Source organism: Rhodamnia argentea, chromosome 8 (assembly GCF_020921035.1).
Source record: "Rhodamnia argentea isolate NSW1041297 chromosome 8, ASM2092103v1, whole genome shotgun sequence".
NCBI lineage: Eukaryota > Viridiplantae > Streptophyta > Magnoliopsida > Myrtales > Myrtaceae > Rhodamnia > Rhodamnia argentea.
In genome coordinates this window covers 2,058,603-2,119,792 of record NC_063157.1, presented here as the reverse complement: position 1 = coordinate 2,119,792, position 61,190 = coordinate 2,058,603, and the positions used below count along the sequence as shown (strand labels likewise).

General features: G+C 40.0%; 7 protein-coding genes, 2 long non-coding RNA genes and 2 other non-coding genes across 12 annotated transcripts; 9 read left to right on the top strand and 2 right to left on the bottom strand.

The window, feature by feature from the left end:
• The first annotated feature begins 5,199 nt into the window (after window positions 1-5,199).
• LOC115738030 (dentin sialophosphoprotein) lies at window positions 5,200-13,577 on the top strand. The gene is made up of 12 exons (XM_030670507.2): window positions 5,200-5,776; window positions 6,794-7,020; window positions 7,733-7,800; window positions 8,254-8,328; window positions 8,483-8,841; window positions 9,056-9,124; window positions 9,202-9,290; window positions 9,707-11,839; window positions 11,976-12,053; window positions 12,148-12,259; window positions 12,814-12,864; window positions 12,989-13,577. The coding sequence occupies exons 1-12, from the start codon at window positions 5,423-5,425 to the stop codon at window positions 13,037-13,039; spliced, it is 3,666 nt and encodes a 1,221-aa protein (XP_030526367.1). The 5' UTR covers window positions 5,200-5,422; the 3' UTR covers window positions 13,040-13,577.
• Window positions 13,578-14,975: 1,398 nt separating this feature from the next.
• LOC115738031 (NADP-specific glutamate dehydrogenase) lies at window positions 14,976-22,907 on the top strand. Of its 2 annotated transcripts, none has more exons than XM_030670509.2 (16): window positions 14,976-15,284; window positions 16,063-16,681; window positions 17,681-17,810; window positions 17,919-18,120; window positions 18,486-18,572; window positions 18,662-18,721; window positions 18,790-18,876; window positions 19,016-19,087; window positions 19,304-19,359; window positions 19,791-19,876; window positions 20,002-20,092; window positions 20,173-20,330; window positions 20,416-20,507; window positions 21,481-21,561; window positions 22,182-22,255; window positions 22,402-22,907. In XM_030670509.2, exons 2-16 carry the CDS (start codon window positions 16,120-16,122, stop codon window positions 22,475-22,477), a joined length of 1,914 nt encoding a protein of 637 aa, XP_030526369.1. In that variant the 5' UTR covers window positions 14,976-15,284; window positions 16,063-16,119; the 3' UTR covers window positions 22,478-22,907. The 2 variants fall into 2 exon arrangements, with proteins under 2 accessions (XP_030526369.1, XP_030526368.1); XM_030670508.2 differs by having other exon boundaries at window positions 14,976-15,289.
• Window positions 22,908-24,559: 1,652 nt separating this feature from the next.
• Window positions 24,560-27,323, top strand: LOC115738034 (60S ribosomal protein L28-2-like). The gene is made up of 4 exons (XM_030670512.1): window positions 24,560-24,664; window positions 24,749-24,922; window positions 26,089-26,252; window positions 27,025-27,323. The coding sequence occupies exons 2-4, from the start codon at window positions 24,775-24,777 to the stop codon at window positions 27,163-27,165; spliced, it is 453 nt and encodes a 150-aa protein (XP_030526372.1). The 5' UTR covers window positions 24,560-24,664; window positions 24,749-24,774; the 3' UTR covers window positions 27,166-27,323.
• Window positions 26,438-26,525, top strand: LOC115738134. Its single transcript, XR_004015091.1, has one exon. It is a non-coding gene; the product is annotated as a small nucleolar RNA R24 (small nucleolar RNA).
• On the bottom strand, window positions 26,539-46,367 carry LOC125316400. The gene is made up of 4 exons (XR_007199625.1): window positions 46,353-46,367; window positions 27,549-27,553; window positions 26,804-26,813; window positions 26,539-26,662 (listed from the first exon to the last, which is right to left on the bottom strand). It is a non-coding gene; the product is annotated as an uncharacterized LOC125316400 (long non-coding RNA).
• LOC115738135 lies at window positions 26,698-26,783 on the top strand. The gene has a single exon (XR_004015092.1). It is a non-coding gene; the product is annotated as a small nucleolar RNA R24 (small nucleolar RNA).
• Window positions 28,487-29,157, top strand: LOC115738035. The gene has a single exon (XM_030670516.2). The coding sequence runs from the start codon at window positions 28,614-28,616 to the stop codon at window positions 28,965-28,967; it is 354 nt and encodes a 117-aa protein (XP_030526376.1). The 5' UTR covers window positions 28,487-28,613; the 3' UTR covers window positions 28,968-29,157.
• Window positions 30,698-33,313, top strand: LOC115738033 (ESCRT-related protein CHMP1B). Its single transcript, XM_030670511.2, has 2 exons — window positions 30,698-31,158; window positions 32,821-33,313. Exons 1-2 carry the CDS (start codon window positions 30,834-30,836, stop codon window positions 33,105-33,107), a joined length of 612 nt encoding a protein of 203 aa, XP_030526371.2. The 5' UTR covers window positions 30,698-30,833; the 3' UTR covers window positions 33,108-33,313.
• Window positions 33,956-37,002, bottom strand: LOC115738032 (glycosyltransferase BC10). The gene is made up of 2 exons (XM_030670510.2): window positions 35,821-37,002; window positions 33,956-34,706 (listed from the first exon to the last, which is right to left on the bottom strand). Exons 1-2 carry the CDS (start codon window positions 36,334-36,336, stop codon window positions 34,068-34,070), a joined length of 1,155 nt encoding a protein of 384 aa, XP_030526370.1. The 5' UTR covers window positions 36,337-37,002; the 3' UTR covers window positions 33,956-34,067.
• On the top strand, window positions 37,969-43,463 carry LOC115737952 (uncharacterized RNA methyltransferase BT_0643). The gene is made up of 11 exons (XM_048284661.1): window positions 37,969-38,349; window positions 38,437-38,679; window positions 39,247-39,408; window positions 39,876-39,985; window positions 40,729-40,837; window positions 41,392-41,547; window positions 41,681-41,796; window positions 41,866-42,032; window positions 42,245-42,375; window positions 42,450-42,603; window positions 42,769-43,463. Exons 1-10 carry the CDS (start codon window positions 37,969-37,971, stop codon window positions 42,555-42,557), a joined length of 1,683 nt encoding a protein of 560 aa, XP_048140618.1. The 3' UTR covers window positions 42,558-42,603; window positions 42,769-43,463.
• Window positions 46,368-50,613: 4,246 nt separating the features above from the next.
• On the top strand, window positions 50,614-56,618 carry LOC125316399. The gene is made up of 3 exons (XR_007199624.1): window positions 50,614-50,769; window positions 53,498-53,500; window positions 56,606-56,618. It is a non-coding gene; the product is annotated as an uncharacterized LOC125316399 (long non-coding RNA).
• Window positions 56,619-61,190: the final 4,572 nt, after the last annotated feature.

The following is a 61,190-nucleotide window of genomic DNA, read 5'->3' as shown; positions in this document are numbered from 1 at the left end:
AATTATACTTTAATTTTCTCTTTTTCTTTTTATGTTTTATATTTTTTCTTTTTGTTTTATCCTTCTTCCCGCCTCCAACCGCCACTCCTTATTCCTCCGACCGCCTCTCCTTCCTTCGGCCGCCCTGCGATTGGCCATGACTTTGCCCGGTGAGCTCGAGGTTGCCGATCGTGGTGATTTGGGGCTCACCAAAGGCCGGTGAGCATCGAGCTCGACCGAGGCCAAGGGGCTCCGGGCTCACCACAAGGCAGGCGAGATAGGAGCTCGCCGACCATGGCTAAGCTCGAGCTCACCTATGCTGGTTGACGGCGGTCGCCGACCATGACGACCGGCCGAAACCAGAAAAAAAAAAATTAAAAATTAGAAAGAAAAGAGAAAAAAGAAAAAAAGATGAATAGTTAAAAAATTAAAAAATTTCATTTTTTTTGAAAAAAAATGAAAAGGAAAAACTGAAAAATAAAAATTTATTAAAAGGAGCTCATGGAGAAATCTGATTTTTCATACCAAATGGCAGAAAATATTTTCTAGGTCTTTTTCATAGCTTAGCCAAACTCCAAAAAATATTTTCTTGAAAAATAACTTTCTAAAAAACATTTTTCGAAAGTGCCGTAGTTTTCACGAAATAAACAAAATCTTAGGGTCTGTTTGGCAACGATTTCGATTCTCCGATTTTGTTCTCCGGAACAAAAAAGGATCATAAATGTATTTGATAACATAAATGATTTTGATTCTATTCCGGGGAACAATTTTGGAGCAAAAATAAGAATAAAAAAATTGATTTTGACAAAAAGAATTACTTTTAAGAATCATAAAAAAGAACAAAATCTCAATTTTTTTAAAAAGATTAAGTTCACGTAGGCTTCCATGTGAAGTTCTGAACATTTTTAAAAAAATTAAAATTAGATTTGAAAATCTACTAACTACTAATTTTTCGAAATAATTTTTTTAAAATTAAAATTTAAAATAAGCTTTAAAATTTAGCAAAAATAGTTAAAAAATTTAAAAGAGGGGAATTAAAATATAAAAAATGCAAAAAATATTAATTTTTTTTTATAAAAAATAAAGTGGGGAAATTAAAAAAATGTAAAATTTTTTTTTAAAAGTTAAAAATTTAAAAAAATTTAAAATTTTATATTTAATATCTTTTAAAAAAAAGATATAATACATATATTTTTTAAAAAGAATTCTTGCCACCTAGTTGTTCCTAAGAATAGAAATTTTATGTAGTTAGAAAACGTGTTCTGATTGTCTAAAAATCATATAGGGAACAAAATCATAAAATACGATTATACTCAGAATCACTTTTTTGAATTGGAATCGTTGCTAAACAGGCCCTTAGAGTTACGCAAATTGTTGTGTTTATGCCTTTTGATTAGATAACTCCTAGCATTTGCATTCGGGCACAACGTTCTTGAAAAAAGAAAGAAGAGTCAGCGCGACTCTAACAAATTTAATCTTGCTCGCGTCGAGGCAAAGGAAAAGGCGGATACTCTATTGTTGACAATCGGATTTCTTCTTTAATCAATTTATCTCTTAGTAATCCTCAAGGAAAAGTACATGATAAGCGAGACTTTAAAACTTTGATGCGGAGGAAGCTCGTGGAGTGGTTGCTTTAGTTGTTTGATATGAGCAAAGCCAACGCTTGCTTGGCTCTTTCTTCTTGATGGGGCGATAACTCGAGATAGAATATCTTTAAGAGAACAAAACTCTTCGCCAGATTCCAGATAATAGCATAGAAAGCTCTAATTCTGATTTTGATCATCTCATGTAATCAAGGGCATCTCTTTTAGTTTGCACCTAAGAGCGGTTGAACTCGTTGATACAAATTTTAAGCCGATGAATCAACAGACAACACGTTTTTTTTTATACCCATGCAAGACCCCTGCCTTGCCTGAAGAACATGATGGGCGATCCTCTGTTCTATCAAGAAAATTCTACACCTATTGTATAACAATTAATTCATTTTAATTTTGGCCAATTAAGTCTTAACAATTTTGATGATTTTCCCATTTTAATCGGTAATCGTTGATGTGGATACTGGTCATCCTACATGATATGATCAACATCGACGAAAGCACCGCATAAGGACCACAAAGTTGCTAGTTCCCTGAACATTGGTAGCTACGTGTTTGGGTCAGATTCAGCTTCGTGGATCTTATCCCGACAGGCGAGCCAAGTTGGACATCTGTGTATGCTTTGGGTGGAAGAGATGTAGGGAAAAAAATTTGGCTGGCAAATTTCAGGCAATGGTTCCAATTCAAGTCGAGACTATTTGACTCTTGAGTGTGATTTTGCTTGGCTGCGAACGACTGTTGGCAGGGAAGAGAAATACGACTTCCTTCTCCAATAACTGAGGGGTGGAGAAGGTATGAACGAATTGGCCTTTTCCAACAACAGCTATCCCGATCAAAATAGCAATTTCTATTAGGAAGTGATTCTATAGTTGCTTGCGGGACAAGTAAATACCCGAGAATGGCGAACCGCGTCGAGAAGGTATCTTTTTCTTCCACGGTGATCGTTGTCCCGTGTCGCCGATAACTCGCTACCGTAAATGAAATCACATTCCGACATAATAAGTGGGTTCGCTCTCATTTTTTTTTTTTTTTGAACTTTCATAAACTACCTCCCCATGAAATAGTTAAAAGACAAAGAAAATTACCAAAAAAAAAAAAAAAATCCTAAACCTATTGTAATTTTGTCAATTCAATCTTAAATATTTTATTTTTGATAATTCAGTGCTAAACATTTTGCATTCGTGGTCATGCTAATTCAATCTTAAACCTTTTTTTCGAACAAAAAAAATCTTAAACTTTTTGTATTTGTGCTAATTCGGTTCTTTTGGCCAAAATGCGGTGTCGGCGCTCTCGTAGCCAATTTGTAATTATATTATAACATGTTTTTTATTTTTGATTGTTCATATTTTATTTTCATTTTTTGTTTCTTTGTTTTTCTCCCCTTCTTCCTCCTTTGGTCGGTGAAGCTCGCCATCGGTGAGGGCGAGCCTCGCCCGGCCCCGGCGAGGCCAGCCTCGCCGTCAATGGGTGAGCTTTGCCCTCTCCTTTGGCCGTTAGGCTCAGCGGCTGGCTAGAGGAGGAAGAAGGAGAAGAGAAAAAAAATAAAAATATTTGAAAAAAATAAAAATATCATTTGAAATTGGTCACGTCAACGATTTTCGAGCAAATTTGGCCGAAATGACTGAATTGGTATAAATGCAAAAAGTTTATGATTGAATTGGAAAAAAAAGGTTGATGACTAAATCGGCACAATTTGAACAAAAAAAATGGCACAATTACAATAGGTTTATGACTTCTTTTGGTAATTTTCCCTAAAAAAAGATATAATTAACGCGCATTTTTTACGGCTTTCTATTTCTTCCGCATTCTTACGTAATGTCGCGATTGATATTGCAATGACTCGTAACTGATATTACAAGAGGATATATTATCACTTCATAATAAGGCCGAGGCACGTATTATTATGCCTACTTAAGTGTGATTAAACTCGTGTTAATAGAGGCTAATTGCTGCAGGAGAAAAGCTAAAATTGGAGACGAACGTGGTTAATCCTCTTGCGTGTGCCTAACTTGCTGGTCACAGGCCCAGTCCAACATGCTCTAGGACTCTTAAGAATTTTAGGCCCAGTCCAACTATCTTCTTGATATTGGATTAGATTTTTTTTTTTTTTCATAACCTCCATTTTTAATTCGTTATTTTCTCTAACCCTGCCTATGTAATGGTAATATGATACCTTAATGAAGAAATTAATGTTATGAGTCGACTAATTTTAGAGAATATATCCAAACCTTTGAATGATTCACTCTAAACTTCGAATTTATGGGAGAGATTTCTGCGATAATCTAGTATGGGCTATATCAATTTATCTTCCGATCCGTTTTTTAAAATCACGCAGTTATCGTTTTTGCAGATTTGATGTGAAAGTTTTGGTTAAATTTTGAAATTGAAAACCGCCGATAATTTCTCTTTGTAAATATCGAAATATTTTTAGGTTAATATTATCAAAAAATTCAAACTGGTATATATGTGATAATTTATTTCAAACTAATTTTTTTACCATAAAAAACCCTAAAATGGTACGCTTGTGATAAAAGTACCACAAACTAATATTTTGACCACAAAAAATCCTAATCAATACATCCGTCATCCGTGATAAATTTACCATTTGCTAGTTCCCGTTAGATTGGGTTAATATCAGGAAAAATCTCAAACTAATAAATATGTGGCAAACGGAAGATAAAAATCTTAAACTGGTACACCCGTCAACTGCTCTTAACTCAATATAATTTGATGGTAAAATTTAACAAAACTTAAGGTAGGATAAATCTGTCAATGACATATCAATTTGAAATTTTTAATGATTAGAAAGGTAATTTAAGTTAGTTGTATCATAAATGTATTAATTAAGAGTTTTTGATGCCATTAACCCCGAACTTTATCGGTATTTCATAAATGCTGAGATTGCTTACTAAGGATGAGTTGTTCCCAATCCGGTCTGGTCCAATTCCCCTCAAGAATCGAGAACCAGATTGGTGGTATTGACTCTCAATTTCGAGAATCGGGAACCGGATCGACCGGTCCGATCCCATTCTCAAGCTGTCCAATAGAACCGGTAACATGCCAAAAAAAGAACTTACGCACGAAGTCTAGATAACTTCCTTCACCAAATGAAATTCGAGTTTGCAAATATTTCTGCGATAGGAAAGAAAGGGATACATACCCACAAAAGTGAGTTTGGCTTTAGTTTATATAAAGTGCAGACATCTGATAGAAGTCATTCTGCTTGGATCAGGCTATTGCTGGTAGTTGTTAACACTGATGTTGGATCTCTATTCTTTTTCAGGTCTCACTGCAGCGCTCAAGATTTAGGAAGTGAAGAGATTGCTCTCACGGTTGAGATTCTGAATGTGGTATTGCAACTTTATATCTAAGCTGCTGCTTTTAAAAAATTAAGAAAAAAATTAAAATTGACTGGTATGGGCTGGATGGTCCGGTCTTATATCTTTGGAATCGGAAATCGGACTGCCCAGCCACCGGTTTCAATTTTAAGAATTAAGAATTGGACAATTGTCTTCTAGAACTGAGAACCGGATCGTTGATCCAATCCGGTCCGGGCAGTGCTCGGTCCGATCGGCCCAATTTTCTCAACCTCTTGCTTACGAAGATTTGTCCGAATTCAACCTCCAAAGCAGAATATCTCGATTCTCCGGGGGCCGACAAAGAAAGAGCAAAACTTAGACCAGAGAGAGACAGAAAGAGACCTCCCTTTCTCTCTCCTTGCGGCTGTCTCCGATTTCTCTTCGCGAACCGATCCATCTTCGATTCTTCCATGGAAGCATGCATTGCGTATTCCCGTAGCTAAGCAGAGCTAAAGAAGCAAATCGCGCAAAGCATCCAGTGACGAAACAATGTTCGGAGCCTCTTCCAAGCTCGGTCGCGGCGGCGGCGGGCGAGGCGGCGGTAGCGGAGGTGGAGCGAAGCGATTCCCCGCGCCGCAGCCTTCGCACCGTCCTTCAGGCGCGCCAGGTGGCCGGCAATCCCTACCGGGCTCCGCTGGGCAGCGCAATCGCAGTTCTGGCCCTAATTCGGGCCAGGCCGCTGTGGAAGAGACGTTCAGTCTCGTTTCCGGTAACAACCCGCTCACCTTTGCGATGATCATCCGTCTAGTGCCGGATTTGGTGGAGGAAATCAGGCGCGTGGAAGCTCAGGGCGGTAATGCGAGGATCAAGTTCGATGCCAACCCGCATAATCCATTGGGCAATGTGAGCTTTTCCGTTGAATTTGATGAGAGCTTATTTATGATTTGCAATTGCCTTTTCTTTGTTCTGAATTTGTAGACTGTCGTTAGGCTTGAGGGATACGTGCTCGTTGGCTTTGTGATTGAGGCGTTGCTTGATTTTCTGAATTTTGAGGCATTGTACGATGGCTGTGATTGTGGTTGATTTGTGGTTTATGTTCGTAAAACTGTGTTTTGCAATTAATTGGGCATGACCAAATATCTTGTTGAACGGTGTCTGATGAGTTTTCTGCAGACTTGCTTCTTGTTTTGCTTTCTTGACGTATTGTCAATAGTCGCGCCTGGTGATTTGATTTGGGGAGCACATTTTGTCTCTCACAGTCTATAATCTGTGTAAAGGTCAATTATCTAGTGGAGGAAACAATTCTGAATGAATGGAGGACCAGTATGCGACTTTTTTGACAGCTGATTTCTTTTTGTGGGGTTCAGTCTCCATGTCTTGTCTATGATTAGGTCCTCAGATTTATAGTGTCATTTTGTTCATCACTCGAATGTTAAAAGTGATAAACCCATGTTGCAACCACAATTGGATAGCTTTAATCTGTGGCCTTGTGCCTTGTGATACCATTTATCCATGTACCCAATCAGAGCTCAGAAGGAACACTGAATATGGAATGGCTCCATGTTTGTTTCATAGGGCAGTTTTGAATTTCTTGCAGGGTAGAGGGGACCGTTCTTATGTCATAATGATTAGCCTTTCCCCAAAACATTCCAATTAGATCAGGTGATCAGCTTTTAGCCAGTTCCATTCCTTGAGTTGGGACTTTGAGAATTCGAGGCAAATTCTTATTCATGCCGGAGATGCTTCAATTCTTTTCCCTTATAAAATAGGCCATCATCATCTGTCTATAAAATGAGATGGTTGGGCTCATGGTACTTCTCTGCTTTTCTGGGACCTTTAAATCTATTATCGTTCATCCTTTTACACTTTTAATAGATATTTTCATTCGTTTATGCTCTCTAAAGTTTGATATATCGTCAGGTCATTGATGTGGGAGGTAAGGAGTTCAGATTTACATGGTCACGGGAGTTTGGCGACCTTTGTGACATATACGAAGAAAGGCAGAGTGGTGAGGATGGAAATGGTCTGCTTGTTGAATCTGGTTCTGCCTGGCGCAAGTTGAATGTGCAGCGGGTCTTGGACGAGTCAACTAAGAACCATGTGAAGATGCGGTCAGAAGAAGCTGAACGGAAGCTTAAATCTCGAAAGTATGTCCATAAGTGTGAAGATGTCTTTAAATTGTCGACATTCTTTCGGTTTTCATACATACAGACATGAAAACATGCATCAGTGGATGTGTTCACATCTTAATTTGTGATTTCAATATCTAGTAGTGCTGAAATTGATTGTACAGGTTTTTTGGTTGGTCTGTTATTGATGAGGAAGGACATTAGCCTGCTTTAAAGTTTAAACTATGGCTTGAATCCTTTCACACACAGTACTTTTGATTGGTGCATTGCAAATGAAGAGAACGGCGAGCATGTTAATTGCTGTCCGTATTTCCAGGCTACTGTCTTCACTTTTTCTGCAGAACATAATTAGCATGATTCCTGATTGCTAGTTACTATGTTAAAAAACTTTCTATATAACCATGAGCTTTTGCAAGTTGGGTGTCACCTTGGCAGTTTTGTTGTTTCTCTTTCCAGTCATCATTGAAAAACATATTTTTCTGAACTATAAACCTCACAATTGATTATGGCATTGCCACTTCTGATGGCATTCTCTTTTGGTTGAGTATGCATTTTCGTTTGATAGTCCCTTGTATTTGCATTAATGCGTTCCGAGGTTATAAAGTTCAATCGTACATCAAGAACTACGCTTCTTTTCCTTGGTTCTCAGTTCTGCTGGTATTGATGTTTGGCGATACTTCCATAATAAAAGAAAGGCTAGATTCTCTTCTGACTCTGCTATTGGTGACAGGGCTATTATTCTTGAACCTGGAAACCCGTCTATGAAGAGTCAAATAAAGCAATTAGCTGCTGTCGAGGGTAAGCTTTTCCACTAAAGACAACATATTTCTTTCGTGTAGTGTCTCTTATTGTTAGGCTAAAGCTTCTAGACTATTGATTTTTTCACATTGTTCACTTCGTAATGAAGTGACATCTCTTTCACTTTCAATGGTGCACACATGTCAATGTTCGGGAGAGTTTTAAGGATGAGAGCTCCTTCAACTTTTGTAGATGAACTTGCATGTACTTAGCAATTAAGGGTTTTCAGAAAGAATAGAACTTAATTATATGATGCTGTTGAGTTGTCATATTACTTTACCAACACTTATTGGGGTTTAGCATAGTACGAGTAAGCTGGTAATTTGTTTTGCAATATATTTCATGAGTCTCCTTATTGTAGTTTCCCCAGATTTGACTGAACGTTGCTTGTGTTTTTCTCTGCATATCGTGTAACAATTAAGCATGATAATATTCCACGTGCTATGCTTCCAGTTAACCCACGAAGGATGGCTTTCATGCAAAAGAAAGAGCCACCATTCAAGAAGCAGAAAATTGGTCCATCTAGCGGTGAGTGCGGCTATGAGAATGGTTCTTTCAGTCAACAATCCCAAACCTGATATACGTGGATTTATTCCATATCCATGATTAGCCTTTTTCTCTAGCATCTCCTTTTCATGATTATTAGGACATTTAACCCACATCTATTTAACTATTGCCCCAGTTCCTGTTGGCGGCCCTGCTAAATCTTCTTTTAAATCAACTTTTTCTATGCCTTCGAAAACTGCTGCAAAGGGTAGAAGTTCATCCTCACCTCTACCATCTCCACCTGACCAATCCGGTGCTTCGACATCTCCATCTGGAGCTGCAAGCAATTCTAAGAAAAATATGGGTTTGGGAGATACTGTGGAAGCTGAATTGATGAAAAGAGATAGTATTGACACGTGTGAGAGGAACCCAAGCAAGGTTGCCAGGGCAGTGGAGGAAAGACCTCGGAGTTCCAACTTCAGTGATAGGTCTGTGGATTTGCAGAGCATGTTAATCAGTTTACTCAAAGAGAACCCTAAGGGGATGAGCCTGAAAGTAAGTGCACAGTGAAAATCTATTAATTATATTTACTGAAGGAGAATATTAAGGGGATGAGCCTGAAAGTATTCTGATTTGTGGGTCGATAAGAAGTTATAGGACCTCCATAGCTTGGCTTAACTTATTTCAAATTGCATGCTCCAAGACATCTCAGTTTATGTGCAGAGTTTCCAAGATTCCTTCTCATTACCATGTAACTTGTCTCTGGCAGGCCTTGGAGAAGGCAGTTGGAGATGCAATTCCAATCTCTGGAAAGAAGATAGACCCTATTATGAAGAAAGTATGTGCTTAGACCCTTGGATAATCTTGTCTGGCACAAGTGGCAGTCTAATCTCCTCTTCCTCTTTTGACCCTCAGATTGCAACTTTTCAAGCTCCAGGACGATACTTGCTGAAGCCTGGAGTTGATGTAGATAGCTTCAAGGGACCTTCACCTGGAAATGGAAGGTATTGAGCGCCTGTCAATATTGAACAATATTTTGTTGGGGTACTTGATGAGTTTGAATTTTGCTTCATCTAGAGTACAATTTTTTCTCCTGTCCTGTGAAGATTCTCTACATGAGAAATGTTTCAGGAAATCAGGGACCATTGTGTAAAGTTTGTTCATTTGGTTGTCGGCAACCAATCTGTCAATCAATTGCTGAAATTACAGGGCTTGAATCTCAGATCTAAAATTTAGGTTTATAAACTATACTCTTGTCAAGAGTAGTATTGTTCATTTTTTAAAATACTTAGTTAAAAAAATTAAAGGATCTGAAATTTTAAAGGCAAGGGAATTGACTTGGATATGTTATCTATGATGGTCAGTCCTTTTACATAACATTTAAGTGATTATATCTGTAATACACATCTTGGTTTGCCAGCTCTCCTGAGGATAATTACAACCAGAGATCAGCTGCTGAAGAAGATTTGGATCAAACATCTGTACCAGGGCCTGCTCTTATTGAGAAAGTACAACCAGGTCAAGGACTTGCAGGATCGAATTCTGCAGTGGAAGATGGACTAATTGATTCAGAAACGGTAGATATTGAGCAGAATTCACCTGACATTTTTGGTGATAAGAAGAATTCCGACCATAGTGAAGGACGGGCTGGCAGTTCTAGTGACAGCGGGAGTGACAGTGATAGTGAAAGTGGTAGCAGTGATAGTAGAAGTGAAAGTGGAAGTCCTAGCGGCAGCAGGAGCAGGAGTAGAAGCCCTGTTGGTAGTGGGAGTGGAAGTAGCAGTGACAGTGAGAGTGATGCTTCCTCCAACAGTAAGGAAGGGTCTGATGAGGATGTAGACATCATGACAAGTGATGATGACAAAGAACCCAAGCACAACTTTCAAGTGTCGGAACCCGTGCTGTCCTCTTTACCCCATGAAGATAGGGCTTTGCAGGATGAATTTGGTGATAAACAGGACGAACATAATTCGAATGTACTTTACAGGCAGAAAGACTTGCCTAATGATGGCCAGGACATTGAAACACATGTGAATGCAGAACGTGAAGAACTCATGGGAGATGCAAATCGCATTTCACCTAATCAGAAGGAGCTTCTAGAAAGACAGAATTTTATTGGGAGTTTGTTTGACGAAAGAGAAGAGATGTTCGAGGACAGCTTTAGACGTGAACAGTCAGAATGCCCTGACAGGATTGCCCATAGATCTAGAAGGGGATATAATCTGCAGCACTCTAATGTTAAACGGGATCGAGTGAAAAGGTCAAAAGTGGAAGGGTTGGCTCAACCTTCAAGTCCTGGGGGCCACTTTCCTCAGTATATGAGCCCTCCAATTTTATCCCCTGGTAGGCCAACAGAAGATCCCTTTAAGAGCCCTGTCCCCATTGATGGAACTGACAGGGATGTGATGGCCAATCCTGGCTTTCAAAAGGCACCGAGCCAGACATTTCCAGGAAAATCCACTTTGCAGCAAACAGGACGCAGGTCATCTGATCAAGGTCTTCGTGGATTGACCCACAATACCCCAAGAAGACCCAACAAACGTTCTGAGAGCTTGGACCACGATCAAAGGTTCTTGGATAAGAGTTCCACTGTGCAACAAGGGCTTACACTGCAAAAAGATAAATCTGGGAAAGATTCTTATTCTGAAGGTTTCACTACCGAGAAGGTGTCAAAAGGTATGAAGGATGGTCTAAGTGGAGGCAAACATTCTTTGTCCGCTGGCTCTTTACATGGTGAGACAATAGGAAAGCCAAAGGACATCGAACAGAATTTAAAGTTGCCCACAGGACCCTTGCCAAAGGATCATGGTAAAAGTTTTAGCGACAGATCCTCTCCAGCTAATGTAAGAGGTGCCGTGCTCCAAAGGGAGCTTTCAGACTTGGAGTTGGGTGAATTGCGTGAACCAGCTCCAGAGGAGGCACCTGTGAAGCAGCAATTCGAGAGGAAAGGTTTGTTTAAGCAGCCTGAAACCAAATCAACCAATTCAGACAGCTGGAAAACAGACTTAGGTAGAGGAAAACCTCCTGGAATGTCATCTGCAGACTCAGGAAAGCTATCTCCGTCCAATTCAAGCGCCAGAATGTCAAAAAGTTCTGAGGGCTTCTCCAGGAAAAGATCCCGAGATGATGAATTGGCAACATCCATCCCACAAGGTTCACAATCTCAGTTGCAACAGCCCTCGAGGATAGATCACGCAGAAATTACTGCACCATTGAGTAAGACGTTGGATGCAAGTAAATCCAGAAAGAATGAAACAGGAGAAAGCCAAGGTACTGTTTTAGAAGAATTTGGAAAAAGTCAAATAGTAGCATTGGCTAATGGTTCGCGACAGCCTGATAAAAAAAGGGGGCAGGTTCCTCACTTTTTAAGAGAAAGTAAAATACAAGCATCCAATACAGTGGGAAGCATGATGAATGGACAGAAGGATGTCATTTCAGTTCATAATGGTGGCCAGAAAAGGAGAGAATCGTCTTCTGATGAAAGTAGTTGTTCTTACTCAAAGTATGAGAAGGATGAACCGGAGTTCAAGGGGCCAATAAAAGATTACGCTCAGTAAGTTGCTGTTTTAGTACTTTGATGATTTTTTCTTTTCCCTTGTCTTTTTGCCAAGTGTTGAATATTTGTGTCCTACCATAAAGAAGTGGACTTAGTATTTGGTGTCTTAACTGAAGTTGTTATGTTATGTTAGGTACAAAGAATACGTGCAGGAGTTTCGTGACAAATACGATAGTTATTGTTCGTTAAACAAGATACTGGAGAACTACAGGTGTTTTGATAAATCCTGTTCATCCTTGTGTACAGTTTTCTGATATCTTTTGCTCGCTTACCTTAAAGAAAACTTAATACCTGTTTTCTTGTAGGAACGAGTTTGAGAAAATGGGAAAGGACCTCAAGTTTGCAAGAGGGAGGGATGTCGAGAGATACAATAATATTTTGGCACAGCTGAACGAGTCCTACCAGAAATGTGGAGCGGTATGATCTGATCTAGCTTTCATGTTGATTTTGGCACTTGATGCTTCGTCTTCACTGCGAAGAAATACTGTCTTCTCTTTGCTATGGGTTACTCTTTTACTTTTGACCACCTTAATTTGTTTGTTCTGTGATTGTTCTTCCCTTTGACTTGGTAAACATTTTCTTGGTTGTTGAATGATGTCATTTTGGCTTGCATCGCCTTCTAAATGCAAATAATGCTAGTGCCTGAGCTTCCAGCATCCAACTTCACTACGTGAACTGGGTTGTGATCATACATATAGAACAGCATGTAATTGCTGAATTCTGGGATTGCTGGTCTATGAATGATGTTTTGTCATTGTGGCAGCTATCCTCTTCATAGAGTTATGATTTATTTGGTACTTGGCTGATCTCTTCTCATGCATCTGCCAAAGTTTGTGAGATGGCTTCTTATTGTTGTATTGGAAATTAATACTTCGCAGGAGCGTAGAAGAAAATATACTATTTCTCCACTATATTACATTGGGTTTTTTTTTGTTTTCATCATTTTTAATTTGCGTTTTCTTCACTTGCAGCGACACAAGAGGCTAAAGAAAATATTTATTGTGCTTCACGAAGAACTGAAGGTGATATTTTCATAACACTAGAAACTTAAGTTCACACTAGCGAAAGGCTTCTCTAGTCGCACACATTCGGTTTATCATTGTGAAATGGATTAGGTTGGTTACTGTTTTCTTTGGAATCTTGCAGCACCTTAAGGAGATGATTAAAGATTTTGCAAGCGCATACCCTAAAGAATGAGGACGTCAGATTATGCCTATTGCCTTCTCTTGTGTCGGAAGTTGACGGACTTCTTTCTTGATGCATTTCGTCAGCCATCAAATTATGTGCATTTGGTGAAAGAATCATGATGACAATGGCTCCTGCGTAAACCTGATATCTAGATCTATCTGTGCCGCTTCTCGGGAGGAATTTTTCTTTGGCTGGGAAGAATCTTCTCCCAGTGCCAATTCTCTTTGGGGGAGATAGGAGGTAGATCAACTTCCTGGTTTTGCATTCGGCCCTTCAAGTTGCTGAGGTTGACTTGAAGGCTATGCACACGCATGTAAAGGTTGAATGTGCTCCACCCCCCTCTCAGCCAAAGCTCTGTAGTTGGTTCTCCCATTATTGTGCATAACTAGATTCTCAAATTTTTTGTATCACCAATTTTGTTAGGCAGTCGTTCTCGCCTTCTCTTCCTCTTAAAACTGCGATGGGTAAGGGGAAGAACGGAATTGTAATTAATTTTTTTTTCACAGATAGATGTAAATGATATATTCAGTTCCAATTTTCTCTGCGATCTCGCTGGCCTGGTCGATATATGAATAGGAGATTGAAGAAGTCTGATCGTCTTGAGAATTCCTTTCCATGATTGTGAGACCAGTGTACGTTCTCCTTTTCTTTTTCTGCTGTTATTTAGTCTCAAATGCAGGTCTTCGCTTCCGCCCGACACTGGAGACTCCTAAAGGGGGCCAATTGGAGTTATTTGTAGACGCCATCATCGGCATGCTGATGAGACCAGGTGTTTTCGACGGAAAGTACAAGGTAAATCGTTCACAGAATAGCTATATTCATCTGCCAAACAAGGCTGGCTATTTTACTTTCTCCAAAACGAGCTCCCAAGTTCGACCTACTTTGGCTATTTTGGATTGTCATTCATGTGAACTTGTGAAGCAAGCAAAAGAACATCAGTCCAAGATCGATTCTAGCACGCGAACCAAACCAACCCCCAATTGGTCTTTTCTCTGTTTTGGCTGTGCCGTTTGCAGAATACTTCAAATCCTGTTGTCGCTCTATCCTCTCTCTCTCTCTCTCTCGCTCGCGCGCACCAAATGACCACTCAATTTGGCAATTTTCAGTGCGATGAGGGTTTGATCAACTCGTTATCTGATTACCACTTTGCTTCGGACTGTTGTCGAAATTCTGGCAATCGTAACGGTGATGGTCCTCACTGCATGCTTGAATTATTTTGGGTTTCATGGCATATTTCCAGCTTAGAATATGCTTTCTGGGGTGGTCAGCATTTTTGAATTTTCTTTTTCTGTCAATCCTTTAATTTGGTCAGCTTACAACTTGCTTTAATTGGTCAACAAACTTTTCAGGACTCGAGGATAAGATTCACCGCCATCAAGTAGGCCCCCTGCTCATTTTGCAAACAAAAGTAACTGCAGAAAAGCTTTTTTTTTTTTTTTTTCCATTTACTAATTGTACCATAATGGCAATAGCTCGTTTTTCCCGCGAGAGTAAAATGCACCCTAATAAAAAGAAAAAAAAATTTACCCGAGAGCTATTATTAAAATCGTGAATTTTCGCCACCTGTTCGAGCCAAATGGCCTGCGAAACCAATTTAGATGGACTTGACGAAAGGTATTTAATTCGAAAATCTTAAACGATTTACTTTCAAAGTCTTCCTCGGTCTGATTTGATTCGAGCAATGTCTACTTAGATCGAAATTTGTGAAGTAATCATAAGTTAATGACGGGCCGACGCGTCTAATTAGGCCCGTCCCCACCAATCGTCCCCATGGATCGGCTCTAATGTTGTAGCTTAATTCATTCCATTATAACCGAGTAAAAGAAAAACAGGAGTAACTGCCGTCTTGTCTTGTTTTGATGTGTAAAAGAAAAACAGGAGTTTAAAAAAAAAAAAAAAAAAAGACCTCTCTCTGTCTCTCTGCTCGCTTCTGGCTCTGCTTCCATAATTGCCCACCAGAGAATCGGAGCCAGAATCCAATCGACACTCCCTTCTCCCTCGCGCGGCAAATTTCTTCGCTTCTCGAGAACGATCTCTCATTTCCCTTTCACTCCCCTGCGTGGTTGCGTGACCGAGGAAGTTCCCCCAACGACTGAAGGGACAAAGACGAAGAGGAGAATTTTCGAGCTACTAGTACTTGCTACTGGCTGCGACGCTTGCAACTTAGGGCTGTGACGCAGTCCCGAGGTGCACGATTGGTGGACTCGGCGTTCCTCTAGTTTGCTCTGACTTGCGGACGACGCTCGAGAATTGCGTGAGGTGACGTTTCGAAGTGCACTGCCTTTTTTTTTTTTGGGGGGGTCACTGTGTGGGTAGTGCTTGCGGGGGTGGTGATTGTTTGTTTCTGACGTATTTGAGGTTTGGAGGGCGTGGAAATTGACGTGAATTTTGGTTTTAGGGAGCGATGAATTTGAGCTTGATATTGTGAAATTTACTATCCTAACTGCTGCGTCGGCCTTACTACGTAGAGGGCTATATGTTTCTTGTGACCCGTAAAGATCGCGAATTTAAGCCGCTTGTGTTACATAGAGTAGCTTCATAGCTGATTCGATGTTCAGGGTTGATTGGTGGACCTAAAAGTGGCCTTGGTAGGCTCGAGAAGATGGCAGTGGCAGGTTCTGGGGCTTTGAGAGTTCAGCAGGGAATGTTTCCTTTTGAATGTGCATTTATTTGATTTTTATTTTCTTGTGAAGGTGCTGGCTTGTTTAGGGGCACATCTCTTTGAGTAGTGTCTGTAGTTTTTTTTCTTTCTCAATAGGTAATGGCACTTCGTTGGAAATAAAACGTTGTACATTTGTGTGTTGAAGAAGTACGATGAGCAAAGAAAAAGGTATAGGGCTGTTATACAAAGTAATGCACCTCAGGTCCCCACCTACTGGTATATCATCATCATGATATGGCAGATTGGAAAGGAACATGATGAGATCACATGTTGCGCTTTTCTGTGCTGATGTGTGAGCTTGAAGCGGTTGATATTGTGAAGTTTTCATCAAATTCATCGTCTCAACTATAAACTTTGGCTTTTGGTACAGATAGTTGGTTGGACCAGCTGCAAAACAACTGGGATTGTGGAAAGACGGTCATGCTGAATGTTGCTTCCATTCGGTGGATCAGGTATGAATACCACGATGGATGACATTAACTTGATTCAGCAGGCACAAAGGCATCACCTGGTGGTTAGGCAGCTTGGTGAAGAGATTGATCTGGAAATTGGCCCTGGGGACGATGACCCTTCATTTGGTAACTCCACTCTAATCGGCGGCCCGCCACGAGAACCTTCATCGGAGGAGCCTGATGACACTAAGCAGATGGTGATGGTTTCTCAACTTCCTAGTGATGATCAGGATATGTCGAGGACACAGCCTTCGAAAAGGAAGAAGAAGGTTGTAAAAAGATGGAGAGAGGAATGGGCTGATACATACAAGTGGGCATATGTTGATGTAAAGGAGGGGACAGCTAGGATATTTTGCTCTGTCTGTAGAGAGTATGGTCGGAAGCATAGACGGAATCCTTATGGGAATGAAGGTAGTCGAAATATGCAAATGAGTGCACTTGAAGAACATAACAACAGTCTACTACACAAGGAGGCTCTTCGGCTGCAGATGGCCTCGAAGGATAAGATGGTTCCTGATAAACCTGTTTATGTGAAAGGTTGGTCTCATATTTTGGAGTAACTTTTTGCTTGCTTTTGTTTGTTCAGCCTAGGGATTTCACAAGATTTGGAGGGTCAAACTATGGTTTATTGTGTACCTTTTTATGTCAGATATTGCATATTATCATCTGTGTGAGCCTTTGAAGTTGTTGATTTTAAAACATGTCAGATACTGCTTTACGTTGGGTGAAAAATCGTTTGCTTGGAGTATCAACAACATTTTGATTTATGCTTACGCTTTGATCTACATTTTGTGAAGAAACATCGAGAGAGGTTTTTTCAGACTATTTGGAGCATCAAGAGTAGCTCCAAGTCTTGTTATAAATTTGTCTGGTACACTTGTTGCGTATGGATAAACTTGAAAGAATAAGCTAGGTTGTTGTGAAAAACTAATTTCATCTGAAAGTTGACCCTTTCATTACCAGCGGCCAATGAGGTTGCGCTTCTCTCCTTCATTACACATTGAACATGCTCATTATGGTTAGATAATCTCATGTTAGGATGCTAAAATAACAAGAAGAGCAACAATGGTAACAACAAAGCCTTATCGTAAAAAGTGGGTTGACTATCGTCATTTCATTTGGTTTTGATTCCAAAACTTTCCTTATTTGTTTCCTTCTGCAGCTTTTTTAAGTCTTCCCCTTATCTTTCGACCTAGTTTCCACACCATAATCACTCTTTGGTCCCAATTAAAGAAGTTATCTTGTTCCGTTACTGTTTGCATTTGACAGCAAGTAGGACATCTCGTGTAACATTATACAGCCATGGATCTTAATGTGCCTATTGCCTAGTTTTAGAGTTTAAATGTCAACTGTTACAACTGTATTAGTTATTTTCACTGTTGTATTTAGCATTTTGTCATTTTTTTTTTTTGCTTTATTGCATCACTCATGGATTTGTGCAGTCGTATAGCTTTCTTTTTTACAATTACATGGCTTGGTCAGTGCTTTTTCTTATCCTTCTTTTCATATGTAACTGGTTATTCTTGGGAATGAAAGCTCTCATGTCAAAAACTGCTGGATCAATTGTTGATACTGCACTAAAAAGAGATCCACATGAGCTCGAATTCATACAATCGGTTCAGGAGGCGGTGCACGCCTTGGAGAGAGTCATTGCGAAAAATGCCCAGTAAGTTGCCCTCAGGATGAAGTACATCCTTTCTCCAGCATTTGCTGGAAGATGATGCCCTGTTAAGGTTTATTGCAGATCTGATGAAGTTGCTATTTTATCTTTCAGCTACGTCAACATCATGGAGCGCTTGCTAGAACCTGAGAGAACAATTATCTTTCGAGTTCCATGGGCAGATGATAGGGGCGAGACACATGTCAATCGAGGTTACAGGGTACAATTTAATCAGGCGCTTGGTCCCTGTAGGGGTGGTATCCGTTTCCATCCATCAATGAACTTGAGTATATGCAAGTTCCTTGGTTTTGAGCAGGTACTTTTTTGCTCCAATTATATGTCTCTGGCCATTTATGCTTACTTTTCAGATGAAACATCTTTTTGCATGTGTTGTCTCCTGTTAGTTGCATTACATTTGATTCCATTTGTAGAACCCCAAAGGAGTTCAAAACTTTCAGTATGGCCAAGACTGCATGGAGAAGAATGTATAATACTATATGTTATTGCGAATCCCACTGGCTAAAATCTAAGGAATTGATTACAAGAAAAAACTGAATGTAGGGAAAATTTAGTTCTTAGTTTTTATATAAAATTCTAATTTTGCCGGATTGGGATTAGAAAAGTCTCCTCCCTATATTGAGACCTCATACATCTCTCAACGTCACTCTGTTTTGTCTACAGACTCTGAAAAATGCCTTATCACCATACAAACTTGGAGGTGCAGCTGGTGGAAGTGATTTTGATCCGAAAGGAAAAAGTGATAATGAGGTAAAGATGCCAGTCTATAATGATGGTATGTGCATATTAAATATGACAGGATTTCAGGATGTGCGCCTAATTTGTACCAGTGATGGCAGATCATGAGCTTTTGCCAGAGTTTTATGAATGAGATTTATCGGTATTTGGGTCCAGATAAGGTACAACTATGTCCCAAATTTTTTGTAATTTCTTTGTTGTTTCTTCAAGTAATTTAATTGAATTTCAGGACCTCCCATCGGAGGAAATAGGTGTGGGAACTCGGGAAATGGGATTCCTCTTTGGACAGTATCGACGCATAGCTGGCCATTTTCAGGTACCTCTCAATATCCTCAACTAGAAAGAGCTAAAATTTAATAATTCCTTTTGCCTCTTCTTTACTTCCTTCTCCGTCGTTAGTGGTGATTAATAGAGCTGTCCATTCTTGTATTTATTTATGTATCTTACTTATGCAGGGGAGTTTTACAGGGCCCAGGATTTTCTGGTCGGGCTCTAGCCTCCGAACTGAAGCTACTGGCTATGGCCTGGTAAAAAGCCATTCGTTATCTCTCCATCATTCATTGTCTTGACTGTGGATTGATAGAGTGATACTGTATGCATGTAACTGTGCATGCTCGTGCAATAAAAGTCTGCTGTTCTGAAATATTGCTTTTGCCTGCTATTTCCTCTACTGTTAGAGCATTTACAATTATGCATTATTTGGTTCTGTGAATGGTAGAGTTGACGTTTGCATGCTTCTGCAGGTTTTCTTTGCACAACTCATACTGTCTGACATGAATAAAGAGCTGAAAGGACTGAGGTTTTACACCTGACTTTGAAATATTTTCAATGGCTGTACAAGTTATTCGAGCAAACTACTTTATGCGATGCTTTCCTCAAAGAGAAATGCATATTTTTATCCACTTCTACATGTTTGTATGTTGTATCTCATGAGGTTTTGATGGTGTGCACTAGTCTACTCATACTGTCACATGAACATTTCCACTTGGATACCTATATGACAAGATCAAATGAGTTAAGTTTCTTGGGAGCATAGTCTGTCGCCATTAAATCTGTTTAGTCAGGTAGTATCATCAATGGATTCCACTGAGAAATTGCTTCACAATTTATACAGGCGGAGTGAGGTTGTGCTAGATGATCAGGATTCAGTTCCACAATGATCCTTTTTGTTTGACTCCATCTCATGTTCTGTTCTCCAGACATCACTTATATGACATTATTTTTATCCAGATGTGCAGTAAGTGGTTCTGGAAAGATTGCATTGCATGTTCTGGAGAAGCTTATAGCTTATGGTGCTGTTCCTATCACTGTATCTGGTGATTTTCTTGCCTGTCTATTCATGTATCTATTATTGTTTTGGACTTTAATTAGTGAAAGAAGTAAGCACTGTGGGAGTAATTTTTGTGAGTCACAACAATTACTAACAAAAGGCTTCACACAGATTCAAAGGGGTATTTGGTGGATGAGGATGGATTCGACTATCTGAAAATATCATTTTTAAGAGATATCAAATCTCAACAGAGAAGTCTGAGGTGTGCATTTTATTTATTTATTTATTTTTTTCACTAAGTGTGAATGCTCAAAAGCATTCCTCAGCGGCTGTCATCTGCAGAGATTATTCGAAGACGTATGCGAGATCCAAATACTTTGATGAAGCAAAACCTTGGAATGAAAGGTGTGATATTGCATTCCCTTGTGCTTCTCAAAATGAAATTGAGCAGTCTGATGCCTTTAATTTGGTGAATTCAGGTTGCCGTATTTTAGTGGAAGGTAATTATTGTGACTCAAACCAATTTTTTCCTTTTAACGTTCCAATTCACTTCATAGACAATTACCTTTCTTTTGCTGATGCTAGGTTCTAACATGCCTTGTACACCCGAAGCTGTTGATGTGCTGAGAAAAGCTAATGTTCTCATTGCTCCTGCAATGGCTGCTGGTGCTGGAGGGGTTAGATTTGATTGTCTCTGACCTGTGCATGATCTGTACACTTTATTGCATGCATTCAACTCGTGTGTGGAAATTGGAGTCCAATTAGCTATATGCTTTGATGTTTATGCTATATGGTTTTCATATCTGGCAAATTGACAGAATGTCAGAGCTAGTTTTATGAAAGTCAATGATTGTATTTTGTGTAGAGGTCGTATCTGGGGAGTTGATTTTATCTGCTTAATCATGAGTATAACACATTTTATTCTTTGTTAGTCTCTGTCATTCTTTCTGTTTTGTGCACTTTCTCAAATTTGTTTTTGTTGTATCGTTTCCGTGATGGATGGTGCAGGATGATGATCTTATATCGAGAAAAGTGTAGAACTGAAAGCGTCAGAAGAATGCCCAGAATTAATTAACACTTGTCCTTAGTAAAATCTATTCTAGAAACAAATTTACTGAGCAGAATATGTTGTGATATGTTTTTCAGAAACAATCATTATCTAAGGGCAGAAGGAAAGATATGGAGTAATTACTATCTTGGAGAATATTACATAACAGATGTAATGGCCTTAAATAGTACAGATAGTATTGTTCCTCGTAGTGAGATAAGAATTGATCGTTGTTGTAATGCTTGTCCAGTCTGTGCTAGAGTTTTACCACCAGGTTAGAGAAAGTGTAGATGTATGAATGGTTGTAATCATGAATATGTGGTCATGAATTGCTTCCATGGTGCTAAATTTAACAGTATGCCTGGATTTTGCATAGATCATGTCCTGGATGTTTTCACCATTATCAAGCTATTCACAGTAGGATTTTCATAAAGTCAGCTATTTTGTTGGTCAGTCTGCTGCTGTAAACTTATGCCTATCTGTCAGGATTGATAGAGAAGGACGAAGCTGGGTTTATGATCATATTTGCGTTTGCCTTCGTAAATGTTTCTGATGCTTGTCCCTATTCTGTTTGTGTGATCAATTTATCAACTTGCTAGCAGGTTGTTGCTGGAGAACTTGAACTGAATCATGAGTGTAATCTGCTGCAGTGGTCCCCGGAGGACTTTGAATCGAAATTACAGGTTAGACTTTGCTGCTTCTTTAAAGTGGCTAGGCTTTTCTAAGAAGTTGAAAATTTCGGCCATTACATGCACCAAATGAGTTTTCCTTTCTTCCTGCCAAAACAAAATATATGTCCTTATACGATAAATAGATTGTACTTATTTAAAAGTACGTATATGCTAAGGATAGATTGATTTTATGATATTTTATAGATTTAAGACAGAAGGGCTATGATTTACTGGAAGTCAATAATTTTTACACTTATCCTAATCAGTCAGACAGCATATGTTATCAGTCTTTGTTCCCTCAAGCAAGGTACGGGATAGGCATATATGTAGAGAGAGTAACTTTCTCCTTGTCCTAATTCTGGAATAAAATCTGAACTTGTAGGTGCTTGGTGATTTCATCATTCGAGCATAAGCGTTGATCAATCCATTCTTAAATCATCTTTTTAGTGTTTTCAAATGACGTGCTTATTCAAACATAGTTTTTTTAAACGACTCTTAATTACTTAGTTTCATAGATAAAAACTGAAAATCATGACCTCTTCTAATTTCCATGGGCCCATCCCTGTAAAATAAGTAGTCTTGTAACTTGTAAGGATGTGGGAAGTTCACCATTCTGTCATGTTCGTTGGCAGGAAGCAATGAAACAGATATATCAAAGAGCCCTCAAAGCAGCAACTGATTTCGGTTATCAAAAGGACAATCCAGAGTATGTGTTCTTCAAGAAGTATCCTGTTGTGCCATTTCTGTCATTTTTTCCATGATTCCCGGGAAAATCTGTTGCAATTTGGAATTAGAATCGTCTTTTACAACATTGCTCTTCATTTCCTGACATGTTTTCACCATCCTTGAAAGGGCATTGGTACATGGAGCTGTGATCTCCGCCTTTCTGATGATTGCCCAAGCTATGACTGATCAAGGATGTGTATAGTGGAGACAACGAATAACGTTGGGAGTTCATCCTTGCTCCTCAGCAATTAGCTCATTCGTACCTGGACTGGACCTGCTTATACTCTGGATGACATCGGTTCAGTGGCCCGAACCTGATGGAACATCTTGGCATTCGTGTAAAGAGCATCGATCATAAGTGTGTCGAGGGAGGCGGGGATCAGTGGAAGTCGGTAGGATCTCTTTGTAACATAAGTGTAGTCTTATACCCGAGACATGGAAGATAGAATTCTGTCCATAATTTAAGAAGACATGTTTACATGAATAGATTTAGTCGTGATACGAGAAAACGTCCCGATTGATTGCTCAAGTCATCGTTGTTTGCTCCTAAAGATGTGGGCACCGGGCAAAACTTGTGGGGATTCATCCTCTTATGTGAAATGCTGAAAATTAAAGCGATTATTGTTAGGATTCGCTGCTCGCGGGATCGATAACCGGACGTCCTTTTTCGCGCTTATTACGTATGTTTTTAATGTTTTCTTGTTGGCAACTCGTATTCAAGTGTCTCACGCACATTGTGATCTGCCACCATACCTCTTTCCTTGGTCACTGGCGAATTATTTTCTTGTTTTCTTGTTTTTAATGTTTTCTATGTTAAAAGTAACTAATCATTTTGAGAAATTAACGGTTATTGAGATGTTTAATTGAGAATGTTTCTTCCGGTAGAATTCAATAAATAGATTGTTGAAACTGACTTGTCATAATTGGAAGTTGCTTATGATGTGCAAAACAAAATGCCTAATATTTTGAAAAATCCACAACTTTAGTTTTAGTTTCAATCCTATTCAAAACTTTTTCTCGTTACATAAAAAATATTTCAAACTTTTGATCCAGTTTCAATTTTACTCTAATTTTTATAAAAAGCAAATCTACTTTAGGTGCAGTCTCGACTTTAAATTGATTTTTTTTTTTTGGTAAGGATTAAATTGATTTTTTTTAGCATCATAAAAAAAACTGTCAATTTTTACTTGAATCCTTTATTTGCATCCGTTAATCCTCCTCCCAAAATCGTCTTTAATGATGTAGCCTTTCAATGTTATTTCACTAGCTTTTTTCCAAATTTCATATCCAATTAACGTCTTTTAGAATTGAATTTCCATGCCATCTAAATGACATCTTATTGGATATGAAATTTGGGAAAGAAATGGAGCAATTAGGATTGACTTTCTTCTAAATTGCTCTTACTCTTAAGAGATTCATCCTTCCATCTCACTTCGAGATCTTCGATTTTGCACTCAATTTTCATTCTCTCGTGCTATGGAGTCGTCTATCTCTTGAAGGCGAAGAGCTCGCACTCAAGACGCTTGCTTGGCTCAAGACGTTGGAACAGCTCACTTATGAGTTTTTCATCTCTCGATTGTCAAAAGTAATTGTGGTTATTGAATTTATAAGAGCATATCTGGAACTTAAATAAAAGTTGATGATTTTTTATGAGATAAAAATAATTAAGGTAAAATAGTGACTAAATCTAAAATTAATGATTTTTTATCGTACAAAAAAAGTTTATGTTGGAATAAAGACTTGGCCTAAAATTGTGAATTTTTTTAGGGTATTAGACCTATATAATAGTTACTAGTTACTAATAGTACGTACTTCTTCAATATAAAAAATTTACACCCACACAGTAAAATTTATTTTTCTGTATCAAAAGTTACTTGCCATTCAGAAAAGTTGGTACCTTCTCGAGGATTCTTATTAAAATCTTGCATAACAATATTTAAAAAAAATCGAAAGATTTCAAGCGTTTCGTGTTAGTAATAATTGAAAGCACATAGCTTCAAATAATTAAGCTATCGAGACAAGAATAGATCAATCACATTAGTAATAATAGTCATCAAATGATAAGATAAAAATCTCATCAAGTGTTCATAATCTCACCTTGATGGGTTTTTCCATCTCGAAAGCTCAGGGGTTAAAGAGAAGGATAAAAGAAAAAAAAACAAAAACCGGTTTCTCAGAGTTAAATAAAGCTCGTAACCGGGGGTAGTTTAGGAACATCAACTGATCAAGGGCACGCCCGTAAATAACGTTAACCCAAGTGGGCTTGGACGTCTTCCAAGAAAATCTTCGAACGAATTTAGGGTTTCCCTATAAATAACACTCTCTTTCGCTCTCTCCCCACGACGCAGATCGACCTCTCTGGTTCCTCCGAAAGCACTCGAGCCGACCGGTATTCATTTGCCGTATCCATCGTCTTCGACGCCTCCATGCACGTTCTCTTCTAGCCTTCGAGCTGATTTTGTTTGTGTTGCAGAGCCAAGAAGGGGCAGACGGAGAGAGATGGCGACGGTGCCGGGACAGCTGATTTGGGAGATAGTGAAGAAGAACAACTCGTTCCTGGTGAAGGAGTTCGGGCGAGGGAACGCCAGCGTCCAGTTCAGCAAAGAGCCCAACAATCTCTTCAACCTCAACTCCTACAAGCACTCCGGTACGGATTTTGAACGATTTCGAGCGTTGAACTGTTTCGTCGTGATGAAATTCCTTTTTGTGACGCTCTGGCATCCTTTTGTGTACCGTCGGATGGGGGAAAAGTAGAGTGGAGCCAGATAGATCTGGTGGTGGTTTCGTTAGAGGATGTGGGAAAGTGGAGATCTCGAACGTTTTGTAGGTTCAGTTGGAAACTGATTTTAGTTGTTAATAGATTGAATGTGACATCCACTGTTGGTGACCGTGCCAGTCGAATGATTCCGTGAGAATGTCGTTTCTTGTGACGGATGGGCTTAGGATTGTGCGGGGAAGTCTCTTCATTTTGACAGTTTAGTGCTTTTAACTTCTGGCGAATATGAGTAACTATTTGGAGCTAGATTGATTTTTCTCATTGCTTTGTGACGTTTTACGGGGTTTCAATAATAACTAAGAGTTTGGAAGTTAACGATTCTTTTGTTTTTTTTGGGTGGAGTTAATTGTTTTGTTGATTCAGTTTGAAGATGTTACTTGTGGCTGTCTTACTTGTGTTGCGCCTGAGACGTGCTTGCTGATTTTGGTCTAAGGGATTTCTTTTGGAGAATATGTGGGTTGAAGCAATCCCTATTCTTTTTCATCTGGCAAAAGGATTATAGACGAAGTTTTGTGAAGTTTGTGGTCTTTTGTGAAGTTTTTTAAATATCGGGTGCGTTTGTTTGAGCGATATTTTCTTTCAAGAATCAGTTATCTAGACTTTCACGCATTTTGTTTGCTGAAAATGATGAGTTGACAGAAAACAATTTACATTCAAATAAAACATGCACCACACTTGCTCATGATCATGGTTTATTAAATAGATCGATTTTCTTAAAGTCAAGAAAATGAATCCCCTATCCTGGAAAAAGAAAAACATTTTCTAGGAAAATGATTTTCCGGAATGCATTTTCCTTTATTATGAAGTTTTTCCCAAAACATTGATGAATTCCTTAACCAGAGAAAGGGAAAAACATTTTCTAGGATAGTTTTTCAGAATGCATTTTCCTCTGTTATGAAGTTTTTCCCAAAACAGATTCGTCCTTAGCGAATGTTGACATTGTGTTGCAATATGATCAATCCTTATGGTAATCACTTGGTCTTAAAATTTTGTGGAAACCAAACTAAATGTTAACTTGTTTTTGTTGGACACGTCAGGGTTGGCCAACAAGAAGACAGTCACTGTTCAACCAGTGGGTAAGGAGCCATTTGTGTTACTTGGCACCACCAAGACCAATAAGCAGAATAAACCAGCAGCTTTGCTTCACAAGTCTGTCATGAAGAAGGAGTTCCAGAGAATGGCCAAGGCTGTCGCCAACCAGGTAATCCAATATTAATTGCAAGTGGCTGAGTAATGGACTTGAAATTTATATAAAATTTGCATGGCAGATTGGCCATGTATGGTTAGCATACTTGGATGGGGTGGTGTAATAAATTTCCAAAATGCTAAGTCTTTTTAAAAAATTTACCTTTTTTTCTCACTCTGTCCCTGGCCATGTTAATTATTCTGGCTGTGATGAAGCATTAACACGTAAGAAGAACCTTCATTACTTGGTTTCTTCAATGAAATATACTACGCTTGGCTTCTGAGCTTGAATGTATGAGCTTTGCAGGATTAGCATGGAAAGTTTATTTCTTTTAGAGCACGGTCAATCTTAACATGATAAGCATGTTCAATTATACTAGACAATGATAAGATGTATGTTGATGCCTGTTATTGATATGTTGGATTCTGAATAGCGGACATGAAGAAGTTCTTTGTTAATTCCAGCAGTGATGAAGCATTAATGTGTAAGGAGAACCTTTATTTGGTTTCTTCGAGGAAATATAAGTACGCTTGGCTTCTGAGCTAAATGATTGAACTTACTTGCACAGTTTTCTTTCTTTTAGTTATGATATGATTGATCTAAACATGACATGTTTAGCATTTTACTCTCTGTTTATCTTGAATGCAGCTTATAAACTGCTAAGTGTATAATTATCTTACTCCGCAATGGGAAAAAACATTCAAAAGAACAATTGTATGTGAATGAGCTGCTTATGCCTGTCTTTGGATGTTGCCTGCTGAGCGTTGTAAAATTTCACCTATGGCAGGTGGGAGATAACTACTACCGCCCTGATCTGAAGCATGCGGCACTCTCGAGGTTGAGCGCTGTGCATAGAAGCCTCAAGGTTGCAAAATCCGGTGTCAAGAAGAGGAACAGGCAGGCTGTTAAAATCCGTGGCAGGAAGTGAGTTTTGATGGAATCAGAGTCCACTTTTGGTTTGGAGTCTTTCAAGAAATGGTTTCGTTTGCTGCCTTTTTTTCCTTGAACTTCTTATGAAAATGTATTTTTTATCGAGACATCATCGACACAGGTTAGCTGAAGAGGAACTTAGTATTTTTGGATCAAGTGCTTTCCTTTTTTTTTTTTTACCCCCCTCCCCGTGATCAGCGATTTGCGTTCGAGAGTTTTGTTCCTGGTTCAAATGCTTATCATCACTTGGCTTTAGCTGGGTTGTCTAGGAAGTTAGATTTCCTGCACCTTTTGCGCACACCTTGTCTAGGCACGTGGTTATTATACACATTAGAGCTTTGGTGAAGAAGGAATGGTCTTCGAAAGAACTTCCACCTTAACTTTTTCTTGATATGTTTCGTGCGTTCACGTCTTTGTTCAAACTCTGGTGGCATGACTTGTGTGTAATCTGTGTCTTCCTTGGAGGCGTAGACTCAACGCATGTTTCTTCCTTGGCCCTCTTTTCGGTTTGCATCTAAAGCCCGTACGGACCGCGACGAATGACCTCCCAATTGCACTAAACTATTGGAAAGTCGAATTTGGAGAGGGATTGATTTGATTCTACAGTAGGTCGCGCGATTCCTACAGAATCGGCCCCACCAGAATCTGATTAATCGTTTAGTTAATTGTTCTTAATTATCCAGGCTGAGGCTATTGGAATTCTTCTGGGACACGGGGTAATTTCCCAGAAATTGGTGGTCAGGAAGAAGTATAGAAATTCGATGCTAAATAATATTCCGCAAGGTGCTGTCTTCACCAGCTGGACAATGGACTTTCCATGTTGGGGAAATAGTCGATGGCTTAGGCCCCAAGTAGTGGAAGTTGTCTAATACCAGACATATAAAACGTGGAATCAATCTAACAACTCATGGTTTTGCCACGAAGTCAATAATCAACGTCCAAATCAATCTCCTCACCAACTATTCTAGCAGAGATTTCTTAATTTTAGAGGGGAGAGGATGAGGGGAAGCAGCCTTTTAATAGGGTTCGGTCTCGACGAGTCGTGATTTAATCTTAAGATCCCGAGTTCCTTAAGCCGTGAAACTTATGCACCCGTCTTACCGGGCAATCTCAGGATCAAAGAATATTCTATATTTTCACACGTGTATTAGATTAGATCAAGCATTCCGTCTAAAACATTAACCCAATGTGTGCAATTTTGAAAAGTCAAGTCAATGGGAATAACTTGTGTGCACGCGATGTTGATGTGGTACGAGCCTATATAAAATCATCCCGTCTTCAATATTGGCCAAAGCTTTGTAGCTTTGTATCCACTTCCACCACCACCACCACCACCATCATCATCATCATCTTCTTCTTCTTTTCTTCTATAAAACATTCAACAAAAACCCCCGAAGCGGAGAAGATAAGGAAAGAGAAGCAAGAAGATAACGAGCTTCCGGCACCATGTCCGTGAAGAAAACTCTCTCTCTAAACAGAGAGAAGGCCGGCAAATCTGCCATACCCGCCAATAAAACCCTCTCCCTCAACGCCAACAACAGAGTGTCCTCCTCCTCGGAAGCCACGGGTGCTAGCAATGATGCTGTTGTTGCCAAGAAGAGGCGCACGGACAGGTGCTTCTCCTTCTCGTTCATGGAGATAAACATCGAAAAGCCGGCGGGCTCGACATCGCTCGAGGACGTTGACTCGAACAAGTTGAAGGCCGAGATCAAGCGGTGGGCCAAAGCCGTCGTGAGGTACGCCCGCCAGGTGAGCGACCGCTTCGGGAGGTCGAGCTCGGGCTCCAACGTTAGTGGCTGATCATGTATGCTGGAGATCCCAAGTGATTGTTTTCGTCAGGGAGGGAAGACAGAGATGTACCTCAAAAGAGAATTGAAGAGGAGGAAAGTGATTGGATGACGGGACTCGAGACAAGGTGATGGATTTTGCGTGTACATAATTTGGAAACGAATAACGATGTGAATGAGATTATGGAAACTTTGATTCTCGGAAAGGAGAAGTTATCGGTGTTTGTGGATTTGTGTTAAGCAACATGTGTTTCGGTTCGGGTTGACCGAAGCCACTGTGATTTCCGGTTGTTAAACTATTGACCGAACATGAAAAATACCCGGCCCATTTCGGGTCGGTTCGGGCATTTTTAATGTATGTGATTTGGTTTCTAGTAATTTGTAAAATAACATAGCAGTGTCATATGCAAGAAGGCCGACCATCTATTGTGATTTTCAGTTAAAGATATAAGGGGTTGAACGCATTCTTCCCCTTTTAGTGGCAAATCTTGTTTTACAATTTTTTTTTTTTTTTGGTGTGAATGGCCGTGTTTTATTAGATTTTCTCAGTAATTACTATTTGAGCGTTAACGAAGCTCTACATATTACAACGTGGAACTGGCCATGACAGATCCCATTCCGGTTAAAGTCTAATGCATGTTTGGTTTTATTTAGTCTGGGTACATTTAGATTGATTTTCACATTTCACCTTTTTACTTTTTGGGTTTATCAAAATGTGGAGGCTTACATGTGGTGACATTTCTTCTTGTAAATTTGAAATGCTTGAATTTTTCACAAATTGTAAAAGTTAACACGTAGTTTAAAATCCAAAACATTTGAAATGTAAACATTTCGAGCTTTGTCGAGATCGAATCGAGGTCGACTTAAATCCGAGTCAACCTCGATAGATATATGAGTTGAGCTCACCACCGGCAGAGCTCGACGGTTCTCGGCTCATCGGGGTTGGAGGCGGGCGGTGACAACACGGCTAAGCATCGGCAGAGCCTGTTGGGCATGGTGGGTGGGTTAAGAGATTTTGGGCAAGTGGGTATTCCTTGGGGGTGAATTTGAAATGGTGGAAGGGGCAATGACAAGTTCATAAACGGGACCATATGTTAGATGCGACTTGGGATGTTAATCATATGTTTCTAACATTGAAGGTGCGAATTGATACGTAGTTGAAATGTGAGTATGCTATTTAATATTTTCTCCGGAAGAAAAATAAACTTGGGATAATAAAGACTTGAACAGTCAACATGTTCCGAGGCACTTATTCCGATGTCGCCTTCTTCGAAAAAACAAAAAAAACACGTATTTGAATTATACGGACTCGACCCTCTACAACCTGTTCCGATATCATCCTTCTTCGAGGCACTTTCCCCCCTTGAAGTCCTAAATTGAACTTTTCAACATGTTTCGGCCTTATGAAATAATGATCCGAAATTCTTATCATGCTATAAGGTAAGATATCGATTGTATCCGATTGTGATTATCAATTATGTGTACTTTATAGGAATTTAATTTTTTGGCAAAAAATTAAAATCACATAACTCAATTTCATTAATTTCATATATCCATTTAAATATGCATTTTTTTTGGTCGGGAATTTGAGTTCGTTCATTCTTTTGTTTTTTTTGGGGACATAAATATGCGTTTCATTGAGAAAAGAGAAGTTGCATACATTTCTACAGGGGCATAATGGTCTTTACACGGGGATCTCTCAGCACGGAGCGTGTGCATGTAAACGTGTGGGAACCTCGCTTTCCTCCGAAGCTTCTTCCCTTGCGAAAAATCCCCGAATCACATAAAATCGAGCTCGATCTCGCTCTTCGATCTCTCTCTGCGCAAGCCCTAGATCGATCGATCGATCAATCTCACCTGAGGCCAGCGATCCCGAGCCATGGGGAACACCGAGAAGCTTCTGAACCAGATCATGGACCTCAAGTTCACCGCCAAGTCGCTGCAGCGGCAGGCGAGGAAGTGCGAGAAGGAGGAGAAGGCGGAGAAGCTGAAGGTCAAGAAGGCGATCGAGAAGGGCAACATGGACGGCGCCCGCATCTACGCCGAGAACGCCATCCGGAAGCGCACGGAGCAGATGAACTACCTCCGCCTCGCCTCCCGCCTTGACGCCGTCGTCGCGCGGCTGGACACTCAGGCCAAGATGACCACGATCAACAAGTCCATGGCCTCGATCGTCAAGTCCCTCGAGTCCACTTTGGCTACTGGTATATTTGCTTTCGTGGGCTCGATCATTCTGTCGTTGTTGCGTTGCGTGATGTTGACTCTGGACCGTATTTTACCTGCTTTTGGATTAGCTCTTACGTTTGATCTCTGAATTGAATCTGGCTGTCACAATGAGTTAGTGTTATCAATTAATCTGGAGTTATGTCATTTTCTTTCCGTTTGTTTTAATTCTTTATCTTGTTATGGGATCATACTAATAAGGTTTGATCTTGCTAATGTGATGTTGAGCAGCACTTGCTTCCATATGAAAGATAAGCTAAGATACACTTTTGGGTTATTTGACCATGGTTGTTAAAAAATTCGTGATCACAGATCATGGCAGCCAAGTCCAATTGAAGGAGTTTCTTGTATAATTCTAGATAACATGGAATTGTTTGTTTGGATTAGAATTAGCTGGAGACTATTTATGTCTTGCCCGCTGAGAACCTTTGGAATCACAAGTACCTATATGTTGTCTGTAAACCTAGAATGTTAAGGAGTGGTTTTATATTGGCAATGCGGAGTTTTTTGTTTTCCTTGTTCTTTTTTGTTTTCCTGTTTCTAGTTGGAATGTTATCGTGTTGCAGCTGGTTTCCCTTGCATCATCCCTAAATGCAGTGAAAATTCGAGGAAAAAGTTTGCGAATGTCATTATTGTTCAAAAGGAAAGGGATGTTTGTTTACCCCAAAGATGTTGTGCTGTTAGGGCATTTCTAAAGAGAGATACTTGTTGTCATTGACTTGAGTAATGACTCAGCAGGAGGAATTTCTCATGGGGAAAAAAATCATTAGCGGAGATCGTTGTTCCAAAGAATATTAAAAGAACTAATGACAGCTATAGTCCATTGCATGTGGGAAACCTCGGTTATAAAAAATAAAAAATAAAAAAATCTAAGGACAGCTATCTATCGACTTCTCCTGTAGCCTTTGCCAATATTTTCTAGGCTACCTTTCTCCCTTTAGCATAAATTGAGCCTTTGCCAATATTTTTCTAGGCTACTTTTCTCCCATTCAGAATATATTGACTTTCAAATGTCCTTGCGTATACTAGAATAGCAGTAAGGTTAGTGAGTGTGAGAGACGGTTTTGAAGTCCAAAACAAAAATGCCTTGAGTGCCACCAGCATTATATTTTATTTGTGGCGGGGCCGGGGTTTTGGAAAGAAGAAGGAGGGGGGGTGTGAAAGTGGGAGCTGTTCACAATCTGGGATCTATTGGTGCTTTGCAACGGATGGCTAAGAATAATGTCTCTGATGCATATAGAATGAACTTTTATCTGGATGAGCATGTTATAACCGACCTCAGCTTGTCTCCAACTCATGTGGCATGGGCAAGTGTGCTGGAGTTGCCCTTCCAAATCTACTTTTTTCTCGATTCATGCATCTGGTGATTCTTCACAGACAATGAAACGGATGAGATGACTGGGGGTCTTAACATGTGAGGGGTGCTTATATCTTGTCAAATCCATTTTGAGATTCTTTGCCTGTTATATTGGTTTTCACAGTTTCTTATCAATCTGACTCTACAAATTTAGCCATTGACATTCCACGTCTCTTTCATGGGTTATTTTCCTTTTATAAGTTGTTAGAAATCCCTTGGATAAAGGAACAGCAGTATTGACTTGCTTGAATCTGCCCTGTCTAATTGGAATGCTTTATTTTTGCAGGTAATTTGCAGAAGATGTCAGAGACAATGGATTCATTTGAAAAGCAGTTTGTGAACATGGAGGTGCAGGCAGAGTTCATGGAGAGTGCGATGGCTGGGTCAACCTCACTTTCCACTCCAGAAGGAGAAGTAAACAGCTTGATGCAGCAAGTAGCGGATGATTATGGACTGGAAGTCTCTGTCGGTTTGCCACAGCCAGCTGCACATGCAGTTCCAGCTAAATCATCAGAGAAGGTTGATGAAGATGATCTTTCAAGACGGCTTGCAGATCTCAAGGCCAGAGGTTGAGATTTCTAAATTATATGAGAATGAGATGTCTTTAATGTAAAACACATGTTGGTATGGGGAATCCTGTTGGATGTATTAAGAATCTTATTATTCCTGTGTACATGTGACTGGATTCGAACCCGGGTTCCTATGAACCTTGTGGTATCTAGCATCTACGCTTGTAATATTAAGACCTGAGTTTTATCTACTCTGCAAGTTTCTGTGTTTGTCGAGTTGTTTCAAAGGGTCAAAACGGTGAGTTATTAATGAAATTCCTTGTCGACTTGAGACTTTTTATTTGATTGTATCGAAAGGCCCAATTTTTTTTTTTTTTCGTCATGTAATCTTTCTCTATAAAGTCGGTTGATTAGGATAAAATTTGTTCCCAATTTCTTCTTTCCGAATTCTCTTTATTTTTATTCCTATCCATATATTAACATGGTCGATCCAGTATTGTTATAATTTTCATGGAATAGTTCTCCCAAAAGAACGGTGATGGGAACTATATACCTCGATTATCTTTATAGCCCGCAAGAATGCAGGTATGGGTACATAAAAGTAATACCGTGAGAAAATTCGCGTCATAGCTGCTGAATAGACGGACAACTCTCTCCTCGAATCATACCATCCCAGGAGGGATGTGTTTTTGCTTCTTCGGTGATGTTTAAGACAGCTAATTTTATTTCCTCCTTCAATTGGAACTCCGGATGATTGAATAGCTATGGATACATATTCTTCCAGTACTTCGTGACCATCTAGAATCAGGATATGCTAGCGCTTGTCTTCATGCTTCATCACCATGTTACCATATTACCTGTTATGTGAAGGACATGCAATTGTTTTTGGGGATTAGATCCCTACCTCTCTTCTCGTGTAAAAATGATCTGTGACATTGCATTTTAATAAGCCCTACCAAAGGCAAAATATTCAAGGTATAAAACTTCAGAAAAACTCTAGTAAATGTTCTTCCCTAAACTTCCGTCAAAATCCAAAAACTTCCGATGCTAAAGCTGACAGAGAATCTAAAGCACCAGGAGCAAACTTCCTAGCAAAGAGGAAACAAAGCGAATAAGGTCGATCATTGTAACTGCACGAGGAGTTTTCCAGGATTTTCTTGAAAAATTCCTTCGTGATATCGGCTTCGCCAAAAGTAGCAGGGTGCGGACCGCCTCTCGACCAGTCCACCCAAGTGATGCTTCTATTTGCCAGGAGATCCGGAGATTGGATGGTTAGCATCGTAGGGAAGTAGTGTTCATCCACATAACATGTAGGTCTGCAAAACTTCTTGAACATAGGGTAGTAGGTCGAATCTTCTATTATGTCTATGGCGAGTTCACGATTCACTTCAAACCACTGAGAACCTTTACGCCACTCGGTAAGGTTGATCTCTGGTGCCATCTTCTTGTTGTAGCGTCCTCTCCCATAGGGTCCATCTTCATCGAAAGATCCAATGAAGCTGTACTTGGATCGTGATATGTAATTATAGACTGTTGTGAGGTTCTGGATCGGGATGCACGATTCAGAGACGAGGATGAACCATTCGTTGGACATGTCAAGCAGGGCGTTTGCCAGGAGTCTCCTTTCTGCATCACACATGCTCATCAACCCCCACTCCACCACCTGATCAGCACAAAGCAGAGAGAACACCAAAAGTGCTTTATTGCTTGACTTACAGAAGTTACTTTTTGATAAAGTAAGTGACTTCTTGAAGGACCGATGGAGATTATAAAGCTTCTTGAAGATTGACATTGACTAGAACCTAACAAAAGATTCGAGAACAACTTTCGAGACAGGTATAAAAAGAAGCATATGCAGAGCATTGAGTTGAAGAATTACATCACACAGCACCACGTGCTTTTCATAGTTCTCTTTGTTCCGGTCACCTACTTACTCACCATTTTCCATCAGATCAATGGTGCATAGCCTTCTCAGTGAGAAAAGGCAGCAAAGTCTATCCTTGCTGACCACTCTCAAATTCCTATAAACATGCTTATGTCTAATTTTTGTGTTTGATTAGTTCAGGAGTTGCTTCCCTTGTTATATTACTTACTCTAATAACAGAACTAAGTGAAATGGTACTGAACTTTTGCGATAAGTTTTCATACAAGACTCTGCAATCTGTAGAGTTTTCCAGGCCTGATTCTAAGACACAAGAGGCCTCATCTTCTGCATGATCTACACTGACCGAACGACAAACTTGCTCAGATCACAGCATGTACCTATTTGTTGCCACAGAGAAACCGAAGGGTGTCCTCCAGGACATAATAGCTGGTCCAATTAATGACCTATGGTCATCAAGAAAGTCTGAATAAGAAAATGCCAAGTAAAATGCCCATTTTTATTCTAGCCAGCCCAGTGTCAATATACAATCTTCCCTTGAACAGAATGGAGTTGAATGAAACTAACCACACAAGCCAAAGGGATTTTATAGCTAATCCTACTTCTACAAAGTCGCTTTTTGAAGTGAAAATATCAGCAATCAGATGAAGCAACTTATGCAAAAGCTTTCACAAATTGTGATAAAGCGCTAAAGCACAAAAAAGAAGGATTCATGAAATGCCAGCAAATTAGAGAGAAACATGAGATTTAGACATGCAGGAGAAGCAAACACAACAATCAGTGCATTTCAATAAAATGTGATAACAGCATGAAGCATATACATATAGATATCACATTGCTTAATTTTGCAGTTAATCATCAAGCAAAGGCACAAGACATTAAAATTGCAAATTACCTGGCTTGGGATTTGTCGCTCATAGAACACTGATGAAGGTGGGAATTCAGCACCATACGAAGGTAGGGAGTGGATGTAGATCGAGTACAGCTCTTTATGCCCCTTGAAAAACCTCTCCCAAAGAGGGGCAAACGGCAATGGACCTTTCACCAAGAACATGAAGGCAATCTTGGGAACTCTCTTAAGTGGATACGTCTTCATCAGAGGCACAAAAGATGCCCTCCAAAAGAGCTCCTCATCGCTCATGGCATGTAATAAACTTGACGGGGTGCTAAACCTGCTCTCTATACTAAATGGCTCTTCAAGGCAGAGGAAAGGTCTACTCTTATGTACAGGTTGATTTTGGACTCCAAAGTATCGTATCGTATTCATGCTTAAAATCAACAATCCAAGACCCACAAGCACAAACAACAAGAAATAGTGGAGGAGTCTCCATGGACATGCCCTGGGCTGGTAATTCCTGATTACAGATGAAGGGTCTTTTCCTTCATCTACATTCACTATCCTTTGGAACATTTTTGACTTGATTTCCAGACAAAATTCAACCAAGATATCATAAAAAAACCTGTGAAAATCTATATCCCTTCTCCAAAATTTCGAGATTTTGCCCCTATAAACAGCAGTCTGCGATCAATTAATACCCCCAAAATGTCTTCTTTCTCCGGGTTAGTTCTATATATAACCCGAATGGAATCAAATCTATTGTATTGAGACCTTTCAACGGATCCTGTCTATTTGTACGAAAGGATCATTGATTTCTTCAGCCATCAAACCAATCGGATACCAAACAAAGAGTATCAGCACCAAACCAAAGATCATCTATCCAAAACTTGATTACTTTAACTCTCCCACAAGGAGAAAAGAAAAACCCAACACCTGTTTCTGCTAAATCGGAAGCTCTCCCACGCAGAGATGCTCAAAGACAGGAAAGAAGAGGAAGCGGAAGAGGCACGGATTACTACCAAATGGGGTTCATCATTAGAGCATCGAGATTGGACCGGCAGGCGTGGAAGCCAAAGATCAGCTTCGGTTCCTGAGCAGCCCAAAGCACAAGCAGTTGACTTGACTGGGGAGGGCCATGCCCTGTTGATTCGGGTATGCGTGCTCGAAACTTCTAGGGACGTTGTAACTAAAAGGTCAAGTCAAACACGAAGCTGAAGAGAGAGAGAGAGCGAGAGAGAGAGAGAGAGAGAGAGAGAAGCGTGGGAGGTGGTCGGGTGGCGGAAGACAAATCTAGGACAGGCTCCTTCTCTCTTGCGTTGGGAGGTGGTCGGGTGGCGGAAGACAAATCTAGGACAGGCTCCTTCTCTCTTGCGTTTTTTCCATGACTGCTGTCTGAATCTCAGGAAAATTCCTGGGCTTCCATTGCTTGGTTCCATCTCCAATGGGCTGCGTCTAAGTTTGTGGTCGGCGAAACTACGGCTTGCCCGCCTAGACTGGTCCACGGTGGGACAAGTCGACTCATGAATTTGCAGCAATTTTTGCCTCTGTGTTTTTTTTTTTTTTTTCCAGTAATTCCATTTTTCCACTTTCTAAATGCTAAATATAATAATTGTTAACTCATAGTCATAACTACTCAAGTTGTGATAATCCCAATCCCGTATTGTTTTCTTGTCGGGTATTTAATACCACAGAAGAAAAATTACTTTCTTGGTTAATGTTAAGATATCCACACATGGCCAAGCTTAATCTCTAGAAATCCTCCGTGCCTTCTTGTTAGCTATTGCTCGAGATTTTCAAGTTAAAGACCTTTTTAGGGCTCCATTTATTTTACAAAAAATGAATGATTTTTGATAAATATTTTTTTAAAATTAATCGCTTTCGTTGTTTGAAATGATTAGTTAATGGTAATATTTTTATTATAAATAATATTTTATATTTAAATATTTTTGTGAACGATGAAAATAGTTTTTGTTTATTCGTTTTCATATGAAATACCGGCGATTGTTTGAAAAAAAAAGTTTTTAAATTATTTATTTTTCGTGATTGGTGCACTCGCTAGACCAACCAGAAATGCTCAACGGGCTTTTTAAAATGGGCTTCGCATTTTCACTGGCCCGAGCCCGCCCATTACACTGGCATGTGAACTACCGAAAATGCCCTCTATCCTCCGCCTTCCGCCCCTCCGCAATTCATCGCCCCTCCAAAATGTGCACTTCGCACCCTCTCACAACCGCATTCCGCGCGATGCCGATGACCACCGCCATCACCGCCGTCCCTGCTCACTCCTTCAAACTCATCACAACCACTCTCTTCCCTCGCCCCCTCCTCCGCGGCCTTCGCTCCGCCTCCGCCTCCGCCTCCGTCCCCTCCTTCGAAGACCACCCTTCCCCGCAACAGCAAGCTCGCTCCACTTCCTACTTCCCCAAGAAGAACCAGACCCTCGAATTGGAGTGCGACAGCTTGGCCTACAAGGGCAAGGGCATCTGCAAGGTCTCCGGCACCGGCTTCGTCGTCCTCTGCGACCGCGCCCTCCCCGGCGAACGCTTCGTCGGCCGCGTCACCCGCAAGAAGGGAAATTACGCCGAGGTATGGGTTTCTTTTAGCTCGCTAAATTCAACTGGGAAACCTTTCGGTGAAGTTTTACCTTCGTGAGGCGTGTCTGGAAATGTGCAGGTGACTAAGTTGAGGACGATATCTCCGCATTGGGACATTGTGGATGCCCCCTGCGAGTATGCTTCGTACTGCGGAGGCTGTAAAACGCAGAATTTGTTGTACGAGGCTCAAGTCAGAGCCAAGGAACAGCAGGTCCGAGAGTTGATCATTCATGTCGGGAAATTTCCTAGTAATGATCCGGAGTTTCCCACAATGATGAAGCCCATCGTTCCCTGCGATATCCAATTCCACTATAGGAACAAGGTTGGTAGTCGATATTGCAACTTCTTGTCGCTTGTCATTATACTGGACATCTTTTATGACTCGTTGGCATCTCAATTTCAATTAGTGTTTAGCTAACGGATAAAGTCATAGCTTGCTTCATGTGTTAAGGACAGAATCCATTGAACTGGGACAGAAATTTTATAAACCCTTCCCACTAAGCCGGGTCAGCTAAATGATCAGAAATTGTTTCTTGAGCTGAACTTTCATGAAATGGGGATTCTTTGCTTGAGAATTGTCCTAATTTTCCCATCTATTGGGAGCTGTCTTCTGCAAATGCAACCTTTAATTCGACTTCAGGGAGTCATAATGCCATGCTTTTTTGGGGCGTGTGTAATTTCAAACCGTAAAAATGTTGTTGGGCGATACTGTTATTCTTTTCTAATTACGGAGTTTATTGGCTTCAACTTTTGGCATGACGTTACCACGCCATTTGCACGATATCATTATCTCAATCACTTAAAACTGTGACAAACCTTGTTCCATCTCTGAGTGAATCTTTGTTCTTTGCATGATTTCTGATTGTACTGTTACGTTTTACTTTCACAGATGGAATTTTCATTTGGCTCTCAAAGGTGGTTGCCACGTGAATTGTTTGAAGAGAATAGCGATGATTCTGAGAAACATGCTTTGGGACTGCATGCACCTGGCTTCTTTGATAAGGTCCTGAATGTTAACAAGTGCTTACTACAAAGTGACCCCGCTAACAAGGTATGCTACAGAGGCTGTTGAAACTTCAAATGGGTTCTTTTATATGATTAATGATTATTGTTGAATCAAATATAAAGTGAGAAGAAGCCACAGCCTACCATAGAAAGGGAAAATTAAATACATTAACAGTTCTAGCCAGAATTGGATTTGTCAGCTTTACACGTAATGGGATATTTACATGCATGTAGTTTAACATCTTATCCAACAAAAGATATTCGAGACCTTGCAATTTATCTTTCTTCTATGCTTGTCTGGGGGCACGTTTTCTTTTTCAAGTAGTTGCCAAGTTATAAATTTACAGGGGCTGCATCTCTCTTGTGATTGAGCTCCTACTTCAATGATTGCTCTTCATGTGGTTATTTGCTTTGAACTGTTGAGATTCGTTTCACTGATTAAACAAACAAAATCTAAGAACTCTTTAACTAATGCTCAAAGACTTCTTTCCATTTTTGCATTTCTGCTTGTAGGTTCTTGCAGCTATACAAGACTGCTGGAGAGATCCCCAACTAGGTTTGTCTCCTTATGATGTCCACTCTCATGCTGGATTTCTTAAGCATCTAATGCTTAGAACTGGGAGGTAGGGGCTGTAGCGCAGAAGCTTTTTCACTTGTGATAGTTTGTGACCAGGATCGAAGCATGTGATGGTTAGTTTTTTAGCTTTTTCACTTGTGATAGTTTGTGACCAGGATCTAAGCATGTCATAGTTAGTTTTTTTTGAAAAAAAAGGTTTTATGGTTCATTGACTATGAATAATGAGGTCGCCAAAAAAGAAATCGGGAGAGCACAAACTGTCCAAGCTTTACCTGCAGCCTCAGTTAGATTCAGGCATGATACCCTTTTTCGTTATTGGGAGATCAATTGCTCTCTTTAGCATCCAAGGAACAGCTCTTAGAGTTGTTTTTTTCTTTTGGAGGATAGAGGGGCGATACGATCAGTTTGCTTGCAACCGTAGTTTTACATTTCCTTTTATGAATTTTTTTTTTTTTGGTAAAGGACCATTTACGAATTATTCATTTTTATATTAGCTGACAATCAATTATTGCAATGACTTCTCATGAAGTTTCTCTTTTCTGCCTATGAGTGGGTATGGAGAATAGCTTTTCTCCATTATTTGGTTATTCATATAACTGCATGCCATGGAAATCCACTGAAGCGCAAAAGTTGGTTCTAGTTTCCATAGAAATGCAACTGGAATTCAGTGAATTTGTCTGAGATATATTTGCCATAATGTTTTTCAACACTCTCTGTGTTTGGATCCTTATATCTCCATGGTAATATGTTTTGGTTTTCCTATCTTTATTTGGTTTTATATATGTTCAGGGACATTGAGACTGGTCAGCCGGAGGTCATGGTTAATTTTGTGACATCATCTTACAAGCCCGAGTTGCTGAAACCCTTAGTAGAGGAGATTTCATCTTTCCCTGAAGTGGTTTGTCAGCCAACTCTTCTATGCTAATTTAATGAGCACATTTCATGGTTCTTTTATTAGGTTGAGTAGAGGAACTTTCCAACATTGTGTGAATTATGTTTAGAGTATCCAGTTTGCTAAAAGCATGGCCAACGCACTGGATAAACGTCTCCTTTAAAGAATAGGTGGTCAGTTTGGATCAGATAAAAAAAATTTATTCCTAAACAATGGTTTTACACATTTCTATCATTGGAAGTTCTTTTTCTTTCTCCGAATGGACTGGATTTTCTTTTTCAGCCATGTAAGAAGTTCAAAGAGATCAAATAATTCATGTTTTATAAATACTTAAGTAGTATGCTAAACTGAATTAGTGGCATAATAGCCTGTTGCAAGCAAGAGTCAACATTCCTCTGCATTCTTTCTTTTTCATTGTAAATATTAGGCTAGAACAGCATTCAGTGGCCCTTCCTCTGGCTCCGAGTTTTCAGTTTAACAGTCTATGCATTTATGCTTCTAATTCTTTTTAATTTTTTTAAGAGTATTTATACGAGTCAGTTTATACCTTTAAATGGCAGGTAAGTGTTGTCAACAATGTGAATACTTCGGTGGGTAATACATCTGCCGGAGAGGAGGAATACACTTTGTATGGGAAATCTACCATCACAGAGACATTGAGAGGGCTTACTTTTCAAATTTCTGCCAATTCCTTTTTTCAAACAAATACTTGGCAGGTATCAACACATGATCAATTCAGTGTTTTGCTAACTCCTCTGAGCTTCCATTCTCTTGTGAAAATCTGCTGTGTTTTTTCTTTTTCTTTTTTCTTGTTCTATTTGAAAATTGCTGAGACTTGGTGCATTTCAGGCTGAGGTTCTATATAAAATTATTGAGGAGTGTGCGGGTCCTAGAGGGGATGGCTCAGAAATTGTGCTAGACCTATTCTGTGGAACAGGCACCATTGGTCTGACACTTGCCAGAAGGTACAGATATTTGTCCATTGTGATAATTATGTAAAAGAACTCGAAACAATCTGAGACTGTCCTTTTCAGGGTTAGACATGTTTATGGTTACGAGGTTGTTGCTCAGGCCATCTCTGACGCTTGTCTGAATGCCAAGCTCAATGGTATCAGCAATGCAACATTTATTCAAGGAGATCTCAATAAAATCGATGAAAATTTTGGCAGCAACTTCCCTAAACCGGATATTGTCATTTCAGGTATCTTTTCTGAAATTTTATGATCGAGTCTTTGTTGGTTGGCTTAATGATGGTTCTACATCTACGATTGTTTGTTGGCGTTTATGTTCTCTGCAGACAAGTGGTATGTTCTTGGATAATTTTGTATGTATATAAACTTCACAAGCTAAGTATTTTTCTCTGTAAATACAAATAATTCTTCTCCCACTTTTTAACTGTGATCAATGCTGCAGATCCAAATCGGCCAGGCATGCACCTGAAGTTGATTAAGTTTCTGCTGAAGCTCAAGGCTCAGCGTATTATTTATGTATCTTGTAATCCAGCTACTTGTGCACGAGACCTCGAGTACCTTTGTCATGGGGTGGTATGTATTGAGTCCATCCCACTAGTTGCTCTTGTTCTTAGCTGTCTATCGCTTAATCCTGTGTGTCTTTGCAGAGAGAGCAAAACATCGAAGGGTGTTACAAACTAAAAAGTGTACAGCCAGTAGACATGTTCCCACACACTCCTCACATTGAGTGTGTGTGCCTACTAGAGCTCTGTTAATTCGATGTTGTTACAACTGCATAACTACAAGGATCTCTTGCGGCAAGTATTTTCTCCAGGAGACTGCCCCAGTTTTCTCTGTACTATCTTTTCAGAAGAAGTATATTTCCTTCTTCAGGAAAAAAAGATACGCGCACATTGTCAATTCTTCTGTCTTTTAACAGAAATGTTTGAGAACTAAGTTAGACAACATTGTGGGTGTGCTTTGCAGATGTGGATATAGGATACTGGCCCAGAGAAATCTTCACTTCTCTAAACGGTACCACTGAAGTAATTGGTTTGGAAGGGAGGTGGTCAATGAAGAACCTGATGGTCATCATATAACACCACAAATTGGAAGCGGCTGTTTTCCTCCTAAAGGCTTTGGGAAAGTATCTTTTTTCCGCAATCTTAAACTTGGCGCTGTCAATTATGCAGAGAGATGCAGAGAATCCTGAGAAGTACGTGTCAAGACCTGAATGCTATGATTTACAGATCAGCGAGCACCCCTTGTGCATATGGACTTCATTTTTATGACGGCTGTCTTGGGTTTTCATCAATTGTTCCTCTCCTGACCAGGATGAGGAGATATACGGATGCAACAAGTCTTCTGGGATCTACACGGAAACAACTGCAACCGCCAAGTTCATGGTTACTCGAGCTACAGAAGATTTTTGCTAATTCAGCTATTTATTAATATCTTCGATCTAGCATTCCCCTGGAATTAAGCATCAATTTTGAACCTTCCTGGAGAACGTGTCAAGCCTACTTTTGATATGTCAATTCTCAAGAATCTCTCAATAAGGATGTTTCTTATTGTGCTGAAGGTAATTAATTATTCGTTGACCACTTAACTAAAGGATGAAAAATCAGTCATCCATGTGGCCATTAGAATAATGTGATACACTTATGGAAGTCACTTTTCGGAAGGAACTCAAATGAACAAGGAAAGCCTATCTTGCACTGTAGTTTCTTTCATGTGCATAACAAGTATTGATGGCTGCTATTCCCATTCCAATTTCACTTAAGCGAAACATTCTCCACTGGAGAAATTAGAATGTGGCTCCATCTATTCTAAGTATCCATATACTATAAGATAGAAGAATTAGGGCAGGACACGTTTTGATGGCTGCTATTCCATTCCAGTTTCACTTATGCTTAGGGGAGAAACATTCTCCACTGGAGTATAACTAGAATCTGACTCCCTGTTTTTTTAGTAATATTGGCTACTATCTAACAGTAAAATCCGAGGTAAGGACATTCAATACATGTAAGGATTCTTATTTTCTCATTCCAAGAAATCTATTTTGCAATGGCAAATGCAAGCTATTAGAAATTTTGCTGGTTGGGTGATTTATTAATAATCACTGTGACTTCGCTAAGCAATGGACTTGCTCTAATGAGGGTCCTCGTATCAGAAAGAGGGATAGATCCTGTTAAGCCTCAAGGAGCAGTTAAAACCATTGAGGTAATTCTTAGCACTGCCTTTGCTACTTCACCTTTCTCTTTTTGACTTTCTTCGATCTTGGATGAACTTTCGGAAATGAAGGAATAAGATTATGAAATTGTGCTGCAGAGTCGTGAAGACGGCGAAGTGATGGATTGTATTGAGATATATTTAGGCAACCTTTAATCATTCACTTTTCAAGAATCACACAATCCAAGTTCTTTTTCTTGCTAGACATCCGTTTACAACACAACTTCCAAACGAAACACAAAATACATTTCACCTGGGAGAGGTTAGGTTTCCTATCTCCAATACCATACTTCTACGCCCAAATGCCTGCCTGTACAAACATTAGACTGTTGACTAAGGGTCGACTACTTCACCCATCGACGAGCCAACCAGGGGGACAATTGAATACCCCTGAGTGGTCCATGAATTCACACTTAGCTTATATTATTGCCGATTCAGGTAAGAGCATTTCTTAGTATTACAATCAAAATACACAAGAACTCCAAACTGCAAAGGTGGAGAGTGATCTATCCTACAAATCTGAAAAATAAGGGGTGAGCCGAAACCCAATAAATGAAATTTCTTAGTGTAAGGTAGGAGACCATCTTACGACTCAACTTGGTAATTATTACAATGTGGACAAATATATTGGTGCATGCATAGTTGTAAAGTCTACCATAGAAATATGTACAAAAAATGATATCACATGTGTTTACCTTCTCGTTGATCAGTGGATGGCATCATGCGTTGCACACATTATGATGCACCGTATCTCCTAGTGTTATGTAAACATGTAAGTATGTACATACACATGAACATGCATTGTTTCTTTATTATTCTACATCCCGAAACTCTTGGGGCATTCCCGACACACGGGGCATCCAAGATCACATAACATGGGCATTCCGAAATTCCGGGATATCTTTTGCTAAGGCATCTCGACACACGGGACATCTTCACTTTGAGGCATCCTATAAACTCCACGGGGCATCCCGGATCACATAGCATGGTATCGCGAATCTCCCGAGACATCATCGCCAATTTTATACGGACGACGAAACTTACTTTCCTCTCTCAAATTATAAAATCACGCATGTGAAGCATGATAATCACATAACTATTTTTGTAACCACACTAAATGTCAACATCATCTTCATAATTAATAGTGTACTTACATCTTTTCATGCTCATAAATTGACAACATATCGATATCCCAAACATCAACAACGTGAACATCGATAACTTAAATAAGCGACAACTCAAAGAATTAACCACGTGGATGTTGGCAACTCAAAGAATCGACAACATGAATATCGACAACTCAAAGAATCGGCCATGTGATCAATCAACGACACTTAGCTAGTAAATCGATAATTTATTTGGATTATAACAATATCACTTTGAGGTTGAATTTCACCTGCTTAAGTACAGTACAAGTACTAAAACTTCTGTATGATGCTCACTTTAATGACAAAACTTTTAAAACGATCACTCAAGTGTCAAATTTTTTGAAAAACTATCACTTAGGAAAAATGAAATGAATTACCGATTTACTAGGAGGTATTTTGAGAGAGAGCTTCTTGGCCAAGTAAAGAGAGTCAGTCATCTAAGCATGAAATGATGACGGTTAAAATTCATGATGCAATACATGATATATGGCTAGATTAAACTTAAAGTCCAAGTTAAGGACACGTGGGGTTTAAAATACTTAGGAAAAATGAAAAGAGGTGGCATCCTAACCTTGATTATGTGTCCTATAGTCATCATAGCACAATTTACTTGGTCATCAAGGTTTCAAGTGGCCTACCAATGATGACATCTAACGATTTGCTAATCAATGGCCTTGGATTACCATAATTAAGTCTAGGGAGATCCGATAGACTTTTTTGCTAGCTCTTTAATAACTTAGTAGATAATGTGTCCTCCATAGTTATCTCTACTTGGCTATTGTATCGACAAATGGCATAGTTGCAATTGTATCTTAAGATTTGGTAATTATTAGCCTAATATTGCAATGATTAAACCTAAGCTTGAAGAGATCCAATAAGAATGCTTAGTGTGGCCCTTCTTTAATTAACCGTAGTCAAACCAGATAATACAGAGGATGATGTAAATGAGCAAACTTCTAAAGTAAGCAATGGGTATCTTCTTTCATAAGCTGAAGAGAAAAAACTTCTACACCAAGGTAGAGAGTGACTTATTCCATAGGCTAGACATGAAAATATCCGAATGTCACAAATAATGATTTTGATGTTGGGTTTGATGCATGTCATATTGTACTTCAGTACCACGTATATTGGAGCGAGTCATCTAATCCGATTGAACCGCATACCTATTTGAGCATTTTTCACACTTCGGACTTTTTCTCACCATGTTTTCTACAAAAGTGCTTCCCGATCCTAATTAAGTGCCCAAGAGCCCTTGATGGGTCATGATGGACACAACTCGGCTTTCGGCAAATATACACGACCTTCCTTATGATCACCTTGTTTGCTCTCTGCTCAAGCTTCCATAGGAGGTTGTGCCCTCTTCTGTGGAGCAGGATGTCCCGATCTCTCCGAAATCCTTTGTTACAGATCTCACAGACAAACCTATTCGTGGCTGTCAGAGTCTTGGCAGATAGAACGAAGACTTTTGCATCCGGATCCGATCCAAATAGATGCATAAATTCAGTAAGAAGAAAAATTGAAGAAGAGCAATAATTGGGATTCGAGTTTTACCTAGTTGCCCAATAATTTTCTCTTTTTCTTTAGAAAAGGAGGCAGTGGAGTTATCTAAGTCATTGTGGGTTGTGATGGAGCAAAGTCATATTGTTGAGTTTTGTTGCCGAAAAAAGCATTGGTGGCATCGCTAGAAGCATGCAACGATTCTTGAAACCCCGCCATGGAAGGTGATGATGTTATGGTGTTAGATTCCTTTCCCGTGACAAAAGGAGAAGCAAGAAATGAGGTGTGTGTATATATATATTATGTAAAGATGTACACATCACATATTCGTGCAAAAACTTCATCAATATTGAAAACTTGAAATCTCTTACAATATGAACAAAAGATCTCTTACAATATTTAAATATTACTTGAAATAGTATTTAAATTTTCACAACTTTTTTGCACATCAATTGCACTATAAAAAAAGTGATCCATTTCCTTCCCCCACAATTTTTCTCTTTCAAATAGCACTTTCCCTCCATAGAGTGTCAATTGCACATTTTTTTTTCTTGCCGGTATTTCAAATTACACTCCCATGTGCCGCCCAAAATTTCAACTATTGCCGAATTGTCTATATCACATATACGTGGCAAAACTTATTTGAGAAAATGAGGGAGGACACGACAATCATGTATTGATTACACAAAAGACGCTTTGAGTTGTTTTAGCAGGCAAAATGCTTTCATTTGATTCTTAGCTGACATTTATGTACATTATGATGCGATTATCATCTCAATGTCGCAACATGCTTCTACATTCTTTTGCAGTTTCTCAAGCTGCAAAAGAATGTAGACAACGCAGATGATGATGTAAATGAGCAAGCTTCTAAAGTAAGCTATGGATAGCTTCTTCCACAAGCTAAAGGGAAAAAACTTCTATACCAAGCTAGAGAATGACTTATTCCATAGGCTATACATGAAAATATTTGGACGTCACAAATAATGATTTTGGTCTTGGGTTTGATGCATGTCAAATTGTACTCTAGTGCTATAGATATTGGAGTGAGTCTTCCAATCTGATTCAACCGCATGCCTCTTTGAGCATTTATTTCACTTCGGACTTCTTCCCACCATGTTTTCTACAAAAGTGCTTCCCAATCGTAGTTACGTCTCTAAGATCCTTTAGTGAGTCAAGGTGGACCTAGGTTGGCTTGGGGCACACATACATGTTCTTCCTTATGTCCACCTTATTTTCTCTCTACTCGAGCTTCCATGGGAAATTGTGCCCTATTCTATGGAGCCGTATGTTATGATGTTTTTTAAATCCTTTGTTGCAAATCTCATAGACAATCCTATATGTGGCTAATAGAGTCTTGGAAGATAGAGCGACGAATTCTACATTCGGGTCTGATTCAAATAGATGCATAAATTCAATAAGAAGAAAAATGAAGAAGAGCAATAATTGGGATTCGAGTTTTACTTGGGTTGCTCGGGAGTTTTCTCTTTTTATTCGAAGGAGGTTGGGGAGTGATTTGAGTCGTTGGACGTTGTGGTGGAGCAAAGTTATATTGTTGAGGTTTGTTGCTGGAAGAAGCACTAGTGGCGTTGCCAAAAGCATGTAGTGATTCTTGAAACCCTACTATGGAAGGTGATGATGTTATGATGCTAGCTTCTTTTCCCGTGATGAAAGGAAAAGCAAGAAATTAGGTGTATATATATTACGTAAAGTTGTCCACATGACATATTCGTGCAAAAACTTCATCCATATCGAACACATGATATCTCTTACAATATGAACAAAAGATCTCTCACAATAATTAAATACTATCCAAAGTTGTATTTAAATTTTTGCAACTTTTAAGACTTTAAATTTTTTTTTATGTTTTTGCACATCTTTTGCACATCAAGTGCACAATAAAAAAAAGTGGTCTATTTCCTTCCTCTACCACTTTTACTCTTTCAAAAAACACTTTCCCTCTGTAGCACGTCAATTGCACATTTTTTTTCTTTTGGCCAATATTTCAATTAGACTCTCATGTGTCACCCAAAATTTCAACTATTACCGAATTGTCTACGTCACATATATATGAAAGAACTTATTTGAGAAAAAGAGAGAGGACGCGACAATCATGTATTGATTACACAAAAGCTCCTATGCGTTGTTTTAACAAGCAAAATGCTTTCATTTGATTTCTCGGTTGCATTATGATGCGATTATCATCTCAATGTTAAAATGTGTTTCTACACTTTTTGCAATTTCTCAAGCTACAAAAGAATGTTGATGATGTAGAGGATGATGTAAATGAGCAAGCTTCTAAAGTAAGCTATGGGTGGCCTCTTGCATTAGCTAAAGAGAAAAACCTTCTATACCAAACTAGAGAGTGACTTATTCCATAGGCTAAACATGAAAATATCCGGAAGTCACATATAATGATTTTGGTGTTGGGTTTGATGTATGTCACATCATACTCTAGTGCCACAGGTATTGGAGTGAGTCTTCCAATCTAATTCAACTACATGCCTCTTCGAGCATTTCTCACACTTCTTACACTTTGGACTTCTCCTCACCATGTTTTCTACAAAGTGCTTCTTGATCCAATCAAGTTGCCAAGAGCCTTTGATGGGTTATGGTGGACACAGCTCTGCTCAGGGCACACATACACGTTCTTCCTTATGACCACCTTATTTGCTCTTTTGCTCAAACTTCCATGGGAGGATGTGCCCTCTTCCGTGGAGCCGCATGTTCCGATCTCTCCGAAATCCTTTGTTGCAATTCTCATAGATAAACCTATTTGTGGCCATTAGAGTCTTGGGATATAGAGCAACAGCTTCTGCATTTGGGTCTAATTCAAATAGATGCACAAATTCAGTAAGAAGAAAAACTAAAGAACAACAATACTTGGGATTCGAGTTTGACCTAGATTGTTCGGGAGTTTTCTCTTTTTCTTCGAAGGATGAGGCTGGGGAGTGATCTAAGTCGTTGGAGGTTGTGGTGGAGCAAAATCATATTGTTGAGGTATGTTGCTGGAAGAAGCATTGGTGGCATCGCCACAAGCATGCCATGATGCTTGAAATGCTACCATGGAAAGTGATGATGTTATGGCATTAGCTTATTTTCACCTGATGAAAGGCGAAGCAAGAAATGAGGTGTATATATATTACGTAAAGTTGTCCACATCACATAATCGTGCGAAAACTTCATCAATATTGAACATTTGAAATCTCTTTCAATATGAAGAAATGATGTCTTACAAGAATTAAATATTAAATGAAGTTGTATTTAAATTTTTGAAACTTTTAAGACTTTAAAAAAAATTATTTTTTTGCACATCTTTTACACATCAATTGCACAATAAAAAAATTGGTCCATTTCCTTCTCCAACCACTTTTTCTCTTTCAAACAACATTTTCCCTCTATAGCACGTCAATTGCGTATTTTTCTTCTGCCGATATTTCAATTACACTCCATGTGTCACCCAAAATTTCAACCGTTACCGAATTGTCTACACCATATATAAATGGAAGAACTTATTTGAGAAAATGAGGAAGTACGTGACGATCAAGTACTGATTACACAAAAGTGGATTTGAGTTGTTTTAATAGGCAGAATGCTTTCATTTGATTTCTCAGCTGACATTTTTGTGTATTATGATACGATTATCATCTCAATGTCACAACGTGCTTCTACATTCTTTTGCAATTTCTCAAGTTGCAAAATTATGCCTTCAATTTTGAGCTGTAATCACTTTCTTGTTTACCAGTGGTTATGTGTATGTCGTTGATATCTATCTGATATCTCCAAATGTTTGGGGAAAAGCTTTTGGGAATCTTTTCTTTGGCATTATGGGGAAACGCAGCTTCTTTTTAACTTCCAAGAAGCAAATAACTGAAGGAGTCATGAGAAAGGTGCTTTGGCCAAAAAGAATATTTATATAACTGGAGCTATATTGGGATCCCTTTAACTCGGGCTCTGGCCATATTATCGGGGATGAACAACGGGAATTGCCTTTTGGTTTGCCATCATTGGCACTCCTAACTCTCCATGCTTGGTTTCTCTCTTTATTCATAATGTTAATTAAGTTTCACGTTAATCATGCAGGCATCCATGATGTATTCACTCGGGCTATCACGTGGTGTTGGCCTTCTCTTCTTACTACTTAAAACAACAAAATTCATTTTGTCTCATTCGCTTTTCAACTCGCTCTCACGCCAGAAATAGCAAGCGACATCATATGCAGACTCACCGGCAGACGTTGTCGACGCCGGCTCCTGCCTAGCTGATGGCGAACGGCGTCGTCGCTGCTTCCCCTTCCGAAGAAGTCCCAAGAATATTTCCCTGCAAGACCATGGAAGAGCCCTTCTGCGACCAACTCCCCATCTCCTCCGAACGGGGTTGCTACAGGGGACGGTGGCGGCACTAGTAACGGGCATTATGGTGCTGGTGCTGCTCGTTGGCTTGTGCATGGCCGTTTTGCACCCGAAGAGGAAGATGAGGCTCAAACAGGGGTATATAGGACTTTTCAAAGTTTGTTAGGCTTGTACAAATTTAGGGGTTTTTGATGACACAAAAATTATTTTTTGGAAAATATATCACATGTACACTAATTTAGGGTTCTTAGTGACTAAAAAATTAGTTGGCCTAAATTTGTCACAAAAAAAAATCTGGGTCTTATATTTTATTAAAGTTAACTCATTGCAGGACAGAGAAAGTAATAAAAATTGCCACATCTCAATTTTTCCCCATTTTCATACATTTTAAAATTGCAATAGCATCACGCGCCTTTTATCCATTTTCCATCCCCTTCTCTCGTTTCCCAAATAGAACATTTAATAAAATTATATTTACGTGCAAAAATTGTGCACTCTATGTACGTAAGTTGATGTCCGCTTTTTACTATGGGCATGCATATATAAAAGAGGTGAAATACCAAAAGGCAGAGTTTAGGAATGACCTCAATTATATATGTTCTTTTGGCTAAGATAATGTATGAGAACGTGCTCTAGAGTTATGAAACTTGCGAAAGTGATCCATTGTGTTCACATCTTCAAGCAACCCGCCTTTGATCATCCGCTTCTCAAGAATCATACAATATAGGTTTTTTCCCCTCATTTTTTGACTTGTAACTTGAACTAGTATTCTATCCGGCGCATCTCTTGCAAAATTTGCAGTTAGCAGCAGCGAAGAATAATTGCAGCGACGACAGTATAAGTATCTTAATGACGAGGGCCATCATGGAGCAGTTCTAGAGAAAGCTTCGATACTGCAAGATGTTTAGGACATTCGGGCTGTATCAGAAGTATTCTTATGCAACCTTAGATATGTTTGCCCACCTTATTTAACAATCCGAAGCTGGCACTTTAATGGATAGCTGAACGATCCCCATTAGAAGACCACAAAAGAATGACAATCGTCATGTTATACCATTATCGTCAAACGTGAAGCAGCTCAATCTGAGCAGGAATGCCTTCATTGCACCTCCTGGACGTGAAGTATGTGAAATACATCGCTATAAGACTTACTGTGGAGTTGATTTTGAGAAGCATTTTTGTTTATGCATCGATCCTTAAGTTTCACTTCCTTATGAGTTTGCTGTAAATTGGTCAGTTTACTCAAGTATCATTGACCGGCGGCAACTACCTAGGAGCTCATGCAATAGTTAATGTGTGGAATCCTACAGTAATCCTGAAACAACTTTCTCTCAAATTTGGCTAATATCAGGCCCCAAAGAGAAGATGAACGCTGTGGTAGCCGGATTGATGATAACATTTATAAGAACTTAGAATGATCGAATCTAAAGATTTTAGCATGATCGGCATTCTAAATTCGTGTAGATAAAGAAGATAAGAGGCTTGTGTTTTTATTATAGGTCGATACAGTTTCTAGTTGTAGCATGCAGACAAAGAGTTTCATCTATTGAACTGCGAGTTCTTAACTCTTTTGAGCGCTTACAATTCATCACACTCTCACAAGTCACAAGCATGTCAAACACTTTTAGATATGAAGTTGATGAGAAAGGCTAAAAAGTGTGACAAGATATGGCGATACTCTTGTATGGAAGTCGACTTCATCCGTTGGAGGAAATCAAAGCAAACCACGGATATGTGAAAGCCATCTTTGGGAATTGAGATCATAGTAATAAGTCCAGATGCCAATGTCAAGCATTGCCTGCATGTGCAGGAAAGCATTAATGACTATTATCTCCAGTTCAATGGTAAATCATGCCTCTATTTCTCTAGAATCCATAATTGCTCTAGAGAAAGGAAATGGCATATACGAGGATTGTCCTTAATTGTTCCCTTGATTCTTTCTCGAGAATCCATTGTCATTCTCCTTTGAAATTGGGAATAAGATCTAGCCCCATTCATTATTCTTTGCTTTCCTTAATCTCCATCCTTAAAAATTGTTTGATTACGAGGAAAGAATTCAAGGGAATGATATGTTTAACTAATTCCCAAATGTATAGACCACATGAACATAGGGCCTGCTTTCCTCCTTCCATGGAAATGAATCTCAGATAAAAGACCGATGATAGCCCGCCACAGTTCGATTGTCTCGAATTTGCCTTCTAGCTGCTGTCTCCGAGCCGGGTAGGGACTTCCGTGATTAAGCGCTCAGCCCCGCACCCCTTTTGCTCCGCCTTGCTCCATTTAAATGATGAGCTGAGTTCGGTCTCTTTGCTTTTCAAGTGTTTTGTTCCCAACCGAGTTGATTTGTTAGATGTTGAGCATGACGATTGTTTGGGGTCTAGATATGAATTTGAGAGCTTGGTTCAACGCTTATAAATCCTCATGATTATCTTCCTTTTCCCTCAATTTCGAGTTCGGAACAACCTGGTGCATCGAGATTAAGTTTTGGAGCCTGTTGATCGCATCTGGCAAGCCGAAAATTACCGTGTCGGGATTCCTCGAGCTGAACCTGCACAGCTGATGGCTCCAGTCTTCGCCATGGCGCTTGGGAGGACATAATCGAAGGAACCCCTATTGACGAGCCGGCGGCAAAGGTCGACCACAACTGGGGAGGAGCTCGACTTGACAGCCACAGAGCTCCCATGAGATCCGGAAAGCCATGGAACGATGAGGTTTGGGCCGGACATGGACAAGGAAAACCATGAACACGGTGAGGTGGGGACAGCCATGGAGCTTAACTGGACAGCCATGGAGTTGGCCGGGCTGTTGTCGTGGGTGGAGTTGAACCAGATCCGGAAAAAAAAAAAAACCCTGGGCTTCGAATTCAAATCGTGCTATGACTTTTTGTGGTCAGCTATTTCTGTTGGGAGTCATGACAGACATGCCGAGAGACAGGCTTGCGCAGGAAGAGAAGACGGGCTTACCTAAGCCTAAATGCATATTGAAAACCATAGAGGTCATTCTTAGACCTTTCCGTTGCTGTTTTCGATTATTTCTATGAGATTCTACCACATTAGTTTGCATAATAATCTACCTTATGTGGAATGTTGAAATTGAATTGCAATGTTATATTATAATGTCTCGAGACAGGTGCAATGATTCATTGTGTCGACTTCTTCAAGCAACCCGCCTTTGATTATCCACTTCCGAAGAATCACATCCTACAGGTATTGCTGAATTCAGTTACGTTTGGGACCAATGATGTTGAAAAGTTATGGTGACCGAACTATATGAGCAATTTAAATGCGGTTTAACCAATCAACCATATGAGACAACATCCTAGTCAAGGCCAGCATCTAGCCATTGCAAGAGAAGTAAAATTTTTCAGGGATACAAACCAGTTATGATGGTTTTAAGTGATTTTCCTGTTTACCGACTCTGTTTTTAGCAATTAGTTGGGCTAATAGAAGCCGAATCCATCACGACTATCGCAGCGCTTAGAATAAACCAAGCTCAAAACCAAGATGAAACTCACAAGATAAACTCAATTTAAACATACATATGTGGACGACAGCATGAGAAGCTTTTAGGAGGTCCAGGTCCTCATATAACCATCCTAAGCAAAAGTAATTTCAGTTTCTTAGTAAGATGAGCCAGCTAGATGGCTCTTTCCTCTGATGATCTAACAAAAGTTGAAACTTTCATCTTCAATACTTTACAGGTGAAACCGAGCTCAAGCCAAAATGAGGCAGAATTATCCGAAGGCGTGTTCAGTCAAGTTCGGTGGAAATATGGAGAGTGCCCTGAAAGAACGATCCCCATTGTAGCCAGCAAAAGTGCGAATGAGATAAAGAAAACGTACCCACCCATTCATTCAACAAATGAATTGAGTCGGCCAAATCCAACTTGACCCGATCCAAGCTACTGGTCATGTTCTTAAGACCGTCACTTTTGAGTTCATTTTCCTCACAGAGATGCAACATCACAACTACCGCTCAATTGGTCATCTTTCCGCTCGATTAATTCATCTTTCTTGTTTGCTTAATCGAGAAGACAATGCTCCTTTTTTAAAGCTTGGTTTAGAAAGTACTTGTATTTGCAATCTGAAATCATTTGGAAATGGGTATCAGCATTGCATCATAAACCTTTTGGACATTGTATGGACATTGAATGGAAAAGGTATTTCCTGAAGAATTGCTCAAGCAGTGAACGTATGAACACTCTTGGCCAACTTTTGGGCACTGAGTTGGTGTTCCAAGCGTCAGAATATTCTTGCATGCTCATCATGATTGTTGCTGGACAGTAGCCATGAGTCCGTGCCCTTCATTATAGTAAAAAACTCGTCATGATTTAGTTAGCGGCGCATTGATGATGTTCAAAGCAATGTGAATTTCTTTAAATAATTTTTTTCCCCTTCTTTTTTGGCCTCGGTTGTATGGCAAAAGTGTGACGCCCGGGAAATTTGGACTATGTAAATTTGCCCGAATTCAATAAAAAGAAGAAATTGAATTTTAATCGGTGCAAATTTTGGGATCGCAAGGACATAAGTGATGATTTTTGGACGAGTCCCGAAATGTCGTCCGATTTCGATTGAGTCTCGAAATCGTGGTCACCGCGACTTAGAATTTTTAATCGTCGCGCCTAAGCCTTTTTCCCGGACCGACCCTAGCTCGTAGAAATCCAAATTTTATTCTCAATTTGTTGAGCCAAAAATCCAATCAGTCCCGAATTATTGAATCCCTCTTTTGCCCTTGAATTATTTGCTAGAGACAAAATTATTTTAACCCTCTCTTGGTGGGCCCCACTTACCATTAAATCCCCCACCAACTAGTCACCCTCAAGTCAACTCACATACACTCTCTCTTCCTTTTTCTCTCTCTCTCTCCTCCCTCCCTCTCTTCTCACGCCCGACCCCTCTCTTCCTCATCTTCCTTTTCTTCTTCTTCTTCTTCTTCTTCTTCTTCTGCGAGCAAAACCCCCCTCCCTTCTTCCCTCAACTTCACCTTCTCCTTTCTAATTTTTCTGCAACTTGGGCGACCACCACGCCATTCCGACCGCCGCTCCACCTCCTCCGTCATCGGTCGCAGCTCGTTGAGCTCGGCCACCGCGAGTCGCAAGGGCCCGCATCCCCGGAGCTCGAGGCCGTAGTTCGCCGCCTCGTCACCCTCGTCTCTCTCCCGAGCCAACCTCCACCGCACCTCGACCTCACGTCGCCGCCACTCCGACCCGAGACCAGCCCCGCGACGCGCGACCTTACCTCAGGCCGTGGTCGCCCCGAGCTACACCCACCCGACCACCTCGGTCCGACGCCGACCCTAGCCACCGCAAAGCTGAGTTGCTGTTTTCGCCACGAGCTCGTCGCCATTTTTGGCCGGTTTAGTGTACGGGTGAACAGTGCCCGTGAACAGTATTTCGTGAACAGTGATCGGGGAACAGTGAACAGTGCCGCCGCCGGTGAACAGTGTTCCGCGCGTGAACAGTATTCCGCGTGAATAGTGAATTTCGGCCCCAACCTCGAAAATCGTGCCCGACCCGACCTCGACCGCTATTGTTGGTGAGTTGACCCTAATCCTTGGTTAGGGCGCTAATTGCGCCTAGAATTAGTTAGCTAGTCGATAGGGCATTTAGGTAGATTTGATTATGGTCGGATTAGTTAGAAACTCGGTTTAGGGTAAATGACCGTAATCGATTAAATTAGAATTGTCTGTGGCTAATTGTTATTAAATGAATTTGACTGTTTGTTGTGATTTGATCGCGAGCGAGCGATAGGTTAAGGACGAGCGATCGATTGGCGACTATAAATCAAATTGGTTAATTAATGACTCTGGTACGAAATTGAGCCTTTGTGTGGCCTAATAGAATTGGTTTATTCGTGTTGAATTGATGACTTTGTTTGGGCGGATCACCGTGTTGAAATATTGAATTGAGTACCTTGTATGCTCATTGAGTGAATTGGCGTTCGCTTGGGAATTAATTGTCCCGTGTGTCTTTGCAACGTCTATTTTGTAGTCTGCATATACATATGACCGTGTGCAAGATCAAAGACATATTTTAGCATGAAAATGGCCTTGGGCCGAGTCTTTGAGCACGTCCGTGTGAGCATCCGGCCTAAATCAAAGAGAATAAATTGATTGATGTGTCGGGTGTGCTGTATGGTCATATGAAGGAACGATGATGGGTTTTCCTGGCAAGTTCGTCTTGTACACATAGTACACACCGTACCATTTTTATGGAACCACACGACTTGCCAGAAGCACGATAATTCATGCCCCGTATGGTACGTACGGTTTTAAGGGATTATCGGATGCCGGTCGCAGCTTGTGATGGACCGAAGCCCCGTATAGGGATGCCTACTTGCCGTGCCGTGCGGTGTGCACTGGATACACCGCTTGTAGTAGCCGTTGCCGAGAGGGAAAAGGAACGTAGCCCGGTCCCGCCGGAAGAATGCGGGATCGCATTAATTGTGAGAGTCGATCACGCCGGTCGCGTGGATCCTCATCACCGTGGCGCTAAGGGCGCGATCATCGTTAATAAATGGACTCGTGTGGTGTCCAAGGCATACTTGTGAGTGTGATGCGTGTTCGGTTGGTCGTCCGATGTGGCTGTTGAGTGGAGTCAAGCATTGCATTCTGTGTGGCTCAAGGTCGGTAAGTATGCATGTGGGTGATTATTGCCGTGTGATATGATGGCTGGATATATGTATATATCGTGATTTTTATAATCCTCGTGTTTAGGAGGTTCCGGTGAATCGGTGTCCTAACCGAGCTTAGGCTTGATTCACTGAGATTTATATCTCACCCCGTTGTGGGAACCACTTTCAGGTCCCAAGTGATGGAGCTTTGCGGATTCCAAGGCCAGGTTGAGGATAATCTTTTGGAGTAGATGAGAAATTAACCTTATCCGACCTAGTACCCTTTTGAGGTCTTAGTGAGCCGCCCCGAAGTATAGGGTTGTATATCTTTCCGTAGCTCAGTAGGGTTAAGACTCATCTGCTGTCCGGTGACTGTATATGTTACCTTTTGATTATTTGCCTTGGTATGTATCTCCCGCTATGCTATCCCCGCTTGTTTATATGTTGTCCGGGTGTAAACCGTTTCCGCATGCGTATATAATGGTAAGGTCGATAACGCGCCTGGGACGTTATCCTTCATGACCTAGTGGCGATTTGGTAGGGATGTCGCGGGCTCGAGAGTCGGGGTGTGACAAAAAGCACTGTGATGCACGCAATACTCGTTCCATTTATTTTTAGCTACTGGTGGATTGGACGAGTGGAAAAAATCTTATTATCCCAAGAACTAACTGCATCTTCTTCTGTCAACGAAATTAGAGCACCTTATGTTGCGAATGTGTCGTCCTTGCTTGGTATTTCCATGGAACTAGGCAAGGGTTCTATCTCCAAGAATTGTAGTTCCGGCAACTCTATTCTATGAGGTTGTGTTAGCATTTTCGTTATGCGATTGCATTTCTTGTTGACCTACATGACGCAGGGCTGTTTATTGCAAATGCTTTAACGAAGAAGAAGTTCTACAAGGATGCCATCAGAGTTGAGGCCTTGTCTTCATCCGAAAGATTAGGTTCTGAGGAACTCTGCTCTGGTGACCTGCTTAAGTAGGATCCTCTCTCTAGTGGGTTGATATGCTTTTAATGACCTTAAAAATTCCTTCTTTATATTAAATAACGTGTCTGGAATGTGAAGGCAATTGATTTCAATCCGATTTCAATCCGATTAACGACATCGTGTTATTGCATTGCGCTTCTCAAGTAGTGAGCTCATTCGCCAGGAATAATGAAAATTTACAGCCTGGAAAGCATTGACGGAATGAATATGCTTTCCAAAAGGAATCAGATTTCATCGTTTGGTACATCCACACCACATCAAATGCCCAGCAATGAAGTTTCTGAGAAATCAGTTCTGCTGAGTGAAGCTGTTGATATTTGAGAAGATAGAGAGGAGATTGGTTCAACAAAAGGGGAAAATTTAGATGCAAATGCATTAAAAGGGCATGTTAACTTGAACCAATTTGATTTACCGGATCAATCTGATGCAGCCTTTGTGGCACGAAAATGCTGCATATGAGGTGCCGGTGAGGGATGCTTTGGAAATAGGTCTAGAGTCTCAGGATTTAAAAAATGCTGAGGCATATTTTGGTGCACATTGTGCTACAGACGGAAAAACCATGGCGAGTGTGGGTTCAAGTCCTCAAGGAGAGTTACTTTTGGTATCTGATAATTCACCTTATTGTGAAGATGTTTCGGAGTCTAGCCAAGTAAAGGAACATAGAGATGGTGCAACCTTAATGTGTAGAAGTACATTCCTCAAATTGTTATGATCCTAGAGTCGCCAGCAGTTAAATTATATGATATTTTTTTATTGCATACATGTAATTCTAAACATGACTTAGGCCCCTGAAGGTGCCGTTCCAAAATGAGTATTTTTCACTAGCATGAAAATTGACCTGTTTTTTCTCTGTCTCCATCTTCGGAAGGGAAATGATAAATCTTTGATGCATATCTCCTCTTGATCATAATCACCGTGAGTAGTGGACTTCCTCTGGAATCCATAATTGTTCTAGAGAAAGAAAATGACACATGCAAGGTGAATAATTGGATACGAGGGTTGTCCTTAATTGTTCCCTTGATTCCTTCTCGAGAATCCATGGTAATTTTCCTTTAAATTGGGAATAATATCTAGCCAATTAATAATTCTTTGCATTCCTATTGACACCTAAATTTTGGCGGCATAATTAGTCATTTATTACATAGAAAATAGGGATCGACCCCAACCCCAAAACAAAATAATTCTCATTACATTTTATACAGAGCAATTGCATATAGTTTGCATATTTATTGGGCCCGCGGCGGACGAGTTTAAATAAGTGGGTTTAGATCTTAATTAACCGAATTAAGCCCATAAGCCCGTAATTTTTCTATGGCACGTGGGTGTTCCAATAAGGGAGTTGATTTTTGAAGTAATTAGGTTAAATATTTGGCCTTTGGCAAAGAGTAGAGGCCGCGTGATAGCCGTGATTGAGGACAACCTTCTCGGCAGGAAATTCCAATTAAGTAAGGTGTGACTTCGATCACCGTGGTGTGCCCGCTGTTTTCCGTGTCCCAACTCTGATCGCTTCAGCCAAGGCTCCTGCACCATTCCTGGTCGAGCTGGTCGCTAGCCCCTCTGCCATTCTATTTTTTTCTACAGGTTTTCCGGCGAGGCCGAGTCACACAAGAGCTCTTCCCTGTCGAACCAGCCACCCTCGGCTGTGAGTTCTGCAAGCAGCAAACCGGGGACCCCCCCTCTCCACCGTGCACCACCAAGCAGCCGCCAAAAGTCACCGCGAACAGTCCCTTGAGCAGCCGTGTCCATCGTCGGTTGGTCGAGATCCATCGTTCCGTTCAAATTTAGCAAGTTATCCGCAATTAAGTTAATAACCTTATCCCGACTTCATTTGAATATTTGATTGCCTATTTTGCTTGCATAATATCTAATCAAATCTTTGGAGTGGATAGGTGCAATCTAATCTAATTAGGGTTATTTCTTAATCTGCAACCGCATATAGTTTTCGGTTCTATCTATAACGCACAAGATGGAATTATTAATGTAGCGAGAATTTTTAAATTTGAAATTTTAGTTTGATCAATTTTATATCTAGCACGAATTTCAAGTCTGTTTATATTGTTTTTTCATATTTGAATTTATTTGATACCGTCATGTGGATTGCTTATCTTGCATGTTTACCAAAAATACTGCATGTAGATCAGATATAATTTTCTAGATAGCTTTGAATAGTTAGATTGCATGCTAGGATATAACTTCTGGATAATTTGGCGTAATTAATTTAGATTGCATCATATTTAGTCAGATTACATTCTAGGGATCTGATGTCAATTAGGAATCAGATCAATTTACTCCCTAGTTTGAATTAGATAATGTCTCACCTTAGGTAGTTTCAATTCATTCGACATTAATTTCGAATTTTTATAATATAAAAGTCACAAATGTTCTGCAAGTTAGCTTAGTCAATTTTCGCGTCATACAGTTGCATGTTAGGTCAACTAACTCTATCATGTAGTTTGCATGTTAGATTTATTTAATCGCACGTCATTGAGGATTAGTCATGTAGTTAAATAAATTAATACCATGTTAGGTTAGTGCACATTTACGTGTCATTCGTAAGTTATAGAATAGTTTGCATTTTTATGTCTT

What these genes read in the sequence shown, in the direction of transcription:
- LOC115738030 (XM_030670507.2), top strand. Translation starts at nt 5,423, where the DNA reads ATGTTCGGAGCCTCTTCCAAGCTCGGTCGCGGCGGCGGCGGGCGAGGC. An exon ending in CGGAAGCTTAAATCTCGAAA is followed by an intron (nt 7,021 to 7,732) that starts GTATGTCCATAA and finishes TATTGGTGACAG; the next exon opens with GGCTATTATTCTTGAACCTG. An exon ending in TGCTTCACGAAGAACTGAAG is followed by an intron (nt 12,865 to 12,988) that starts GTGATATTTTCA and finishes GGAATCTTGCAG; the next exon opens with CACCTTAAGGAGATGATTAA.
- LOC115738031 (XM_030670509.2), top strand. Translation starts at nt 16,120, where the DNA reads ATGTTGCTTCCATTCGGTGGATCAGGTATGAATACCACGATGGATGAC. An exon ending in AAGGAAAAAGTGATAATGAG is followed by an intron (nt 18,573 to 18,661) that starts GTAAAGATGCCA and finishes CAGTGATGGCAG; the next exon opens with ATCATGAGCTTTTGCCAGAG. An exon ending in TATCAAAAGGACAATCCAGA is followed by an intron (nt 22,256 to 22,401) that starts GTATGTGTTCTT and finishes CATCCTTGAAAG; the next exon opens with GGCATTGGTACATGGAGCTG.
- LOC115738034 (XM_030670512.1), top strand. Translation starts at nt 24,775, where the DNA reads ATGGCGACGGTGCCGGGACAGCTGATTTGGGAGATAGTGAAGAAGAAC. An exon ending in CAACTCCTACAAGCACTCCG is followed by an intron (nt 24,923 to 26,088) that starts GTACGGATTTTG and finishes TGGACACGTCAG; the next exon opens with GGTTGGCCAACAAGAAGACA. An exon ending in CCAAGGCTGTCGCCAACCAG is followed by an intron (nt 26,253 to 27,024) that starts GTAATCCAATAT and finishes CACCTATGGCAG; the next exon opens with GTGGGAGATAACTACTACCG.
- LOC115738035 (XM_030670516.2), top strand. Translation starts at nt 28,614, where the DNA reads ATGTCCGTGAAGAAAACTCTCTCTCTAAACAGAGAGAAGGCCGGCAAA.
- LOC115738033 (XM_030670511.2), top strand. Translation starts at nt 30,834, where the DNA reads ATGGGGAACACCGAGAAGCTTCTGAACCAGATCATGGACCTCAAGTTC. An exon ending in CGAGTCCACTTTGGCTACTG is followed by an intron (nt 31,159 to 32,820) that starts GTATATTTGCTT and finishes TTATTTTTGCAG; the next exon opens with GTAATTTGCAGAAGATGTCA.
- LOC115738032 (XM_030670510.2), bottom strand. Translation starts at nt 36,336, where the DNA reads ATGTTCCAAAGGATAGTGAATGTAGATGAAGGAAAAGACCCTTCATCT. An exon ending in AGCGACAAATCCCAAGCCAG is followed by an intron (nt 34,707 to 35,820) that starts GTAATTTGCAAT and finishes TGTGCTGATCAG; the next exon opens with GTGGTGGAGTGGGGGTTGAT.
- LOC115737952 (XM_048284661.1), top strand. Translation starts at nt 37,969, where the DNA reads ATGTGCACTTCGCACCCTCTCACAACCGCATTCCGCGCGATGCCGATG. An exon ending in TTCAAACAAATACTTGGCAG is followed by an intron (nt 41,548 to 41,680) that starts GTATCAACACAT and finishes GGTGCATTTCAG; the next exon opens with GCTGAGGTTCTATATAAAAT. An exon ending in AGTACCTTTGTCATGGGGTG is followed by an intron (nt 42,376 to 42,449) that starts GTATGTATTGAG and finishes GTGTCTTTGCAG; the next exon opens with AGAGAGCAAAACATCGAAGG.